The sequence below is a fragment of the Hypanus sabinus genome, chromosome 2 (assembly GCF_030144855.1).
Source record: "Hypanus sabinus isolate sHypSab1 chromosome 2, sHypSab1.hap1, whole genome shotgun sequence".
In the NCBI taxonomy this organism is placed as follows: domain Eukaryota; kingdom Metazoa; phylum Chordata; class Chondrichthyes; order Myliobatiformes; family Dasyatidae; genus Hypanus; species Hypanus sabinus.
The window spans coordinates 36,495,595-36,567,683 of NC_082707.1; the positions used below are offsets into that span (position 1 = coordinate 36,495,595).

Below are 72,089 nucleotides of genomic sequence, written 5' to 3' on the forward strand. Positions count from 1 at the left end.
GAAGGAACTCACAGGATTGAGTAGCATCTACTGGGGGAAAGGAATCATTGACAATTTTGGGTCAAAACCCTGCTCTGGAATCCTGACTCTACAGTCTCTTGCGTATCTATTTTATGAGTCCACTACAAAGACTCTTCAAATTGTTACGTCTGTAGCCCCCCTCCTTTGTGAGAATCGCAAGATCACTGTTGGGTTGGGTCAAGGGGCCCAGGAAATGAGAGAGAGACACGCAGAATGCCTCGTTTCCCCGGCGAGTTAAAGCTACGGGACATGGCCATTATCTCCGGAAGACAAAGTTGTGGATTCAAGACTCTACTACGTGAACGCCCTCAGGTAAAGTGGGCTGGTTGCGGGAGAGATTGCACACCCCCAACCTGATTGACATCTACGACCCTGCGAGTCAGGATAAAAGAGGGTCTATAGGAACAGCCCCTCAGACGCACCTGAAGAAACGCTAAGCGACCACGTAACAGCAGGAAGTCATCTGAAGGAGGCCACGTGCGTTCAGTTCCGCTGCTGGAATTGGTGGCTGGAACCACGGAAAACGCCTTTTAGCTAACAACGGGGAAACCCACTCCCCTGACTCAACTGATTGGCATCATAAAAGACCTGGGCAAGTTTAAACCGCCTCGCTCTTAAACCCAAAAACTCTGCAGCTTGAACGAACTAACAGTGACTGTTAGCTTTCCATCGGAAAATACATTATCTCCTAGATAACGATAGAGCTATTTCTTATTGGTTATTATTATACCCGCGCTTTAGATTTAGTATTGACGATGTATATTATCTGTATGTTTGCATTAATCTTATTTTTGTGCCCTTTATCAATAAATACTTTTAAAAATAGAACCATCAGACTTCAACGAACCTCTCTGTCTTTGCTGGTAAGTGATCCAGTTACGGGATTTCATAACAAAATTGGGTTCTCGTCTCGGGATTGGATACCAAATTGGGAGGCCAGTGAATCGGGCTTGTAAGTCCAAAACTTGGATCTGGTTACGTGGGTAGCCAGACGGGAAACCAGCAAAGATGGACGTGGATGAATTTATAGAAAACCCGACTCTGGAGGCGCTAGAGGCGGCCTCCAAATTGGACTTGATAAATTTGGCGAAGGGGTTAAACCTTGCAGAGGTGAGGTTGTCAATGAAAAAGTCGGAGGTGCAAAGGGCAATAACTCAATATTATATCGGGAAAGATGTGTTTGCGGCTGCAGTATTGGAGAATATCCCTGAAAAGGTACCAGCTAGTGGGACGGCTCAGTTAGAGTTGGAGAAGTTAAAGTTGGAACATGCAATTAAGTTAAAGCAGCTGAAAGAGCCAAGAGAGAGAGGGAAAGGGCCGAGAGTGAGGGAGCATGTGCTCCAGCTGAAGGAGTTAGAGGTGAAACGAGAGCATGAAATGAGGTTAAAACAGCTGGAAGCAGCTGAGAAAGAGAAACAGAGGAAACATGACTTGGAGATGGAGAAGTTACGGCAGGAGCCACGAGTTCTGGGGTCAGACCGAGAGGAGCGGTTCAATATTAGTCGAGAGTTGAGGTTAGTACCTCCGTTCGAGGAGACGGATGTTGATAGTTATTTCTTGCTTTTTGAAAAGGTGGCCGTGAATCAGAAGTGGCCCAGAGGTCAGTGGGTGGCGTTGTTACAAAGTGTGTTAAAAGGGAAGGCACTGCGGGCAAATACGGCATTGGCCATGGAGGAGGGAGAGGAGGAGAGTTATGTCAAAGTAAAGGCGGCCACTCTCCAGAGTTATGAGCTAGTAACTGAGGCGTATAGACAAAAGTTTAGAAATTTAAGGAAAGGGTGGAATCAGACTTATACCGAGTTTGCCTAAGAGAAGGGTGTGCTCTTGGACCGGTGGTGCACCGCAGAGAGAGTGGAAGAGGATTATGGGTGTCTCAGGGAGTTAATTCTGATTGAGGAATTTAAAGGTTGTGTTTCGGAGGATATCCGGATGTATTTGAATGAGAAGCCGCATAAGTCCATCTCAGAATTTGCTAGGTTCGCAGATGAATATGCCCTAACCCACAAGACAAAGTTTTCCTCAAATAAAAGTTCCCAGAGAGACCGTGGGAACCATCGAGAAAGTCCACCGGCTGAGGCAGCCGTCCTGCCGGAAGCTAGTGGTAAGGTTGAGGGGGAAAAGGCCAGCCGGCCAGAGATTCCCGGGCTTGACCTGTTTTAATTGTGGAAGGGGGGGGGCATATTGCATCTCGGTGCTTTGCTCTGAGGAAAGAGACAGGAAAAGGGAAAGCAGCAGTCCCTATCGGATGTGCCATGGTAATCAGTAAATTGACAAGAGAGCCCCGGGTAGACAGAGTACGAGAAGGGTCTGAGACTTGTCTGTCACACGGAACTGTGTCTGTGAGGGAGGGCGACACACTACTTCCCATACGGATCTGGAAAGACACGGGGGCTGAGCTGTCATTGATCAGCAGTAAGGTACTAGAGTTTGGTCGCAAGACGAGAATGGTAGCTGTGAAGGGAATAATTAAAGGGACAGAAATAGTGCCCTTACATAAGGTCATTATGGATTGTGAGCTGGTATCTGGACCAGTTGAAATAGGGGTGCGGTCAGAATTCCCAAGAACTGACACGGACGTCCTTCTCGGTAACGATTTGGCAGGTGGTAAGGTTTGGGGAGCCATGATGCCGACCCGCCGGCCAGTGAGTGCGGTGGCCCTGCCCCTAGATTCCCAGACCTATCCCGCATGCACGGTCACTCGCAGCCTGCCGAGAGAGGCAGCTAAGAACGAGAGCAGTTTAAATCGGGCCAGTTTTGATTTGGCCGAGATGTTTCTACCGACCCTGTACCACGAGGGTTTAGAGGGCGGTAAAACGAAGAGTAGTAAAGTGAAAGAGGGTAAAGGAGCGGAGGTAGATCTGCCCTTAGCGAGGAGAAAGGTCCTAGAGGCAGAAAATAAAGATGTGGAACCGATAGAGTGGTTAGGAGGTCCAGAGTTGGACAGGGATGATCTGTCTGGTTTGGCAGAACTGTTCAAAGAAGTTGAAAATTCTAAAGGTGTTCCCGATAATGAAATGAGGGCAGTCCTAGATGAAAAGGGTGCCCTTGCCTTGAAAAAGTCTGCTGGGTTGGCAGATGAGGTTGTTTCAGCCCGCGGGGTTGAGTTTACTCCGGAAGGGAGTTGCCCAGAGAGTACCTGGGAGGATCGGGGGAACTTAGAATTTGAAAAGGGTATGGGTATTGAAAGCCTGGAAGAGGCCAATGTCCCATTTGAGTGTGTCCAAGACGGGGATGCACGTGGTACTGAACCTAGTAATGGAGCTCAGAAAAAGTCTGAGGTATTTGATTCAGTGGAACGAGACGGCTGTCCTTGTGACGGATAGACTTGGTTCAGTGAAGAAAGGGTTAACCTTGGTAATAGTGGAAAGTGAGAGTTCCCAGGTGTTTGTGCTCGATGATGTGTTAAAAGTTAATGCGGAGTTCAAAAATAGGGAGATAAATATTATCATTGAAGGAAACAGGAAATCTGTAGTTCCCAAATCGAATGAAGAAATTTTAAACCCTGCTGATCGCTTACCGATTAAGCCGGGAGATGACGGGGCCCCCCACGCTATTGTTATTCCAGAGTGTGGTGTGAAAAGGCAGAATTTGAAATGCTGCTTGAGCAAAGAGTTCGAATTGAAAACACATAGCCTGAAGGGTCCTGACGAGAGGGCTAGCCACCTGTGTAAAATTAAAGAATTGGGTGGAAATTCAGAAAATGGTCTAAGTTTGGGACACAGTGTTGATAAAATAATTCCTATGGAAAAGGCGGGCGAGGGTTTATCTCGCTACATTACCCAAGCTCCCCACATGGGAACTCACTGGAAAAGAGGCAACGGTTAATGGGGACGCCATTTTTAAATAGCAAAGCTGGTTGTACGGGATTTAGACAAAGCCTGTGAATAATAAAGACGGCCCCCTTGGAAGCCTGCCTGTTCAGTTTGAAAACGACCGAACGATTAGTATTTACATAAACTTGTGTAGATGCACGTAAGGTAAGATCACACCTCCTTAGTTTTGTTGCTGAAGGAAAGAAATAAAAATAGGTGGTTATTAAAATTGAAATCTGATGCTACAAGACTTTAGTACGGTACAAGATGTTAAGATATTAAAGAAAGTGACACTGTAATCATTAACTGTTTAGATACTGAATTGAAAGTATAACTGTATTACTCTGTAGAAAAAAAACTTTGGTGTTGCGTTAGATTCTAACACCCTGTAAGACTCTGTACTACTTCGGTTTTTTTCCCCGATGGTAAAAAACGCGTTGAAGAAAGGGGGTGTTACGTCCATAGCCCCCCTCCTTTGTGAGAATCGCAAGATCACTGTTGGGTTGGGTCAAGGGGCCCAGGGAATGAGAGAGAGACGTGCAGAATGCCTTGTTTCCTTGGCGATGTAAAGCTACGGGACATGGCCATTGTCTCTGGAAGACAAAGTTGTGGATTCAAGACTCTACTATGTGAACGCCCTCAGGCAAAGTGGGCTGGTTGCGGGAGAGATTGCACACCCCCAACCTGATTGACATCTACGACCCTGCGAGTCAGGATAAAAGAGGGTCTGTAGGAACAGCCCCTCAGACGCACCAGAAGAAACGCTAAGCGACCACGTAACAGCAGGAAGTCATCTGAAGGAGGCCACGTGCGTTCAGTTCCGTTGCTGGAATTGGTGGCTGGAACCACGGAAAACGCCTTTTAGCTAACAACGGGGAAACCCACTCCCCTGACTCAATGGATTGGCATCATAAAAGACCTGGGCAAGTTTAAACCGCCTCGCTCTTAAACCCAAAACGCTGCAGCCTGAACGAACTAACAGTGACTGTTAGCTTTCCATCGGACAATACATTATCCCCTAGATAACGATAGAGCTATTTCTTATTGGTTATTATTATACCCGCGCTTTAGATTTAGTATTGATGATGTATATTATCTGTATGTTTGCATTAATCTTATTTTTGTGCCCTTTATCAATAAATACTTTTAAAAATAGTACCATCAGACTTCAACGGACCTCTCTGTCTTTGCTGATAAGTGACCCAGTTACGGGATTTTGTAACAAAATGATGCTGACTCTGATGAAGATTTCCTCCTCTTGGTCAGGCAGACTGTTTGTGGTTTCAGATAAAGACCTGCATGGATGAGTGTGTCCTCAAAGATCATTCAGTGTTCCTCAACCATGATAAACCAAGTGATTTGCAATTGAGAGCTAGATTGGCGGTTCCCAGGGATGGTGATCTGGGAGACTAAAACAGGTATGACCTCCAAAAGGCCATCTTCGATACAAAAGGGCAATACCAGCCTAAACTTGAATTACAGCGGAATGCTCAACAACTGTGGCCGGACTTGAATACCATCACCTCCTACGGAGCAAAACCAAGTAACATAAATGCCAATGGGTTTTCACTCCCAGATGAGCTCAATGGTTTTTGTGCTTGCTTTGAACAGAAAAATTGAGGCACCTTCACGAACCCCAACTAACAGCTGAAGACCTTGTGATCTCAATCTCCAAGGCCAAAGTGTGAGCATCCTTCAGGAGGGCAAATCCACAGAAAACATCTGGCCACGTACTGAAGACCTGTGCTACTCAACTGGCTGGCGCATTCACAAACACCTTCAAACTCTTGCTTCGGCAATCTGCCCACCTGCTTCATGCAGGTATCATTCATACCACAAGAACATAGTACCCTGCATCAGTGATTGAGAAACAGCACTTACATCCTTTAAGTGCTTCAAAAGATTGGTCATGAAGTATATCAACACCTGCCCGAGGGGTGACCTGGATTCATTCCAATTTACCTAGTTTCACAGCAGGGGCCTTCATTCAGCTCTGGTACACCAGGACAACAAAGATTCATGTCTCACATCGATCTTCAGTTCAGCGTTCAACACTATCATCCCCTCAAAACTCACCACTAAATTCCAAGACCTGGGTCAACTGGATTCCTGATTTCCTCACTGGTGGACACCAGCCAGTTTGGAATGGCAACAACATCTCCTCCACTCTCACCATCAGCACAGGTGCACCACAGGGCTGTGTGCTTACACCTCTGCTGTACTCACTTTATAGCTGTGTGGCTAAGTACAACTCCATATTAAACTTTGCTGACAAAATGACTCATTGCCTAAATTTAAAGTAGTGATGAATTGACATATAGGAAGAACAAAAATATGGTTGAATGGTGCCACAACAACAACCACTAACTCAACATTGGTGGACCCAAAGAGCTGACTATTGACAACAGGAAAAAGAAGCTGGAGATCCATGAAGTGGAGAGGTTCAGTAGCTTTAAATTCCTCAGTGTCAGCACATCAGAAGATCTGTCCTGGGACTAGCACCCAAATGCTATCACAAAGGAGGCACAACAGCACCTCTTACTTCCTCAGAAGTTTGCAAAGATTTGGCATGCCACCAAAAACTTTTGAGAAACTCCTACAGATCCATATTGGAGGGTATCCTAACTGACTGAACCCCAGCTTGTTATGCAAACACCAATGCTCAAGAATGGAAAAGGCCATAGAAAGTAGTGGACATGGCCAAGTCCATCACAGGCAAAGCCCTTCCCACCAATAAGCACATTTACATGAAACACTGCCACAAGAAAGCAGCATCCATCATCAAGGACCCCCACCATCCAGGCCTCTTCGCTCTTCTTGCTGCTGCAACAGAAAAGAGGTACAGAAGCTTTAGGTCCCACACCATTAGATTCAATTATCCTACAACCATCAACACAGAACTGGAGATAAAAAGCCGAGGAGTAGGACAGTAAATTGGTAAAAGAGATAGAAGGCCATGGCAGAAAGAAAAGGGAGCATCAGAGGGAAGCAATGGGCGGACAAGGAGATAAGGTGAGAAAGGGAATGGGAAACGAGCAATAAGTAAATGTTGTTACTGTACCACCCAGCCAAATTTTCAATCTCCCTCCTATATGCTGATTCACCACCACCTTTGATTCGGCCAACGATAGCAGGAACGTCACAAACTTAAATAAGGCATCGGAGTTGTACTAAGCCACACAGTCATAAGTATAACCGAGTACTACAAAACTTCAAAGCCGCATGCGCAAGGAGGAGTATGGCAGAGGGATAGGGCCACAGTTTCACTTCGGACTCCAAATCCCAGAATGCCACATGCGTTGTAACGCGAGGCAACGTGGGTTGATAGAGAACTACAAGTCCCAGAATTCCGCAGCATCGTCGCTGTCTTAGCGGCGGATTGCTGCAATTGTGATGGATAAACTTTGTGCGTACAAACTGATTATATGTCCTGGTGCTGGGGTTCGCTGTTCGCTCATCAGAGAGAAGAAAGAGCTGGAGGAGAAAGAATGATCAAAGAATTGAATTGAGGTTTGCGGCGTTACCTGGGCAACCTGACCTTTGGGTACAGGAAGAGCTTGAGGTCAGGAAGGGATGTTTGCGTGAAGGGCCTCGGGGTTTTGTCCTTGTTCAAGGGCCGAGGTTCGTGGTACAAGGCATTATAGAGGCTGCAAAGGGTAAACTGTGATATTCCTGCTTGGAACTCGCGGAGTGGACGGTTGCGTAGTGGTTGCAGGAGGAAAAAGGGCTGACTGCGAATAGCTAAGTTCTACAGAGGGATGGTTTGCAGTATGAGAGGGCATACTGATAGAAAGCTGATATACTTTTTGATGCTCCATTCCATAATTTACTAAGGAGAATGTTGTTTCAATTATCTACATCACTAACGGTGTCGTAGAAGTGTTTCATTTTTATTTTACTATCGTCCTCTTTTTTTTTAGCTTGGCGTGAACTGTACACCCACTACATTTTTGGCGGTCATAATAATCCCGTGTAAGCAGAAATGTTTCCTTTGCTTTTGTTGCTCATTTCAGATTTGATCAAACCATATGAAATAGGAGCAGAATTAGGCCATTCGGCCCATCGATTCTGCTCCTGTCATTTCGTCATGGATGAGCCATTTTCTTCTCAGCCTCAATCACCTGCCTTCTCCCCGTATCCCTTCATGCCCTGATTAATCGATAATCTATTAGCCTCTGCCTTAAATGTATCACATGACTTGGCCTCCACAGTCGCCTGTGGCAAAGAATTCCACAGATTCACCATTCTTTGGCTATACAGATTCCTCCTCATCTTGGTTCTAAACGGAGTTCTCTCCATTCTTGGACTGTGTCCACTGGTCCTACACTTCCCCATCATCGAAAAGGTACTTTCCAAATCTGTTTTCTCAAGGCCTTTCAATATTTGATAGGTCTCAATGAAATTTTCCCCCTCATTCTTACAAATTACAGTGAGTAGAGACCCAGAGGCATCCAAAGCTCCCCATATGATAAGCCTTTCAATCCCGGAATCATTTTCCTGATCCCTCTTCAATGTCAGCACATCCGTTCTTAGATAAGGGGCCCTAATCTGCTCACAATACTCTAGGTGAAGACTTATAAAGCCTCACCATTCCATCCTTGCTTTTATATTCTAGTCTTTGCAAAACAAGTGCAGTCATTGCATTTGTCTTCCTCACCACTGTCTCATCCTGCAAATTAACTTTTGGGGAATCCTGCATGAGGATTCCGAAATCCCTTTGCACCTCAGATTTTTGAATCGTCTCTCAATTTAGGAAATATACTGTGCTTCTATTTCTCCTACCAAAGTGCATGAACATAAACTAACCAGCACAATATTCCATCTGCCAGTTCTTTGCCAATTCTCCATTTCTGTGTAAGTCCTTCTGTAGTCTCTCTTCCTTAACACTACTTGCCCCTCCACCTATCTTTGAATCAGCCACAAAGCCATCAATTCTGTCATCCAGATCTTAGACATATACTGTAAAAAGTAGTCTCTACACAGACCCCTGTTTGTACACCACTAGTCACTGGTAGCCAAACAGAAAAGGCTCCCTTTATTCTCACTCTTTGCCTCCCGCCAATTAGCCAATACTTTGTCCTTGTTATTATCTTTCCTGTAACACCATGGACTCTTAACTTGCTAAGCAGCTTTGCATAGTACCTTGTCAAAGGCCTTCTGAAAACATCCACCAATTTTCCTTTGTCCTGCTTGTTATTTCTTCAAAGAATTCCAACAGATTTGTTGGGTATTTTAAGATGACGCTGGTAACTGGTGACTCTGCACGTGCTCTCCCGAGCAAGTATTTTCCTGAAGTAAACAATGCTGACTTTGGCCTATTTTATTATATGCCTCCATGTACCCCAAAACCATATTCTTAACAATCAACTCCCAACATCTTTCCAACCATTGAGGTCAGAATAACTGGCCTATAGTTTCCTTTCTTCTGCCTGTCTCCCTTCTTGAAGAGTGGAGTGACATGTGCAATTTTCCAGTCCTCCAGAACCATTCCAGAATGTATTGATTCTTGAAAGATCATAACTAATACCTCCAACTCTTTCAGAGCCCTGGAATATAGACCACCTGGTCTAGATGATGTATCTAATTTCAGGCCTTCAGGTTACCCAAGCATTTTCTCCCTAGAAATGGCAACTTCACTCACTTCTGCCCCCAGGCACATCCAAACTTTTGGTGTACTGCCATTGTCTTCAACAGTGAAGACTGATGCAAAATACTTATTCATTTCATCCACCATTTCCTGCCTTTCCAGCTTCATTTCCCAGTGGTCCAATATCTGCTCTCACCTCTTTTACACTTTATATATCTAAAGAAACTTTTGTTATCCTCTTTAATGTTATTGGCTAGCTTACCTTCATATTCCATCTTTTCCTTCTTTGGGACTTTTTTAGTTGCCTTCCGTTTTTAAAAGCTTCCCAATGCTCCAGCTCCCCACTAACGTTTGCTCCATTATGTCCCCTCTCTGGCTTTTATGTTGGCTTTGACTTGTCAGCCACAGTTGTGTCATCCTGCCTTTAGAATACTACTTCTTTGGCCTTTTGATACAATGTGATAAGCTTTAATCTTTTTTCAGCCATGATTCAGTGATGCCCACGACATCATACGTGCCAGTCTGTAACCATACTACAAGTTCATCTACCTTATTCCTTATACTGCATGCATTCAAATCTAGCACCGTAAGTCCTGTGTTTATTACCCTTTTGGATTTTGTCCCCCCTTTACATTGCAACTCATCCCATTGTTTGCAATTCTGGACTTCCATCAGCTTTTCTTTGCTATCAGTTTCACTGCACACTGCCTCCGTTTGTATACCAACTGCCCCATCGTCAGCCTCCTCAAGTTGGTTCCCATGCCCCTGCCAAATTAGTTTAAAACCTTCCAAACAACGCTGCATGCAAGGATATTGGCCCCCCCCCCCCCCTTGGGTTCAAGCATAGCCCATGCCTTTTGTACAGGTCATACCTTCCTCAAGAGAGATCCCAATGGTTTGTAACTATTTCAGCCTCTGTCAAGTCTTCACTTTACTGTCTCTGCTCCCAGGAGTACAGCCCCAATTTCTCCACAAATAATTGAAAAAATACCTCTTTCTTAATTAAGGTATATTTTATTATTTTTTGATTTTGAAAGGGTGAGCTATGTGATAAAGGAATTGTTACAGGTTCATCATCAACCTGGCTCTGTAGTACAGGCTGCAAGCCTCTGGTGAGACTTGTGATGCAGCATGAATTTTACTACCTATTGTGTTCACAGCCCACAGTACTTGGTGGAAATTTATTTTCAAAGTCATAGGGAAGTGACTCTTGCTGTTATGGGTAGTTGATGCAGTAATTTCAGATGAGCAATAGATGCTTTATGAAAAAGCTAAAAATCTGTTGAGCTAAAAAGACATTATTGTGGCCTTTACATTGGTGTAAGTTACTTGCAGACTTTTCCAATTGTTTATTAAACTTGCCACAGAATTCTGAGTATAATTGGAAAGCACAAGGACTATTAAGAAACCGAGGCTACATCTGTAGGAAAGGAGTTACCGTTTCAGGTCAATAACCGTTCTTCAGAACAGGGAAAAGTTAGATGTTACTGATCTGGTGGGCATTGTATTTCTATGCTTCTATTCTTTCCAAACTTTAGCTAGAGAATTGATATCAGTAGCTTCTGTCCATTCCTGCATCATTATCATAGAATTCCAAGCATTTGTTATTGATGTTCTCATCCATTGCCAGCCACCTCTTCCTTTATTTTAGCTTTTGTTTAAGATAAAGCAATATAATTTGCATCCAGCTCATCTATAAGACCCTGTGGAAAATTTTCCAAACCATATAACTTTTGTAATTTGCATTCTTCCAACTTGTATTCCACTTCCATTTCATATCCTTTTGATAGTTTGCATCTTTCCATGTTCACAGTGTCATATTTGATACCTTTGTATCATCTTATTTCCCACTCCTGCTCTTCTGATGAAACTGTGATCAAAGTCTTTACCATCTCTAGATTTAACTATGCAAGTGTCCTCACTGTAAATTTGAGTTCTTTCCAAAGCTCAGTCTGTGGACTAATTTCCACCATCCTTTCATTACTCAAAGTAAGGTTTTGAAATTTTGAAATAAAACTAAATGTTGGAAGTACTTAAAGGTAAAGATTAGTTTTATTTGTCACATGCACATCAAAACATATAGTGAAGTATATAGTTTTGTGTCAACTCAGCGAGGATTGTGCTGGGCAGTCCGCAAGAGTCGTCGTGCTGACATAGTATGCCCACAATCTACTAACCCTAACCATATAACAATTACAGCATGGAAACAGGCCATGTCGGCCCTTCTAGTCCATGCCGAACGCTTACTCTCACCTAGTCCCACTGACCTGCACTCTGCCCGTAACCCTCCATTCCTTTCCTGTCCATATACCTATCCAATTTTACTTTAAATGACAATACTGTACCTGCCTCTACCACTTCTACTGGAAGCTCGTTCCACACAGCTACCACTCTCTGAGTAAAGAAATTCCCCCTCGTGTTACCCCTAAACTTTTTCCCCCAGCTCTCAACTCATGTCATCTTGTTTGAATCTCCCCTACTCAATGGAAAAAGCCTATCCACGTCAACTCTATCTATCCCCTTCATAATTTTAAATACCTCTATCAGGCCCCCCCCCCCCCCCCAAGCCGTACGTCTTTGAGAGGAAGCCAGAGCACCTTGTGGAAATCCGCACAGTGTCAGGGAGAACGTACAAACTGCTTACAGATAGTGGTGAAAATTGAATCTTGATTGGTGACCACTAGTCTGGAAAGCAACTAAGCTAACTGCTACACTGCTTTAGCAAAGTTAGAGGTGATGCAAGGAAGGAAAACTAGAGCAAAAGAGAGGAAATAGAACAGGAGTGTTGAAACTGAACATGTGACCAGCCCTGTTTCCACTAATCTAAATTATCTCCCAATTCTGCTACTGGCATATCTTTAAAATTGTTTTCAAATTCCATCATGGTCCTTCATCCCTCTTGGTAACATCTGATATATCTTAGTAACCTGTCCAATTTTGGTTTGTAGATCTGATTTTTGAATACTTTCACCTAAACCCTAAGCAAGTTGCTTATATAAATCCTCTCTTCATTTAGTACAATCTTTAACCTTTGCTTCAGTGTTTAAAATGTCTTTGAAATTTAATCCTGTTAATATTTTAGAATTAGTTGCTATATTAAACGGTGCCCTTCAGGGATCACCACTGAATATAGTATATGTGCAAGCTATGGGGCATATTACAGCTCCTCTTGCTACATCTCCTGACCCCCAGGATGCTGTGAGCGCATCCAGATTAGGACATAGTCGCTTTTTAATTATTATTTTTGTTTAATTAATGTAGGATTTGTTCCCCCTGACCATTATGGCAACAGCAGCTCAATGATAACAGCGAGTGTCATATATCCTGGGTAACCAGAGCTGATCAACACGTGCAGCCCTCCCATCAGAAGAACAAAACAAAAACTGCTTTTCAGCTTGTTTAAGCCTTCTCTTTTCTGTGTTTTTGAAGTTGAACATTGCCTCACCATAGCTGCAAGCTACAACATGGACAGGATTCCAGTGTCCTCCATTGAGCTAATCTGCTTGGGGTCAAGCTTTGCATTTTCTGGGTTGTTTTACTACTTGTACAGAAGGAAAAGAACAACAGTGAAAGTGCTGAAGGTAAGATGCATTTTATTCCCATTATTTCCTCAGCATCTCCATTCTCATTACAACAAACTCTTAAGTGATTTGCTTTCAAGAAGTCAGAACTCATTGTAATACAAATGTGACTAAAAACATTTTCCTGAATAACTCTTAAGCATACCACTTGAGCAGCAGTCCCTTTTTGCACTGAGCACATCAGCATGAAGTGCTGTCGCAGGAAAGCAGGATCCATCATCAAGGACCCCGCCATCCAGGTCATGCCCTCTTCTTGCTGCTGCCATCAGGAAGGAGGAACAGGAACCTCAAGGTCGACGCAACCAGGTTCAGGAGCACTTATTACCCTTCCACCATGAGGCTTTTCAACAAGAGTGTGTAACTTCACTCACCCCACACTGAAATGTTCCCACAACCTATGGGCTTTCAACTTTCAAGGACTCTTCATCTCATGATTTTGATACTTATTACTTATTTATTGTTATTATTACTTTTTTATATTTGCACAGTTTGCTGTCTTATTGCTCGTTGGTTGTTTGTCCATCTCGTGTGTAGTGTTAATTAATTTTATTGTGTTTCTTTGTAATTACTGTTAATATTCAGAAGGAAATGAATCTCAGGACTGTATATGGTGACATATATGTACTTTGATAATAAATTTACTTGGAACCTTGCGTGACCTGTTAAGTGCTGAAAATAATTGAGTCTTAGAAACTGAGGTGGTGACCAATGAGCTGTCATGGGTACGTTGTTCTTGTGGAAAGGCAGTGCTTATGAAAGTGATACCTAATTTTGAACCTTAATTTCTTGGGGGTTCCTTTGCAAGGTATTTTTATTTACTCTAAGTAACTGAATATTGCATCTTAAATACTAACAAAGATTGATACAATTTTTAAATTATATTAAGCTTTGGTATATTGGGTAAATGGAGAAGACAACATGCTATGGTTTACTTATTTTTATTTAGAGATACAACACAGAATAGGCCTTCCTGGCCTTTAGTGCTGCGCCGCCAGCAATTCCCAATGTAACCCTAACCTAATCACTGGACAATTTACAATAACCAACTAACCTACTAATCAGTGTGCCTTTGGACTGTGGGAGGAAACCGGAGCACCCAGAGGAAGCCCGTGTATTTCATGGGGAGGACTTTGGAATTCCTGACAGGATGACAGGATTGTACTGCGAACTCCAATGGTTAGCACAACACTATTACAGCTCGGCTATGGGTTAGAAGTGTAGTGTTCTTCCTATGTCACTCAGTTAGCCACTCCCACATGGGAGGAGCTCACAAGCTGGATTATCAATAAAGTTTAGTTGAATATTTTGCAAGGCTGGCGTATTCATGTGCTCTGCACTCTCCTTCAATATCAAACACAACGTGGTTTCAGAAGTGGATGACTTGGTGCTATAGACCAAGTGAGATCCCCAACAAGACAAAATTACAGTGAGATGGTTCTTGTTCACGTAAATCTGTGAAGAATATCCGGAGACTTATCAATTATGCTGCTTATGCTAGTTGCTAAATGTATGCACCATGAGCATGAGCCGAGAGCTGGCCGTCGTTGCTAGGCAACACCTTTGACCTACACCCAAGTGGATACGTTGTCATAATCTGTGGGCATCTAGCCTCGGGAAGTCCACAGAGACACAGACACAGCAGGGAAGTCAGTCAAACTCTCGGCAAGAGAAGAGAAGACTTTTGTAGTTCAAAGAAATAAAATAATCAATAAACAAACCAACAGGAAAATGGAGCAAATACCTGCTGTACCTGCATCTATGTACCTAATAAAGACCTCAGACACACTCGATTTCTCTAAATCAGGGGTGTTTAAGAGATGACTCAGACACTTTTGAGAGATTTAAGGTTGCAAGCAATCTTACTTAGGCTTCAGAAGGACGTCAAATAAGTACACTGATATACTACATGGAGGACAAAGCAGATGAAATAATGGATTAGGATTGACAAATGTACTTAAAAGACACTTATATAAGTACATGCATGTAAGAAAAATGGAGGATTATGGGCTGTGTAGGAGGAAAATGTTAGATTGATCATGAAATAGGTTTATATTTATCAGCATAACATTGAGGGCTGAAGGACCAGTACTGTGTTCTATGTCCTGCGTTGTCTGTGTGAAGTATTGATTTGGTTTAATGTTAATTTAAATATTGCCACTAGGAGTGCAGAACAGTGCAGGCCAAACTCAAAGACCAATTCACAGGAAAGCAAACTGAGATATGTGGAAGGAAACAAGATGCAGTCAGAAAGACTACAGAAAGAAGGGACAGTAGGGCTCAGCTCAAACAAAACAGACGAGTTAAACAAAGAGCAGGTAAAAAGTTTACACTGGCAGGAGTTCAGAACGTGGCACAACCTATGAATGTGTCAGAGATTTGCAGTTTCCTTGGCATGGTAAACCAGCTGGGAAAGTTAATTTCAGATTAGGCAGAGAAGGCAAAGCCACTCCTCTCTCAGAGAAATATTTGACCTGGGACACACCACAGGAGAAGTCATTCTTATCATTTAAAGCAGAGCTTATCTCTCGGCCATCACTGGCATTCTTTGATACAAACAAAGCAACCAAGGTCTCAGCAGATGTGTCTTCCTTTGGCCTCGCTGGGAGTACTCATGAAAGACACAGTGGTGTATGGAAACCGGTGGCATATGCACCAAGAGCACTGACCCCTGCTAAACAATATTATGCCCACATTGAAAAGGAGATGCTGGCTCTCATGTGGGCTTGTGAAGGCCTCCACTGCTACTTGATATGCACTAAATTCTGATTTGAAACAGACCACAAGCCCCTTGTCAGCCTCCTCAGTTCAAAACATTGGATGAATTACCTCCACGTCTGCAGAGATTCAGAATGAGGCTAATGCGATACTGTTGTGACACTAAACATGTCCCAGGCAAATCGTTCACAACCCCGGACACTGTCAAGGATGCCATGCAAAAGTGAGTGGATGGAAGTTGACTCTGCCCTCATGGAAGATACTAACATCTACTTAACCCAGATACATGAAAGCTTTCCTGCATCACAGAGTAAACTGGACAAAATTTGTGCTGAGTTGAAAACCAACCAAATCTACAGCAAGGTTATGCAGTACTGTGTGCATGGATGGCCAGCTGTTCCAAAAGGAGCTCAGGAACTCAGAACTTACAGACTTAAAGAGCCACATTCACCATTCTTGGTAGTTTGGGCTCCAGACTCATTGTTACTGCTTCTATGCATGTCAAAATCACCAGCCAAGTCCACCAAGGACATCCAGTCATCAGAAACTGTTACCTAAAAGCAAGGCAGTCCATGTGATAGCCTGGTCTGAGCACACGGCTGGGAGATTATATAAAGCAATGTGAAGGAAGCAGAAAACTACACAAAAATCATGCTGAACCCGTCTGTTCCACAAAATTCCCAGACCTTCCGTGGCAAATTGCAAGCACAGACATTTTCCAGCTGGAAAGAGACAAATATCTCCTCACTGTAGACTACTACTCATGGAATGTTGAGGTGTCCAAGCTGTCCCCTACATCCTCAGCAGCAGTTGCACAGCACTTATTCACTCACCATGGAACACCAGAGACGCTTGTGTCAGACAATGGCCCACAATTCAGCTGCTCAGAATACAAAGCCTTTGCTCAGGACTGTGAGTTGAAACACCAGACAAGCGCTCCACAGTCCCCACAGGAAATGGAGAAGCTGAAAGAGCATTGCAAACTGTTCAGTTTGCCCTACTGAAGGCAAAAGACCACTACAAAACACTGTTAGCTTATCGCTCCGCTCCTCTTGTGAATGGTTACAGTCCAGAGCGGTCAATGGGTAGAGACTGAGAACAAACCTGCCCGTTCTTCTTTCCCTTCTCCAACCTCACTTAGCGGACTTAGACAAAGTGAGAAATTTTGAGACAACACAGTGTGATCTCAGACGCAGAACAAATGCTTTGTCACTGCTCAGGAGTGGTGAAGCTGTTTGGATTTAAGATCATTTGACCAAAGGAACAATAGTCCCAACAGCATACACCACAATCCTTTGTGACCAGAACATCCATCAGGTGGACCAGGTATGTGCTTGTGTGCCTTCAAAGTCTAGGAAAGGTAATGATAGAAGTAGAGTGGCCTGATCCTTATGATGAGGACCACTTATCTGAGGTGGATGCACCTGTTTAAGAATCTCCATCCCCTCCAACATTTCCAGGAACCTACACCAGATCAGGTTGTTTACCTGTCCCAGCACGGAGATAAACTCCATAGCCTAATAGCTTAGGTTAAGTGATTAAAGAGGCAGAATAATCCACTCACTTTGCTGGAGTGTTTAGGTAATCTACCCCAACCTCCATTAGATTTAGTGTTTTTCTAAAAAGGAGTTTTAATGTTGTAAACATTTTACAAAATAAGACTGTTCTTTAAAAAAAAAGAATTGGTGAAACAAAGGAAAACAAAGAGGGACTTCTAAAGGCAGAGAGAAAAGCATTTACAATGTTAGCAATTTTTTTTATACAAAGAGAGTGAGAGACCAGTAAAAAAAGAGAAAGCAGCACACATAAAATGCTGGAGGAACTCAGCAGACCAGGCAGCATCTATGGAAAAGAGTAAACAGTCTGCTTTTCAGGCTGAGACCCTTCATCAGAACTGGAAAAAAAGATGAGAAGTTAGAACAAGAAGTTGGGAGGGGAGGAATAAGTACAAGGTGGTAGGTGATTGGTGAAACTGGGAGAGAAGGAGGGGTGAACTAAAGAGCTGGGAAGCTGATAGCTGGAAGAGAAAGTGCTGCAGAAGGTGGAATCTGATAGAGGGTAGAATGCCATGAAGGACAGGGAAGGGGGAGGAGCACCAGAAGGAGGTAATAGGGAGGGAATGAGATGAGGAGAGAGAGGAAAACGTGAATGGGAATGCTGAAGGGGGGTGGGGCAATTACTGGAAGTTTGAGAAACCGATGTGCATGCCATCAGGTCAGAATATAACGTGTTGTTACTCCAATCTGAGTGTGGCCTCATCATGGCAGTAGAGGAGGTCGTGGTCTGACTTAGCGGAATGGGAAGTAGAATTGAAGTGGGTGGTCACAGGGAGATGCTGCTTTTTCTGGATAGATTGGTCTCCCAATCTATGTCAAGTCTCTGATATACAGGAGGCCTCACCGAGAGCATCGGATGCAGTAGATGACCCCAACTGTCGCACAGGTGAAGTGTCACCTCACCTGGTAGGATTGTCTGGGGTCCTGAATGATAGTGAGGGAAGAGGAGTAGGGGCAACTAGAGCACTTGTTCCACTTGCAAGGATAAGTGCCAGGAGAGAGATGAGTGTGGAGGAATGAATGGACAAGGGAGTCGCGTAGGGAGCGATCCCTGGGGAAACTGGAAAGAGAGGGGAAGGGAAAGATGTGCTTGGTGGCGAGATCCCATTGGAGATGGCAGAAATTGTGGAGAATTTATGTGCTGGACACAGAGGCTGCTGGGGTGGTAGGGTGGCGGGAGGATGTGAAGGCAGACGTGCGCAAAATGGAAGAGAAGCGAGTGAGGGCAGTGTTGATAGTGGAGGAAGGAAACCCCTTTCCTTAAAGAAGGAGGTTCTGGAGTGAAAAGTCTCATCCTGAGAACAGATGTGGCGAAGAAGGGGTTGTCATTTTTACAAATGACAGTGGGAAGAAGTCTCGTCCACGTAGTTGTGAGAAGCAGTGGATCTGCAAAAGGTGTCAGTAGATAAATTGCCTTCAGAGATAGGGACAGAGAGATTGAGAAATGTGGGGAGGTGTTGGAAATGGACCAGCTAAATTTGAGGGCAGGGTGGAAGTTGGAGGTAAAGGTGATGAAGTCAACAAGATCAGTGTGGATGCAGGAAGCAGCACCAATTCAGTCGTTGATGTAGTTTAGGAAAAGTTAGGGAGTGATACCAGTGTAGGCTTGGAAGATGTACTATTCTATATAGCCAACAAAAATGCAGTCATATCTGGGAACTATGCGAGTGCCCATGGCTGCAGCTTAGGTTTGGAGGTTTGGAGGAAGGAGAAATTATTGAGAGTGAAGACCAGTTACACCAGATGGAGAAGAATGGTTGTGGAGGAGAACAGGTTGGGTTTCTTATCTAGAAAGAAGCGTAGAGCTTTATAGCCCAACTGATGGAGGGATAGAAGTGTATAGCGACTGGGTGGCCATAGTGAAAAGGAGACAATCGGGAGCAAGGAACTGAAATCATTGAAAGGATCCAGAGCATGTGAAGTGTCACAGATGTAGGTAGGAAGGGACGAAACCAGGGAGAATAAAACAGAGTCCAGGTATGCAGATACAAGTCATTGGGGTAGGAACAAGCAGAAACTATGGGTCAACTTGAACAGGCAGATTTGTTGATGCTGGGTAGGAGGTAGAAACGGGAAGTGCAGTGTAAGGGAACTATGAGGTTGCTGGCAGTGGATGGGAGATCCCCGGAGTTAATAAGGACATGATGGTAAAACAAAGAGAAAAACAGTTATAATGATTGCAATTCATTTTGATGTTTATGTAAGGAGTATGTTATGTGCTATGCGTAAAGTGAACTGAATCACTCAATTTCAATGCAGTTCTACAGACGAGAAGTAACATAGAAAACTGACAGCACGATACAGGCCCTTTGGCCCACAAAGCTGAGCCGAAAATGTCCTTACCTTAGAAATTACCTAGGGTTACCCATAGCTTTCTATTTTTCTAAGCTCCATGTACCTATCCAGGAGTCTCTTAAAAGACCCTATCGCATCCGCCTCCACCACCGTCACCAGCAGCCCATTCCACGCACTCACCACTCTCTGCATAAAAAAACTTACCCCTGACATCTCTGTACCTACTTTCAAACACCTTAAAACTGTGCCGTTTCGTGCTAGCCATTTCAGCAATGGGAAAAAGCCTCTGACAATCCACACGATCAATGCCTCTCATCATCTTATACACCTCTGTCAGGTCAGTTCTCATCCTCCGTCACTCCAAGGAGAAAAGACCATGTTCACTCAACATATTTTCATAAGGCATGCCCCCAATCCAGGTGACATCCTTGTAATCTTGTCCACACTCTTTCTATGGTTTCCACATCTGTACTGTAGTGAGGTGCCCAGAAGTGGGGTCTGAACAGGGTCCTATATAGCTGCAACATTAGCTCTCGGCTTCTAAACTCAATCCCACGATTGATGAAGGCCAATGCACCGTTTGCCTTCTTAATCACAGAGTCAACCTGCGCAGCAGCTTTGAGTGTCCTATGGACTTGGGCCCCAAGATCCCTCTGATCCTCCACATTGCCGAGAGTCTTACCATTACTACTATATTCTGCCATCATATTTGACCTACCAGAATGAATCACCTCACACTTATCTGGGTTGAACTGCATCTGCCACTTCTCAGCCCAGTTTTGCATCTTATTAGTGTCCCGCTGTGACCTCTGACAGCCCACACTATCCATAACACCCCCAACTTTTGTGTCATCAGCAAATTTATTAACCCATCCCTCCACGTTCTCATCCGAGTCATTTATAAAAATCACAAAGAGTAGGGGTCCCAGAACAGATCCCTGAGGCACACTACTGGTCACCGACCAGTATGCAGAATATGACCCGTCTACAACCACTCTTTGCCTTCTGTAGGCAAGCCAATTCTGGATCCACAAAGCAATATCCCCTTGAATCCCATGCCTCCTTGCTTTTCAATAAGCCTTGCATGGGGTACCTTATCAAATGCCTTGCTGAAATCCATATACACTACACCTACGGCTCTACCTTCATCAATATGTTTAGTCATATCCTCAAAAAATTCAATCAGGCTCGTTAGGCACAACCTGCCTTTTAAAAAGCTATGCTGACTTTTTCTAATCATATTATGCCTCTCCAAATGTTCATAAATCCTGCCTCTCAGGATCTTCTCCACCAACTTACCAACCACTGAAGTAAGACTAACTGGTCTATAATTTCCTGGGCTATCTCTACTCCCTTTCTTGAATAAAGGAACAACATCCGCATCCCTCCAATCCTCCAGAACCTCTCCCATTCCCCATTGATGAGAATCATTGTAATCATTGCCAGAGGCTTAGCTATTTCCTCCTTTGTCTCCCATAGTAGCCAGGGGTACATCTCGTCTGGTCCCAGTGACTTGTCCAACTTGATGCTTTCCAAAAGCTCCAGCACATCCTCTTTCTTAATGTATATATGCTCAAGCTTTTCAGTCTGCTGTACGTCATCCCTACAATTGCTAAGATCCTTTTCCATAGTAAATACTGAGGCAAGGGACTCATTAAGTACCTCTGCTATCTCCTCTGATTCCATACACACTTTTCCACTGTCACACTTGATTTGTCCTATTCTCTCACATTTTATCCTCTTGCTAGTCAGATACTTGTAGAATGCCTTGGGGTTTTCCTTAATCCTATCCGCCAAGGCCTTCTCATGGCCCCTTCAGGCTCTCCTAATTTTATTCTTAGGCTTCCTCCTGCTCGCTTTATAATCTTCTAAATTGCTATCATTACCTTGTTTTTTGAACTTTTCTTAAGCTTTTCTTCTTGACTAGATTTACAACAGCCTTTGTACACCATGGTTCCTTTACCCTATCATCCTTTCCCTGTCTCATTGAAACATACATATGCAGAACTCCATGCAAATATCCCCTGAACATCTGCCACATTTCTTCTGTACATTTCCCTGAGGACACCTGTTCCCAATTTATGCTTCCAAGTTCCTGCCTGATAGCCTTAAATTTCCCCTTACTCCATTTAAACACTTTCCTAACTTGACTGTTCCTATCCCTGTCCATTGCAATGGTATAGAAGATAGAATTGTGATCACTATCTCCAAAATGCACTGAGAGATCTGACACCTGACCAGGTTCACTTCCCAATACCAGATCAAGTACAGCCTCTCCTCTTGTAGGCTTATCTACATATTGTGTCAAGAAACCTTCCTGAACACAACTAGCAAACTCCACCCTATCTAAACCCCTTGCTCTAGGGAGGAGCCAATCAATATTTGGGAAGTCAAAATCTCCCGCTATTACAACCCTGTTATTATTACACCTTTCCAGAATCTGTCTCCCTATCTGCTCCTTGAAGTCCCTGTTCCTATTAGGAGGTCTATAAAAAACACCCAGTACATTTATTGATCCCTTCCTGTTTCTAACTTCCACCCATAGAGAATCCATAGACAATCCCTCCATGACTTCCTCCTTTTCTGCAGCCTTGATGCCATCTGTGATCAACAGTGCCATGCCCCCACCTCTTTTGCCTTCCTTACTGTCCTTTCTGAAACATCTGAAACCTGGTCTCAAAGTAACCAATCCTGTCCCTAACCCATTTAAGTCTCTGTGATGGCCACAACATCATTGCTCCAGGTGCTGATCCACGATTTAAGCTCATCCGTTTTGTTCAAAATACTCCTTGCATTAAAATAGATACATCTCAAACCATTGGTCTGAGCAGGTTCTCTATCACCTGCCTATCCTCCCTCTCACACTCTCTCCAAGCTTTCTCTATTTGTGAGCCAACCGCCTTTTCCTCCATCTCTTCAGTTCATTTCCTACCCTCCAGCAATTCTAGTTTAAACTCAATAGTCTTAGCAAACCTCCCTGCCAGGATATTGGTCTCCCTGGGTTTCAAGTGCAACCCGTCCTTTTTGTACAGGTCACACTTGCCCCAGAAGAGGTCCCAATGATCCAGGAATCTGAATCCCTGCCCTCTGCTCTAATCCCTCGGCCATACATTAATCCTCCACTTCACTCTATTCCTATACTCACTGTCGCATGGCAGAGCAAGTAATCCCAAGATTACTACCTTTGAGGTTCTGCTTCTTAGCTTCTTTCCTAACTCCTGTTTCATTAATTGCGTTTCATTAATAACACACTTAATAACCATTGGCCCAAAGCAGTGATACGCAACGGGGACAGTTACATGTCTGAAGGGCGCATTGGGGAAATGGAAGTCATCGGGGGGGCATTCAAGATTCTTCAGGGGGTAAGTGCCATCCTAACTTGATGTGTGAGACCTGACCGACCTTGTCAACTGGCTGCTGTTGTTAACATCTGATATTGTATTCCCAGTCTGTGTTAATTTATCTCCATTAATGAAGGATAAATATGTAGGCATATATAAATATGTACAACTCATAAATATGAGTCTGAAGGACTTGAATTCTAATCCTGCTAAGAAACAGAAACTACAGAAAGTGTGTCAATACGATGTTACATACCTGGAGTATGGGTTTATTCCATTCCATTAGATCAGCAATGCCCCATGCATCTTATTTGTAATACTGTACTGTCTAATGAAGCCATGAAACCATTAAGATTATAAGAACACTTCTGTAAAAGACACCCTGAAAAGACTAGTTATGGTATTGCTCAGTTCTGGAAGATGAAAGGAGCATTTGTAAAATGTTGTATACTTGAGTTATTGGCCATGAAAGCTAAAAATGACTATAATATTGGCCTTATTGCTTCTTATAACATTTCAAAAATGATAGCAAAATGTGGAAAATCTCGTACAATTGGTGGAAGATTAATAATGCCTACTGTTTCAGAAGTGCTCAGAAGAGTTCTCAAAATGGATACTGGTATTTTAAAATCATTTCCTGTGAGTAATAACCTGTAGCTTGTATTGATGAAATGAGTGAAAACATTGACTATCAACTACGCACAGAGCTACAAAAAACAGAATTTGAGATACAACTGTGTCTCAAATGTGTGAGACAACGAGGCATTGCTAATGACACAAAAATACAATTTATCAAAAATGGATAAGTTTATAAAGAAATTCTCTTGATAAAAAGTCAACTGGGAATCAATCTATGATGAGCTCAAATGTATTGAGAACAAAAGTATTCCGATTAGGAACATGATTTCTTGTGCAACAGATGGAGCACCATATATGACAGGTCACCATGCTGGTTTCGTGGCATTTATGAAAAAAGAAATTCCAAGTCTGTTTGCAATCCATCATCGACATCTCACAGACAAAAACCTCAGCCGGTGACTTTTATCCAGCATGACTCTTGTAATATCTGTTAGCAACAAAATTAAAGCTCATCCATTAAATAGCAGAATATTTTGCCAGTTATGCCAACATAATGATGAATGCTTGAAATGCATTGGCTGTCTAAAGACTGCTGCTTAAAATGTTTCTTTACTCTTTTTGACCCTGTGGTTGAAATTTTGCTCAAAGTCGACAAAAGCTTGAACTTCTACGTGAAGACATGGCAAAATGATCGTTCTAAATATGAAACTGCAGGGTGAGAATTTCAATTTAATCCAAGCAAAAAGTGCAGTGGCCACTTTTATCAGAAAATTGGAAATAGATAAGCAAAACATTGGGTGAAAATGTTCATACACTTTCCCTGCATGAGAAGTATGGCACCCTCTTTCACCGACAGTGATTTGCAAGAGTACTTCTTACACCTGCAGTCACTGAAGAAGGATTTTCAGAATCTATTCAAGGATTTGAACAATCTGGAAAATCAGACTGGGTAATTAACCCATTTCTTTGCAAGGTGGAAGAACAGGAAGAAAGCTTGCAAAAAGAAATTGTCAAAATTCAGAATGGAACATTCAGAATTCAGAAGGAAAAATGCTTTTCAGAAATGTTGACTTTTGTGATATGTGGCTACACTGTGATACAAAGTTTCTTGATCTTTGGAGAAGAGCCAATCTCCTCTTCATTGCATTTCCATCCTCTTACCTTGTTGAAAGAGAACCACATACTCACATACAAAAAAAAACAACTGCTTGAACATTGTTATGAGTGGGGACTTAAGGCTTTTGCTGTCACAACTTGAACTAGATATTTCAACTCTTGCTAAAAACCATCAACCTCAAGGACCACAATGATATTGAAGCTGCTGTACAGCACACGGGTACTGAGTAAGCTAGGTTTAAAGACAAGTACAAATTTAAAGCAGGGTCATTTTTCTCATGTTGGCATACGGTAGGCATGTTTTTATGGGGGTGCCAGAAAGGTATATTGTGCCTAAGAGGGTCGTTGGCAAGTATGAAGGTGCTTTGGGGGGCATTAGGCTAAAAATATTGGGAAACACTGACCTCACGTCTCTGAACAATCTCTAGTTCTGCATAATTTTTTTTTCATCTTTCATATCTGTAGCTGTTTCGATTGTAACTCTTACTGAGACTACACGTGTACTATTGTGTACAGATCTGGTATCATTAGACTTAAAGTGAGAGTGCAGCAAAATGTAACTCAATGTGCTGAATAGCACATTCTGGTTCCAGTGGTTTCCCACTACATCATTTATTTCTTTGTTTAATATTAGGAAGCCCCACAATTTCAAATCAACAAGGAGTTAATGGAGTTTCTTAATGCCACTCCAGGAAAATGTGTGCAGTATGCTGTCATAGAAGGTAAGTGGAATTTGATTTTGGTTTGTAATGTTGAGTTTTTATTTATTTGTTTCCTCTTGCTGCTTGATGTGAGACTTAAGGTATTAACCAACTGAATGGCAAGCTGTTTCTTTAATGTTACTTCTACACCCTGGTGGCAACAAGATGAAAATCCATCCGGGTGTCTTTTTACTTACTGTGACCTGTTTAAAAACCAAAGCCTCCACTTCTTTAACATAAAGGAGAAATAGGCCATGAATCATTGTGGCAAAGTCAGGCTATGATTGATTTTTGTCAAAAAAAAAATCACTAGGACAGTAGAAATTTAGATTTTGAGGTCAACATTAATATTTCTAAGTAGATTTATTTTGGTAAAAATATAGGACATGTTAGAAGATAATAGTTAATATTGGTAACACACACAAAATGCTGGAGGAACTCAGTGGCTCAGGCAGCAGCTATGGAAATGAGTCGATGTTTTGAGTTAAGTCTGCTTCAGAATTGGAAGGGAGAAGACAACAGAATAAAAAGATGGGAGGACTAGCTAGAAGGTGATAGGTGAAGCCAGGTGGGTGGGAATAGAAGAAGAGAGAAGGGGTAGAGAAAAATAATGACTGCAAGAAGAAATTGATGTTCATGCCATCTGGTTGGAGGCTACCTAGATAGAATATGAAGTTTTGCACCTCCACCCTGAGAGTAGCAAAAGAGGAGGCAGTGGACCAATATGTCAGAATGGGAATGGGGATAGGAATTAAAATGGTTGGCCACCGAAAAATTCCACTTTTGGCAAATGCAATGGTGGTGCTCAACAAAGTGGTCCCCCAATTTATATCAGGTCTCTCCAATGTAGAGGAGGCTGCATCGGAAACACTGGATACAATAGATACACCAATGCAATGCCTGCCTTTTCATTGGCTATGCAAAACAGTTCATCGTCTGCACCTTCCCTGGTAAGGGTCCCCAATTTTTCTTGCACTACATTGATGACTGCGTTGGTGTTACTTCATGTATCAATGCTGAGCTCATCAATTTCATCGACTTTGACTATAATTTCCATCCTGCCCTTAATTCACCTGGTCCATTTCTGACACTCCTATCAGCTTCAACTCTTTACTTTCCTCACCCACCTGGCTTCACATTTCACCTTCTAGCTAGTACTCCTTTTTCTTCCCTCACTTTTTCATTCTTGCATCTTCCCTATTCTAGTCCCAAAACATCAACTGTTCAATCATTTTCATAGATACTGCCTGACCTGTTGAGTTCCTCCAGCATTCTGTGTGTGTTGCTCTGGATTTCCAGCATCTGCAGAATGTGTTAATATTAGCATCCTTAGTTGGCTTCACAATACTTCTGTTCTTGGGTATTTGGGATAAAAGAACTGTATGTGTCTCTAAAAATCCTTATTTTATTGTTTAGTTTTGTTTCTCATGATGACTTGGAAATGAGTTTGTTCTAATTTGGTCAGAGTTAGCTTCAAGAATTCCCAGGGAAGTTAGGGAATGTCTTGATGGTAGTTAGAATTCACTCTGTTTTCTCTCAGCGTTACTTTAAAATCAGACAAAAAAAAATGCACCATAGTATATTTTACATTGACAATATGGAAGTGTTTACGACTGATAAAACATATGTAACCCTCAGGTTCGGCCAGCAGCCTTAGTCTAGGGGAAGACAGCCTCCAGCCTGGCCAAACTTAAAAAATTTTGTTTGTGTGGATGCTGCGTCATGTGTTGCCTGGTTACAAATCCGTACCATAAAATATCAGACAGTACACCATATGCAATTAAATGATTGAGCTTTATAATTCTTAATTTGACTATAGGGTTAGTAAAGAAAAGGAAAAAGGCTCATTTTAATGAAACAGTCTAATGTGCACATTGGAGCTCATGGATTTTTGCTCATTCGTTCCCCATCGATCTCCTCCGAACGTTGTCGACTCCCGGACCCTCACTCCAAGTCCATTCCATCCTGCGGTCTACCAACTCTCTCCACTTACATGTTCTCTCTTCACCTCTCCCCGACAAAGGACTGCGAATCCCTTCTCTCGGGCACACAAGAAAGAAAAACACCTCCCCTCAGTGGCCAGTGCATATTCCAAGCCCACATTATCTCTCATCATAACCCAAACATTGCACCTACAGAGAAACCATTACATTAGAGTGAACCCTTTTCTAGGGCGTTACACTCTCCCTCCACCAAATTTACTCATGCGCTCATGACTTTGAGATCAGTTGCCAACCCTTCCTACAAAGCAAAAGTCCAATCAAAGTGTAACAGGCAGTGACGTAGCTCCCCAAAACAGTAGGGGCCACACTCTATTCCCCCGGTGCTACATAGGCCAGCCTATCCAGTGGTCTCCTAATTCCCTGAGCCCTGTGTTCCCATTCATCTATTTCTTTAGGTTCCGACACTACTGGTCTACCTAGCGAGGCCTCCCCCAGCCTATCACTCATGCCCACCTGCAGCTCGGACCCCTCTGTCCCTTGGCTAAGCCCTGCTACATCCCTTGCAGGGTCCCGCTGCACCCCAGGCTGTCCACAGATAGCCCTCCCGATTTCACTTGACACAGCGGGAGAAAGGTTGGGAGTCTCTTCCTCGATCAGTGGGAAGTTAACAAAAGGAAGCATATACGACACCCCCAGTTCTTCATCCTCTGAATTATTATCCCTCTCGGGCGGGGGCCGGCCTGACCTCTCCTGCTGCTGGTCCTGCAGTCGCTCCGCATCACCGCAGAGTCCTCTTACTAGGTGTAGGCTCCAGGTCGGACTCTGGGTCAGCCAGCACCTCTTGTCCCAGAGGCAGAAGGTGGTTGCAATGGAGAATCTTGACAGGCCCATTCCCATCCACTGGTTTCACCCGGAAAACTGGTAGATTCGGCATCTGACTCTCCACCACATAGGCCATAGCCACCCACGATCAGCCAACTTATGCTTCCCAGGGAGCCCCAAATTCCTTATGAGTACTCAGTCCCCCGGCAGGAGTTGGGAGAACTTCACCTTTTGATCATACCTCCTATTATTTCCTTGATTCTGACTGCAGTCACGACCCCAGCTATCCTTTTCAGCTCCCTTCTCGAATCAGACATATACTTCAGATGTCTTCAGTGGTATGTTGCCCTTGTCAGTACCAAAACAAAGGTCAGTGGGCAACCTCGCTTCACGCCGAAACATTAGATAGTATGGCAAGTACCTTGTACCTTCATTTCGGGTACAGTTGTAACTGTGGGCCTGATGTCCAATATTTTGACTTCACCTGCTCTTTTTGCTGATCTCCAAGGTCCCGAGCATGTCTAGCAGGGTCTGATTAAATCTCTTGAGCTGAGGATCACCCTGTGGATGATGGGGAGTAGTCCTCAGCTTCTCGACTCTGAGCATGCCCAGTAACTCATGAATAAGCCTACTCTCAAAATCCTGTCCTTGGATCACTATGTATCCACCTGGGGAGGTCATAACAAACAAAATGCTTCTCCCATAACACTTTGGCCACCGTGGATGTTCTCTGGTCCTTGGTAGGGAAAGCCTGTGCATATCTGGTGTAGTGATCCATGATGACTAAGACATTTGCTGCCATCTGGTTCTATTGACAGAAAATCCACGCACACCAGGTCCAGGGGCTCCGCACTTGCAAGTGGGACAAGGGATCTGCCCACATAGGCAGTGTCTTCCGTCTTATGCATCGAGTGCACAACTTGCAGTATTCTTTGAACTCCGGCTTCATTTGGGGCCACTAGAACCGGTCTCTGAGCAATCCATAGGTCTTTTCAACCTCCAAATGTCCAGAATCATCATGAAGTGACTTCAACACAATCTTCCGTTACTTCTCTGGCACAACTAGCTGGGAACGCCAAGGTTGGTCTGGAGGCAACATGATCTGGTATAGGATCTGGTTCCGCAACTCCAACCGAGGCCACTCTCTCAGTAATGGAGGTACTGCCACGTGTTTCGTCTTCTCTGCCTGAGCCATGTCTCCCTTTCCGAATGCAGACCAAATGGTACCGACGCCCGGGTCATCTCGCTGAGCAGCTGCCACTTCCCCAGAACTCAATTCCAGCAACTGATTTGTCTTCGGAGCTGTCAGGTTACAGCGAACTTGTGGAATGGTGTCATCAGAAGCCCCCAGTTGATTCACCACTCAATCCTGTCCCTCCTTTCCATCTGCCTTCACGGTGATGGCAAACTGACACATGTCCTTCACCCCTGGGGCAGGAATGCTCTCCCATTCTTGGTCCCTGTCCAGCCCCTATGCACCCGTCGGAACAAAGCATCAGCATCAATGTTCCTGCTTCCCAGCCGGCACTTCAGGCTGAAGTCATAGGCAGAGAACGCCACCAACCACCAAAGGACTGTGGCATCGAATTTCGCTGAGAGCAGGATATTAGTTAGGGGATTGTTATTTGTTCTCACCTCTAACTTGGCACCATAGATGTAGTCACTCAGTTTATCCACCACAGCCCATTTCAATCCCAGAAACTATAACTTGTGCATGGGATAATTTCTCTCGGAGGACAACAGACTCCGGCTGACAAATGCAACGGGCCTCAACCCAGTGCCCTGATCCTGATACAGGATACCCCCTGAGCCCTCTTGGCTGGCATACATATGCATTACATTCGACAATCGGGTCCATAAAAGACAGTTCAGGCACCTGGGTCAGCGACTGAAAGGCCTCTTCACATTTCGCATCCCACCTTGGTCCATAGGGCTCCAAAGGACTAAGATACTCTCTACCCTCCTCTCCTATTTTCCCCTTCCCTTTCTTCCCCAAGGCAGGGTAACCACACAGAAGCTGATTCAACGGGTGATTCACTTTCAGGTGGCCCTTCACGAACCTCTGGTAATAACCACAGAACCTAAGGAACGAGCGCCGAGCACTCACAATCTGGGGTTTCAGCAGGTGGTCACTGCCTCTATCTTAGCAGGATTTGTAGCTACTCCATATTATGAGACTATGTGCCCAACATAGCTACAGACATCTTGTAGAACTGGCACTTGTCCAGAGAAAGCTTTAACCCTTCAGCTTTCAGGTGGCCCAGCACCTTCAGCAGTCTCGCTTCAAGTTCTTCCAAGGTGGACCCAAACACTGTGAAGTCATCCAGATACACCAATACCTCAAACCAGTTCATAGCCCCCACTGTCTTCTCCATGACCCCGCTGGAAGGTTGCAGGGGCTCCCAATATGCCCTGGGGTATTCTTTGGACTATTGGAGATGCATAGGGGCTTCAGGACTTGGTGATGATCCCAGCTTTTTTCAACTTACACAAATGCTGCTGAATGTCTTCCACCTCTGCAGGGGCCAGTTGCCATGATCTTTCTCTGAATGGGGTGTCCCTCAGTCACCCGCATAGTGTGACGAGTGCTCTTGGAACAACCCACATCAAACTCGTCAGTGGAAAAGACACCTTCCAGTTTCAACATCTTCTCTACCAGCCTCCTCTTCCAACCCGCAGGAACCGGGGAGTCCCCAAAGTTGATTGACTCAGTGGTCAACTTTCCCCCTTTTTCCAATAGCTTCTCCCCGGCTTGTCTCACAGGGACACTAGACATTACTGTCTCCGGGAACAGATATGCCAGAGGCATCCCCTGCTTGAAGGTGACCTCCCTCTTCATAGTGTTCCTGACAATCACTGCCATCCTGCTTGCCTCTACAACTGAGGGCTTCTGCAATTTGGCCCTCACCAGTACCCCAGCAGGAAATCCTGACTCCCCCTCGTGGTCTTCTGGAGCATCCACTAAGACGGCCTTGCCCTCAGGCACTCCGGGAAATTTGGCGGTCCCCATCACTCTTGCTACTTCCCCGGGCCGTAACACAATTGGCTTCGACTGGGTGAACCACACAGTCCCTCGTCAAAACTCAGTATCCGGCCCAATGCAGCCACGCACTTCCTTAAAAGCAGCTCGAAATGCCCGAGTGTACAGACAATGTCCCCAGAAAGCTCTCCCCAGCCTTCTCCTTGCAGCCTCCGTGAGCCTCTCACCAGAGGGGTGTTGGTCTCCACCAGGATTGAAACACCGCCCTTCTCGATGGGGTCCGGACAAACCAGCAGCAACGTATCAAGGACCTCAGCCACTCTCACTTCAGCTTCAGAAAGCTCCAGTTTCACTGACAAATAACCGTTGTATGGATAATCACTTGCACTAAGACCCCAGATCTCCAGTGCACTGAATGGCGTAAATAGTAAATGCATCAGATACCGGTTATAAAACAAGCGGTACAGCAACATGACCTGCGACCCGGTGTCACATATGGCTCCAGCATAAATACCCTCTATCAGTAGTGATGAAGGTTCCTTGATATATTGCTGGGAGTGTATTCACCCAAAGATACCAGGCCGTTCCCTCACTGGGTCTCCTCAAAGGTTCCTGACATCTTTCTCTGCTTAGATATCCGGGGGCTCACTGTCCGAGGGGTTTCCATCGCTCACACTCCTGCCTGAAGTGCTCCTCTTCGCCACAGTTATAACAGACAATACTGCCTGCACCCTTCTTGCAGATTCCTGGCAATCAACAGCCCTCTGCGTGGTCTGTCCCCTTATGGGGTCCACCTCTCTATCCGTCCCACCTTATGGCTGGGAGGGGGCCACACCTGCTGATAACAACCAGGACATCTCAATTCTCAACTCTGCCACAATCTCCTTTACTACTCCCCGAGTTGGGCTAGCCATGGTCACTTCACTACAAGGGGCTACTGCCGAGGGACTGTACCCTGCTGACGGAGCCCTCCTGCGCCTCCGACGCATTCTCCTCCTCCCATACTTCTCTGATCAGCTCAACAAATGAGGGAAGGGGGTGCGTCTTATGGGACAGTCGGAGACCCCAAGCGATCAGGTCTGGGACTGGGCACCCTTTGCTATTTGGTCCATTCTTAACTGATCTTCCTCAGCCACCTGAATGAGTCCTCGGTGGCACATGCAATTTAACTCCCTCTCTAGCTGAAAGATGTAGGCAGAAAACTTCTCCCTCTTCTAACACATGTTCTGAAACCCCGTCATGAGCTGCATTGGGTTTCCTGTCGTGTCATATGCATTTTCCAGTGCTCCTGTGTAATCGGCCGTATTTGCTAGGGGGTACTGGGCTTCATAGCTCTCACGACGTCAGCAGCCCGCCCCCTCAAATTCTCAACAATCTTTGTTGCTTTACTTCCTCATCTAACAACCACTGCCACTCATCTAACAGCTGAGAGATCTGCTCTGCCCAACTCCTCTTCCCTGTCAGGGGTGGGCTTTACTCCAGAGAATATTCTTAGTTTCTGGTTAGGACCCTTTTTTCACTAGAGGGCACATGCCAACTCAGAACTCTCACTCTTCCCTGTGGGACAGAGACTAATTAGACATTCCAAATCTGACCACTCCTTCCCCTCATTCCTCAGAAACAATAGAACCCTATCTTTGAAATCTCTGATCCCAGCTACGGGAAACTCAGCTTGTGATTTGGCCCGCTCCGCTACAATCTCCTCCTCCCTGAAAGTATGGACGGCCCACAGCTCCCCATTACCTGGGCCCCTGATAGTACCAGGCAGTTCCACTGCCTTTACGTCAGCGCTAGTCTGCAGTAAAACGAGGTCTCTGCCCGCCGTTTTATCAGACCTCCCCGCAACTGTAACTTAGCCAACAACTTTAACGGTACTTAACAGGCAAATTAACAATTCATCTGGAGTATGAATATCTACCCCACTCAACACACATGCATGAGTTACTGGTAATCCCGTGGATGCACTCCACTGCTCCACCCTGGCAGCATCCGTACCAGCACAGACTTAAACACACAACTCACTGGTTCAATGCTCAGAACTATCACAGAGCATCCAATGAAATCAACCCTGGAACGATACCCCCACAGTTATAACCCTCAGGTTGGGCCCGCGGGCTTAGTCTAGGGGAAAACAGCCTTCGACCCAGCCAAACTTGAGATATCTTGTTTGTGTGGATGCTGTGTGATGTGTTGCTCGGTTGCAAATCCGTACCACAAAATATCAGACAGTACACCATATGCAATTAAATGATTGAGCTTTATAATTCTTAATTTTACTATAGGATTAGTAAAGAAAAGAAAAAGGGCCCATTTTAATGAAACAGTCTAATGTGCACGTTGGAGCTCATGGTTTTCCATCCATTCGTTCCCCATTGATCTCTGAACGGCGTCGACTCCCGGACCCTCACTCCAAGTCCATTCCGTCCTGCGCTCTATCAACTGCCTCCATTCATGTCTTCTCTCTTCATCTCTCCCCGATAAAAGACTGTGAATCCCTTCTCTCGGGCACACAAGAAAGAAAAGCACCTCCCCTCACTGGCCAGCACACGTTCCATTAAGCCCTCATTATCTCTAGTCATTACCCAAACACTGCACCTACAGAGAAACCGTTACAGTAGCAATGAACCCTTTCCCAGGGCATTACACATAGGACAGTATAGGCCCTTCAGCCCCTGATGTGCCATCATTTTAACTTGCTCAAAAACCAATCTAATGTTTCCCTCTTAATTTGTCCTTCATTTTTCTATCATCCATGTGGCTATCTAAGAATCTCTTAACTGTTCTTAATGTATCTGCCTCTACCACCACCACTGACAGTGCATTCCATGCACCAACACTCTATGTTTAATAAAGAAGGACTATGACTGACAATCTCCCCATAAACTTTCCTCCCATCACCTTAAAGCTATGTTCCTTTTTATTAGCTATTTCCGCACTGTGGAAAAGACTCTAGCTGTCCACCTTATGCCTCTTATCATCTTCTATACCTCTGTCAAGTCACTTCTCATTCTCCTTCTCTCCAAAGAGGAAAAATCCTGGCTCACTCAACTTTTCCTCATTAGAAATGCTCTCTAATCCAGCCAGCATCCTGGTAAACCTTCTTTGCCCCCTCTCTGAAGGTTCTACTTTCATCGTATGATGAAGTGACCAGAACTGAACACAGTACTCCAAGTGTTCAAGTTGAAGTTTATTATTATTCAAACGTACACATGTATACAGATAAATGAAGCAATAGAGACCAAGGTACAAAACAATAATATTAACAGAAACAAAAGTATTCTGTATACAAGTTGTATGTACGACTTACAGTTAAATATACAACAGTATACTACTGGTGCAGTCATAAATAAGTGGTTGCAGGGTGTTCAGAAGCCTCTCAGCCAGCAGAAAGAAGCTGTTACCCAGCCTAATAGTCCTTGTTCTTGTACTGCGGTACCTTCTACCTGAAGGTAGGAGGTCCAAGAGATTGTGCAGCGAGCAGATGAGAGGGGTGCTTGACAATGCTGAGGGCCCTGCAGATGCAGCACTTCTTGCATATGTCCTACATGGGAGGGAGAGAGACCCCGATGATTTTCTCAGCAGTCCTCACAATCCATTGCAGGGTCTTGTTGTCAGATGCTTTGCAATTCCTATACCAGACGGTGAACCAGCTGGTCTGGAGACTCGTTAGTGCTCTTGTAAATGTTCTTAGAGTGAGAATGAGGGAGCCTCACTCGCTCAGTCTCGTTAGAAAGTAGAGTGCACTGCTGAACTTTCTTGACTAAGGAGCTGGTGTTGAAGGATACGCACACCAGGAAGCTTGGTGCTCCTGACTTTCTCCACGGAGTAGAGTTGATGCACAGTAGGGAGTGGTCAGCTGCAACTTCCAGAAATCTACGATCATTTCTTTAGTTTTGCCTACATTGACATTCAAGCTGTGTCTTTGCACCAGTTCAGAAACCACACTACGTCCTCTCTTAATGCCAATTCATCATTGTTGCTAATAAGGCCAACCAATGTTGTGTCATCAGCGAACTGAATGATGTGGTTAGAGCTGGATCTCGCAATGCAGCCATGTGTCAGCAGTGTGAACAGCAGCGGGCCGAGCGTGCGACTGTGGGCAGTGCTCAGCGTGATGCGGCTAGAGATGTTGCTGCTAACACGTGCTGTCTGAGGTTTCTCTGTCAAAAAGTCCAAGATCCAGTTACAGAGGGAGGTGATGAGAGGACAGAGGAGAGTTTACCCACCAGCCTCTGAGAAATGATTGTATTGAATGCCAAACTGCAGCTGATAAACAGCATTCTGACATCGGAGACACCGTTCTCCAGGTGGGACAGGAATGAGTGGAGGGCAGAGGCTGCTGTATCACCAGTGTACTGATTCAGGTGATAAGCAAACTGGTAGGGGTCCAATGTAGTGGGAAGGCAGAATTTAAAGCAGTTCATGACCAGCTTGCTCAAATCACTTCATTATTATTGAGATCAGTGTCACAGGACGGTAGTCGTTAAGACAATTTCTCGTTGGCCTCTTGAACACTGGAGTGATGGTGGCAACCTGAAGCCTACAGGGGCAGTGGGCACAGTGGTGTTAAAGATATCCGTGAGAATATCTACTAGTTGGGCCACACTGTCTTTCAGCATATGACCAGGTATGTTGTCAGGCCCCGCAACTTCACGTGGATTGACCGTGCCTGGGGTCTTCTTTACATCTGCTGTGGCCAAAATGCCCACTCCTTGATGGGAGGGAGGCCTTCCTCACCAGCATGTCAACCATTACATCAACCCATGTACAGAGACATAAAACCCATCCAGAAGGGAGGTGTCACTGGCATGAGTGTGCAGTGTGTTCTTATGGTCTGCAGTGGTCATGAATGCCCTGCCACATTCATTGTGTGTCCTTGGTATCACAGAAATGCCTGTAGATTTTTTGTGTGCGGTCTTGTTTCATCTTCCTCATGGCATAGAAATGTGCTGTCTTGCTGACTTATCCCTGAGCTGAAGGCAACATCACATTCTTTCAGCAATGTCCGAAACTCTGCTGTCAGCCGTGGCTTCTGATTGGCCTGAATGGTGATGGATTTAATGACAGTGCTGTCGTCGATGGTGTGTGTGATCTATCCAGTGTTTTATAGATCTGCATCATTACCTCACAGCTCTTGAACAGAATCTCCTGACTAATAAAGGCTAACACACCACATGTCTTCTTAACCATCTTCACAACACTTGCATTGTTTATTGTCAACCAGCTCAAAGTTGGCAACTTCTGTGCTATGGGATTGCAAAAACCTTGTGATGCATAGGTGAATAGAGATCGACAGTTTTAAAGTCCTAAGTCTTGGCCTGATTCAAAGATTTTGCCTGAAATAAAGTAACTGCTTGATTTGTCACTTGACAAGTTCTTATGAAACAATGAGATGTAATCTATTTGAGGTGTATAATATTATGGGAAGCAGAGATACAGTTTTCAGCTAGCACCTTTTTCACCCTGGAACATGCTGTTGGGGTGGTGGAAAAGTCTGATAGGATAGGGACATTAATAAGAAAAATGGAGGGTCCTGGGCTGTGTAGGAGGGAAGAGTTAGGTTGATAGTGATGTAGGATTACACATATTGGCGGAACATGATGGTCCAAAGAGCCTGTTCTGTGTTTTAAAACAAGGTTTCTTGTGGATTTTTTTCTCTGCTGAAAGTGTAGAAAAATTGTGAATATTACATAGCACCTCATAGGCCTGATTTTATCCTCACAACTCAATGAATATGTTGTAAAACAAGATCACTCCCTACTTGTACACAGTTTTCTCCTTTCACTTGTTCTTTCCTCTCTTTTCTATAAGTGTCTCTGTTGTCTTTATTGTACTGCCTGCACTGTTTTGTGCATTTTGTGCAGTCCTGTGTAGGTCTGTAGTCTAGTGTAGTTTTTGTGTTATTTTACGTAGTTTCAGTGTAGTTTTTGTATTGTTTCATGTAGCACCATGGTCCTGAAAAACTTCCTCATTTTTACTGTGTACTGTACCAGCAGTTACGTTTGAAATGACAATAAAAAGTGACTTGACTTGTATACCTCAGATAAATATTATGTGGAGATTTCTGGCATATATGACTATATGGAGTCTCTCTCTCTCTCTCTCTCTCTCTCTCTCTCTCTCTCTCTCTATATATATATATATAGACACACACACACACACACACACACACACACACACACACATGCACATTATCTGAAATACTTCTTATGGAAATGTTTGTTTGATGATGAACAATAAAAAATTACAAAAAGAAGAAAATTTCTGAATTGGTTAATTTTATTAGAATTAACAGTTGCAGCATTTATTAGATTTTTGGCCAGTTGTAATTCTAGTTCTGAACCACTAGAAAGCATATGTCTACTGCTTAACATAGCTGAGAAATAGAATCCTATGCGAAGTGTATTTTGTGTTTTACTGTACACTTTTTCTGCAGTTAAAATCAGTTAGGCTACCATGGATGTAGTAATGCCTGAGAAAACGTGTACAGTGAATTTTACAAGTTCCTATCACCTCTATTTAGAAATGTCCTACGGTGCTGAAAGATAGGATTTTTCTAAAAAATGATTTTTTTTTGCCTTATTTGACTCCCTTTCCTCATATCAATGCAAAAAGCTTTTCCTTCAACTGATAAACTGATTTTCTATTAATATGCAATTGAATCTTTGAATGGCATCCTTTTAGCGTAATCCATCTGCTTGTTTTAACATGACTTTCCATTTTCCAACTAGGTTTTATTTTGCCAATTACTAGTAAATTGAACCTCTTAATCTTGATCCTGCTACCAAAGAAATCATTTCTCCTTATTTCAGTGTAATTTTAACACCTCTCCTGAAATTTCCTGCTCCATGAACTATTCGGCCTCTCCAGTCTATTGTCACGTGAGCAAAGTCACTGGAGTGACGCAGAGGGTAGATATGAAAAGTAGTCTTTATTTGAGGCAAGTACTTACAAATAAGCTGACAGCCTTTTGGAGTCACCAATGAGAGAGGAAGTGAGTGAGGGAACAGAAAGAGAGGCAAGAGGTCTGCCTGACCAAACACTACACGGCATTCTATATGCTAAAAATCAGGAGGGACAAGCCATTGTTGGGGCGGCCACTTTTGGCAGTAGGCCAGAGGCGAGAGTAGAAGTGTCAGGCTTTGGCTCGGAGGAGGCTTTGGCTGTGGGTAAGCTTCAGTTACGGTTTTTGTTTTGTTTCTCTCTTACTGTACCTGGTGTAGTAAATGGTGGTCGTGTGTTCTACATGCCAGATGTTGGAGTCCCGGAAGACCCAGTGTCTCCCACGGACCTACATCTGTGTGAAGCGCATCTGGCTGTACCTCTTTGATGACCGTGTTAAGGATCTGCAACAGCAGCTGAATGACCTTTGACTTGTACAGGAGAGTAAAGAGATAATTGATCAAGGTTCCATGGAAGTAGTCACCCATAAGTTGCAGGAGGCGAGTAGCTGGGTGACTGTCAGGAGGAATGAAAATGTAAGTAGGCAGTTAGAGCAGAGCACCCCTGCGGCCATTCCCCTCAAAAATCAGTATGCTGCTTTGGATTCTTTAGTGAAGGATGACCTCCCAGGGAAACGCCACAGCGACTGGGCTTCAGGCACTGAGCATGGGTCCGTGGTGTAGAAGGGAAAGAGAGAGAAGGGAGTGGTAGTGATAGGAGACTCAATAGTGAGGGGAACAGACAGGAGATTCTGTGGACATGAACGGGACTTCCAGGTGGTATTTTGCCTCCCAGGTGCCAGGGTCAGGAGCGTCTCAGATCGCGGCCACAACATTTTGGAGAAGAAGCAGGAGGAGCCAGATGTCTTGGTATGTATTGGTACTAATGACATAGGAAGGAAAAGCAAAGAGGTCCTGAAAAGGGATTTTTAAAGAGCTAGGTAGAAAACTGAGAAGCAGGACCTCCAGGGTAGTAATTTCTGGATTGCCTCCTGTGCCATGCACCAGTGAGGGTAGAAACAGAATGATTTGGCAGATAAATACCTGGCTGAGCAGCTAGTGCAGGGGGCAGGGCTTCAGGTTCTTGGATCATTGGGATCTCTTCTGAGGGAGGTATGACCCGTACAAAAGTAAAGGGTAACACCTAAACCCAATATTCTAGTGGGCAGGTTTGTTAGAGCTGTTGGGGAGGGTTTAAACAAATTTGGCAGGGGAATGGGAACAGGAGTAATGGGACTCAGGGTAGGACAGATGTTAAAAATGTAAAGATAGCGTGTAGTCAGACTAACAGGAAGAACAGGCAGGTGATGGGACATAGTTGCAGCCAACAGGATGAGTACCTAGGGATGCAGAAACAAAAAGGTTATCAAATATGGTACTCAAGGTATTGCATCTTAATGTGCGTCGTATCAGAAATGAGGTGGATGATCCTGTTGCACTATTACAGATTGCCAGGTATGATGTTGTGGCCATCACTGAATGGTGGCTAAAGGACAGTTGTATTTGGGAGCTGGATGTCCAAGGTTACACGTTACATTGGAGGGATAGGAAGGTAGGCAGAGCAGGTGGCGTGGCTCTACTGGTAAAGAATGGCATCATTTCAGTAGAAAGATGTGACATAGGACTGGAAGATATTGAATCCTTGTGGGTTGAGTTAAGAAACTGCAAGGGTAAAACGACCTTGATGACAGTTATATACAGGACTCCCAACAGTGGCTGGGAGGTGGACCACAGATTACAACAGGGAATAGAAAAGGCAAATCAAAAGGGCAATGTTATGGTAGTCATCAGAGATTTTAGCATGCAGGTCGATTGGGAAAATCAGGTTGGTAATGGATCTCAAGAGATTGAGTTTGTTAATTGTCTAAGATATGGCCTAAGAGAGCAATTTGTTGTTGAGACTACTAGGGGATCAGCTATTCTGGATTGGGTGTTATATAATGAACTGGAGGCGATTCGGGACCTTAAGGTAAAAGAACCGTTAGGAACCAGTGATCACAATATGATTGTGTTCAACTTGAAATTTGACAGGGAGAAAGTAAAGTCTGACGTAGCAGTATTTCAGTGGAGTAGAGGAAATTACAGTGGTATGAGAGAGGAGTTGGCCAAAGTAAATTGGAAGAAGCTGCTGGCAGGGATGTCAGTAGAGCAGCAAGGGTGTGGGTTTCTGGGGGAAAATGAGGAAGGTGCAGGACATGTGTATTCCAAAAGTGAAGAAATACTCAAGTGGCTAAATAGTACAACTGTGGCTGACAAGGGAAGTCAAAGTTAATGTAAAAGCAAAACAAAAGGGCATACAACAAAGCAAAAATTAGTGGGAAGGTAGAGGATTGAGAAGTTTTTAAAAACCTACAGAGAGCAACTAAATCGGGGGTCGGCAACCTGCGGCTCCCGAGCCATTTGTGGCTCTTTCACCTCTGTGCTGCGGCTCCCTGTGGCTTTGGGAAATAATTGGTCAGTATTTAATTAAAATGTATTTTATGTTAGTTTGTTAGCTTTTGAAATGTAATTCTAAATTTGAAGATTATGGTGATCTTGTACAATCTAAGTGTGGCGACATCCGAAACGGCTCACAATTAGCCAGCATTCCGGCTAAGGGAGATAGCCTACGGGGGTTTGTGAGTACGCGTCTTTTGCAGCATCTGCGTCCATGGGGGCTGGGTTGAGAGAGGCTTAAAAGCAAGGCTGTTTAGTTCGAATAAAGCTATCTTTGACTGCAGTTTACTGACACCGCTACAACGTGTTTTTATCGCTGGCTGTCCAGACGGAAGGTGCTGAAACGCTTTGTCGCGTGTCTGGAAGAAGTGAAAACTTTCCTGGGCAGCAAAGGGCTCACCTTTCCTGAGCTGGAACAGCCAGAGTGGCTGGAAAAGCTACACTTCATGGTAGACATGACAGCGCACCTGAACACGCTGAACACAGCTCTTCAGGGGTAAGGACGTACAGCCCTGCACATGTTGGAGGATGTTTTGGCATTCGAGCGTAAGTTGACAGTGCTTGCCAGAGATTTACAGAAAGGCACTTTGTCTCACTTCCCCAATTTGAGAGAGTTCAAACAAGGTCACGACATGATAATTTCGGAGTATTTACATTCTGCAATCATCGCAATGCAAACATCGTTTGGGAAACGCTTCTGTGAGTTCAGAGAGGAAAAAAACACATTATCCTTCCCGGTCACTCCCTTAAGCATCGATCCTTCCCTACTGAATACGACTGCATTGGCAGGTGTGAGTCAACCTGATCTTGAGATGGAACTGGCCGACATAGCCGACAAAGACATATGGGTGTCCAAGTTTAGACGCTTGACAGCAGACCTTGAAGATGTTGCCCGTTCTTGCTCAGAAACACAAATGGAGTGATATTGAAAACCTCCCTAAACCGGGCAAATGTGTTCGAAACATGGAATGCTATCCCCGACATTTATGTAAACATTAAAGAGTATGCGCTTTGAGTCCTGTCGATCTTTGGATCCACATATGTAAGTGAGCAGGTGTTCTCCAACATGAACTTTATTAAAAACAAACATCGCGCATGCCTCACAGATGACAGCTTGCGATCCTGTGTAAAGATGAAGGTGACGTCATACAGCCCTGATGTGCAGACGCTGTGCGCTGAGGTCCAGGAGCAGAAATCCCATTAACCAAGTATGATAAATATTTTAATTGCCTATTATTTTATGTGTATTCATATTTTTTCATTGTTCAGTGAAATAGTCCTTTTATTTTTCAGGCTGACAGCTGGCTGATGTTATTTTTGGTTTGCTGCTGGCGGAAAATTTAAGTTCGGCGTTTTTCATAAATACAAGAAGGACTCAAATAGACATTGAGTATTTTACTTTAAAGTAACTTTCAACCCAACGTCTTTTTTTCGGAGTTCAAAATGTTTTTGTTGCATGCAGAAATGTAATTTCGTTTTCTCTGCAGGAGTTCATCAATTTCATAAATGCAACACATTATAGTTTGTTTATACATAGCATAAAGGCAAAAAAAACGTTGTATGCAGTGTTATTTCATTTTAAATGTCAAACGGGTTTTGCGGCTCCCAGTGTTTTCTTTTCTGTGGGAAACGGGTCCAAGTGGCTCTTTCAGTGGTAAAGGTTGCTGACCCCTGAACTAAATGAATCATTAGAAGGGAAAAGATGAAATATAAAAGCAAGCTAGCAAATAATAAAGTAGATAGTAAAAGTTTTTTTTCCAAGTTAAAAATAAAAGAGAGATTAGAGTGGATATAACACCACTAGAAAATGAGGCAGGAAAAATAATGACAGGAAAAGGAAATGGCAGATGAACCAAATGAGTATTTTGCATCAGTCATCACTGTGGAAATCATGAGCAGAGTGCCAGATGTTGAAGAGTGTGAAGAAAGAGAAGTGGGTGCAGTTACTATTATAAGGGAGGAGGTGCTAAAAGACCTAAAGTCACCCGGACCAGATGAACTGCACCTGAGGGTTCTGAAAGAGGTAACGTTAGAGATTGTGACGGCATTAGCAATGATCTTTCAAAAATCATTGGACACTGGCATGGTGCAGAGAACTGGAAAATTGCAAATGTCACTCCACTCTATAAGAAAGGAGGAAGATAGCAGAAAGGAAATTATAGACCAGTTAGCTTGACCTCAGTGGTTGGGAAGATGTTATAGTCAACTGTTAAGGACAAGATGATGGAGTACTTGGTGACACAGGACAAAACAGGACAAAGTCAGCATGGTTTCCTTCAGAGAAAATCCTGCCTGACGAACCTGTTGGAATTCTTTGACGAGATTACAAGTGCGATAGATAAAAGTGATGCAGTGGATCTTATATATTTGGACTATCAGAAGGCATTTGACAAGGTGTCACACATGAGGCTGTTTACCAAGTTAAGAGCCAGTGGTATTACAGGAAAGATACTAACATGGTTAGAACATTGGCTGATTGGAAGTAGGCAGCGAGTGGGAATAAAAAGATCCTTTTCTGGTTGGCTGCAAGTGACTAGTGGTGTTCCGCAGCGGTCGCTGTTGGGATTGTTTCTTTTTATGCTATATATAAATTATTTAGATGATGAAATAAATGTCTTTGTTGCCTAGTTTGCAGGTGATACAAAGATTAGTGGAGGAGTAGGTAGCATTGAGGAAACAGAAGGACTTAGCCAAATTAGGAGAATGGGCAAGAAAGTTGGAAATGAAATATAATATTGGAAAATGCATGGTTGTGCACTTTGATAGTAGAAATAAATGTCCAGATAATTTTCTAAATGGGAGAAAATCCAAAAATCTGAGATACAAAGAGACTTGAGTGTCCTTGTGCAGAACACTGTAAAGGTTAACTTGCAGGTTGAGTCAGTGGTGAGGAAGGCAAATGCAATATTAACATTCTGGAATATAAGAGCAGGGATGTGATGCTGAGGCTTTATAAGGCACTGGTGAGGCCTCACCTTGAGTATTGTGAACTGTTTTGGGCCCCTCATCTTAGAAAAGATGTGCTGGCATTGATGAGGGTCCAGAGGAGATTCACAAAGATAATTCCAGGAATGAAAAGGTTATCATGTGAGAAACATTTGATGGCTCTGGGTCAGTACTCGCTGGAATTTAGAAGGATGGGAGGAGGGGGCCATTATGTTTCAAACGTTGAAAGGCCTAGACCAGGGGTCGGCAACCTTTACCACTGAAAGAGCCATATGGACCCGTTTCCCACAGAAAAGAAAACACTGGGAGCCACAAAACCTGTTTGACATTTAAAATGAAATAACACTGCATACAATGTTTTTTTTTTGCCTTTATGCTATGTATAAACAAACTATAATGTGTTGCATTTATGAGATCGACGAACTCCTGCAGAGAAAACGAAATTACATTTCTGCATGCAACAAAAACATTTTGAACTCCGAAAAAAAGACGTTGGGTTGAAGGTTACTTTTAAGTAAAATACTCAATGTCTATTTGAGTCCTTCTTGTATTTATGAAAAATGCCGAACTTAAATTGTCAGCCAGCAGCAAACCAAAAATAACGTCTGCCAGCTGTCAACCTGAAAAATAAAAGGACTATTTCACTGAACCATGAAAAAATATGAATATACGTAAAATAATAGGCAATTAAAATATTTATCATACTTGGTTAATGGGATTTCTGCTCCTGGACCTCAGCTCACAGCGTCTGCACATCAGGGCTGTATGCCGTCACCTTCATCTTTACACAGGATCGCAAGCTGTCATCTGTGAGGCGTCCACGATGTTTGTTTTTAATAAAGTTCATGTTGGAGAACACCTGCTCACATACATATGTGGATCCAAAGATCGACAGGACTCAAAGCGCATACTCTTTAATGTTTACATAAATGTCGGGGATAGCATTCCATGTTTCGAACACATTTGCCCGGTTTAGGGAGGTTTTCAATATCACTCCATTTGTGATTCTGAGCAAGAACGGCCTTCTGACGAGCAACCTCTTCAAGGCCTGCTGTCAAGCGTCTAAACTTGGACACCCATATGTCTTTGTCGGCTGTGTCGGCCAGTTCCATCTCAAGATCAGGTTGACTCACACCTGCCAATGCAGTCGTATTCAGTAGGGATGGATCGATGCTTAGGGGAGTGGCGGGTGTCAGGCATTGGCAGTGGTGACGTATATTAATAGCGATAAAAACACGTTGTAGCGGTGTGCTACACGCAGCGCTAAAATAACGACACGGAGTTGGTAAACTGCAGTCAAAGATAACTTTATTCAAATTAAACAGCCTTGCTTTTAAGCCTCCCTCAACCCTCCCCCCTGTGGGCGCGGATGCTCCAAAAGACACGTACTCATAAACCCCCGTAGGCTATCTCCCTTAGCCGGAATGCTGGCTAATTGTGAGCCGGTTTGGATGTGCCAGGAAATGGGTCGCCACAACGTTTTATTTAGATTGTACAAGATCACCATAATCTTCAAATTTAGTATTACATTTCAAAAACTAACAAACTAACATAAAATACATTTTAATTAAATACTCATCATTTATTTTCCAAAGCCACAGGGAGCCGCAGCACAGAGATGAAAGAGCCGCGGGTTGCCGACCCCTGGCCTAGACAGAGTATATGTGGAAAGGCTGCTTCCCATTGTGGGAGAGTCTTGGACAAGAGGGCACAGTCTAAGTATAGAAGGGCGTCCATTCAAAACAGATGTGGAGACATTTCTTTAGCCAGAGGGTGGTGAAATTGTGGAATTTGTTGCCACATGCAGCTGTGGAAGCCAGGTTGTTGGGTTTATTTAAGGCAGAGATTGATAGGTTCTTGATTGGATATGGCATCAAAGGTTACAGGAAGAAGGCCGGGAGATGGAGTTGAGGAGGAGAAAAAATGGATCAGCCATGATCAAATGGCAAAGCAGACTCAATGTTTCCTCTGAAACACCCACCACCTTCACACCCTTACTACAGACATCCAAATACACACAGATAACAAATTTAAATAAGTACTGTCTGGTCATCCATTTAACTGTGATATCTTGCAATTAATTCAGTTCATGGTTCTTAGGACCCCATTGTTTAGAGCTGCATTTTAGATTTAATCCACAGTTCAAGTTTGCATCCAAAGATTTGTTTTATGTGCTAACCACAAAAAAAACACTCTAGCACAGTCTATACATATAATTAAGACCTTGAAGTCATTTAAATCTGGGGACATATTTTAACACATAGTTTCTGAAAGTGTGATGCTCAGAAATGTGTTTGGTGCTCAAGTTTAGGCCTAATAATTAGATTTTAGTTTGTATTCTACATCTTTACTAATAATCCCAAGAAACTTGCTCCTTCAAGTTTTTTCAGCCTACCTTGCCGCCTTCAATAAATTATGTCCCGGTGCATTGAATACTGATTTTTATCATTGTGCTACCATAATACAAGGATTCATAGCCCCTGGTAAATTGCATCTGCTGCATGTGTACCCATTTTGCCAGTTTACCTATTCCTGAACTATAACTTAATGCTGTTTAAAAGCTGAGCATTGTGCCCTTCTTATCAGTGTCATGTTTCCCTCTCCCCTCCCCCTCCCCCATAAAAATGCAAAGCATCCGCTTAGCACTTTGTAGTATCAGTAAAACCAACTTGAAATTTGAAGATCATATCCTTTTTTTTGGTGGAAGAAGCTGGTCTCTTTGCACCATCCAACAAATTACACTTTCCTTATCTAACAGTGCTGAGTTCCTTTTCTCAGTAGTTTGGATAATAATGAATGTGTACTGTTTCTTTTAACCCATTTGCTGAAAGGATAAATACTGAAAAAATATGCCCAGATTAAGCAGATTTCAGTCTATTACTTCTGCTAAAAACTGTATGGAATTAAGACCATGTAGAAAGAATGAAGCTGTTATCATTTAATTTGATGTTGGAACCACTCCAGTACATGTTTTTTATGTGGAAATGTGAATCACTTAATCTGTTCTCTTAAGTGTCGTGATGATCCTGGAATTAACTTGAATTTTATGTCAGCTATCATTCTAAACCATAATATACTTGCTTTTTCATTTTGTGTTTAAATCTTCTATTTTAAAACCCACTCCCAAACAGGAATTACTCAACCAGTTGGAGAGAGATTGCGTAGCCATTATCAAGATGACTGCACTGGCGTAATGCAACGGCTTATTTTGAAAGAGCACAAACTGATCTGGAATAGCTTGGCCAGAAGTTGGTATGTGTCTACAATAACCTTATGTTCATTAAATTTTCCTTGATTAAATTTCATTGCTAATATTTGAATATTTTTAGACCATAAGACATAGAATCAGAATTTGGCCTATTAAGCATGCTCCATCATTTCATCATGCTGATGTATTATCCCTCTCAAATCTATTCCCCTGCCTTTTCCCTATAATCTTCAAATCCCTTACTAATGAACCTATCAAATTCTGCTTTAAATATACCCAATGACTTGCCCTCCACAGCTGTCTGTGGCAATGAATCTCACAGATTCACCACCCTCTGGCTAAAGAAATGTTTTCTCACCTTTGTTTTAAAGGACATCCTTCTCTTCTGAGGTTGTGTCCTCTGGTCCAAGATCCCCCCCCCCCCCCCAACTATAGGAAACATCCACTCTATCTAAGCCATTCGATAGGTTTCAATGAGATCACCCCTCATTCTTTTAAACTCCAATGAGTACAGGCCCAAAGCTATTAAACATTTCTCAGACATTAACCCTTCATTCCTGGGATCATTCTCATGAACCTCCTCTGAACTGTCCAGTGCCAGCACTTCCTTTCTTAGATAAGGGGCCCAAAACTACTCTCAATACTCTACATTTCTGGTCTGACCAATGCCTTATAAAGCCTCGCATTACATTTTACATTCTGGTCCCCTTGAAATTTTATTTCATTTGTAGGTTATTTCTAGTACCAGTTTAAATGGAATTGCTTTCTGAAGAAGGTGAAAATTCTCCCCCTGTGATAGCTGTGAAGTAAGCTGAGAATGCAGTCTTTTTACATTCTATATTCAGCTGTAGTAGTAGTATTGTGGTACTGCTATCCATCAATCACCTGTACCTGATTTGAAAATTCAGAATGCAGCTGCTTATTACAATGTAGTCATATACTGAACTCATACTAGTTGTGTGAGAGTTCAAACAAACAGTACCATCAGTTTTAGGAGACCTGTTGTCTAAGGTGCTTAAGTTTCTAAACTTCTGAAGTAATAGTTACCTGCTGCAATAAGACATAGTGATCACTGTCAGTTATAATCTTGAGACTGATTTTCATAACATTCTGTACTTGAATATTATGTGGACATCTGATTTTATATAAAGTATGTGTAGCCCCCTGGCACGCCTCAGCTCGCTTCTGCCTAGGGGGAACAGCCTTCAGCCCCGCCAAACTGGGTAACCAGCTTGTGTGGATGCTGTGTGATGTCCCCAACCCCGCCAATTAACAGACAGTACACCATGTGCGATTAAATGATTACACTTTATAGATATTACAAGAACTAAGTGATTAATAATGATACAGTATATATGAAGGAAAAGAAAATAAAGAAAAGGCACCAAAACTTATCGAAGTCCAAACCACTTTGTGCGCAACCGTTGGAGCTCAATTAATGAAGTCTTCTGGCCACCATTCGATCCCCTCAGACCTCCTCGACTCACAGCTCAGGACCATCCGAAGTGATCAACCAAGCACTCCCGGCACGTCTGTCGTCATCTCTTCTCCTCATGGTAAATCCTGGCCTCGGACCCCCACTCGGGGTCCGTTCCGTCTCCCAGCTTACAGCATCGCATCCTCTCTCTCTCACCCCCTCGTGCCGACTCCCCAAATGCCCGCCAACACTAGCTTACAGACCCAGAAGAGAGAATAACATCCATTCGAATTGGTTAATAAATGAATACATTTCTCGTTATCAGTAATTCTAAACCCAAACAAACTTCGAGAGAAAGCACTTATCATAACAAAGAAGCATTCCTACTCTTAACAAAACAAAGAAGCCGTTTTGATTAACATACGCAGTAACAAAGAAAAAGAAGAAATTCCAATACAAAGAAGAAGCCCCCTTACATATGAAAATTATTGGAGAATGGAATAGCTTGCAAGAAAATGTAACCATGTTTGTTGCTTCAAGGAGAAGTATTTGAACAATTAAGCCAATAGTTATGGTGCTAATTAGATGGATGCTCTTCTTTACCTTGGCAGTGTCTGGCAAGACATAGAATGAATTTCAAGGCACCCTTGTACAGAGATACAGATTTGGCAGAATGCATTATATATTTATTCTATGAATCATATGTACACAAAGTATTTTGACATCTATTTAATGAAAACTTTTATTTTTAACAGGAGTGATAGTGAACGAGTTGTACATGAAAGAGTGAATATCGTACCCTTTGACCTGATTTCTCCCGAAGGAGGAAAATATGCAGTTCGTGTAATCAACCCACTGGAGGCATCAGGGCAGCAGTTTGAAACAGTATATGAACGATTTCACCAGGCTACGCAAGGCTTCACGGATATCATTGGGCACTACCTGAGTGGAGAGAAGCCCAAAGGCTTCCTGGAAACTGAAGAGATAGTCCGTGTTGGGGCCACTTTGACAGGGATTGGAGAGCTTGTTTTGGACTCTGATAAGGTCATCAAACTGCAACCCCCTAAAGATGGTCTAGAATATTTCCTAAGTACCATGGATTTCTCAAGTATACTAAAACAACAGGAATCAACTATCAAACTTTGGAAGGTGCTTACAGCCATCTGCACTCTGACTGGCATTGCTTTAATTATGGTTGTCCTGCGTAGGATGTACCGGGAGTTTATTGAAAAGCAGGAGCAGGAGAAATTAAGGAGGAGTTATGAACTGTTCAAAGAAAGGAGAGAAACTGCTGAGGCAAGAGCAGTTGGTGATGAAGATGAAATTCCAGCAAATGCTTGTGTGATTTGTCTATCTAAACCACGGGAATGTGTCTTCCTAACTTGTGGGCATGTTTGCTGCTGTTATGATTGTCATCGGGCACTCCCCACACCAATTTGCCCAATTTGTCGAGGTACCATAGTCAGAATAGTTCCCCTTTACCAAGCGTGAGAATATTTTGCCCAATCCAACCAACATGATCAGGTGCCTTTTAATTGCAATTCTGCAATCAGGGTATCAGGCTGCTTTATTTATACAGTGGTTAAAATAGTGTATTAATGTCTGAAATTCCTCCACATTAGTCACTGTGACCACCCTGACACATGGGTTTCTGAATATACCATCTTACCTGTTTGTTATTCTCTATTTTCAGGCTATAGATCTTTGCTGATTATTCTTGATTTAGGTACACTTCACAAAACATCACAGGATGTTATTTGATAGGAAATGGTAATGATGCCAGTTGGAATTTTTGACAAGGCAACCTTTCGTATTTGTCATAAAGCCATTGTGGAATAAATTGGAAGCAATGAACATAACCAACTGGAATTTAATCATATTTAATGGTGCTGCCGTACTTAATGCTTATTTTTAAAAGCAAATTCCAGAACTCTGGAATGACTTTTACTCAGGGTGTAGAATGGCTGTATTTCCCTACAAGCTAAATTATAGTTAATGTTCTGAATTGAAATCTTTAAATATACAAGTTCTTTCATAAAAATACTTTCATTAATAATAGGCACTGAACAGAACTAGGCAAGTGAGGCTAGAAACATGTGAATGAATAAACTTAGTTTTTAATTTCCTTCGCTCATCTCAATCTTTCACTTATCCTTAAGATAGGAATTGTAATGTTTGGATAGGCGGAAAACCCAGTGACGTGATAATCCATACCATCAGAGCAGGACACCAGCACCTTTATGATCTGTGGTAAGTGAAATAAAAACTAACATTTGTTTTTCTTTGCAATGAATTTGACAATCTGTTTCTGTGATTGCTCTCTACCACTACACGAGCTTAAAACATTCGTGAAGAGTAGTAGTAGGACTGCTGACTGTGACAAAGCAATCTCCGATGCTAAGGGAGAAAAGTGGAGTTGAAGAGCATAATATGGAAAGGACTAAAAAAAAGTGGTGAAGATTATTCAGAAAGGTGCTTACTTTTTAAAATAAAGCTCTTTAAGTAATCTTATCTTCACACTTTTAAATATATTTTATACAGCTTGGTCGCTCAAGCATCTTGTACATGCAGTTTAGTATTCACACCAAAAAAAATGTTCCTGCAATTACATTGGCTTGTTTGCATTAGTTTATTTCACCTCTGTAGTTTGTTTATAAATGAAAATTAACAGGAGCCAATCAGTGCTTCTAAATGAAATCTGATGATTGAACCTGATTCTAAAAGGTTTGTGGTTGACTCTTATTTGTTACAGGCAGCAAGCATTTTGTTATGTAAATTTGTCAAGATTATATAGATTGATATATAAAACTTAAAAGCTTCCACATTGATTTATTACTAGAGTCTCAGCATCTTATGATGGTCCACTTTTTCAAAAATACTGTGTTGTTTGTGGAGAACATGATGAAAAATTGACATTTCTGTGCCTACATTTACAGTGCCTTGATAAAGTATTCAGCCCTCAAAACTATTTTCACTTTTTAAGGTTTCATTTTCTAAACCTATATTAAAAGTAATCCACAAAACCTTGGGCATCATGTCAAAACAAAAAAAAAATCCTAAAACCTGTCAACAGTTTCTAAAACTTTAAAAACCAAATCTGTGAGGCTGAAAACTTATTCATCTCCTTTGTAATTACTATGCTAACTTTCCTCAGGTGCAATACTGCATATTCCCTTACCAACTCACCCAATCTGTTGATATAGAAAGGTGGAGGATCACCTGTTTTCAATGAATTTATAAGAATAAATAACTCCTTTCTCTGTAAGGCCCAAGAGTATGGTAGATATTCAGCAGATCAAACCAAAATGAAGACAAAAGTGTATTCAAGGCAAGAAATGATAATAGAGAATCTGAGAAGGGGTACAAGACCATCTTATCATTTCTGAAAGTACCTCGGAGCTCAGTGCAGTCCATTGTGAAAATGTGGAAAATATATGAAACCACTGCCATACTGCCCAGGTGAAGCTGTCCCTCTAAGCTTAGTCACAGAGAAGAATGGCTCTTGTAAAAGGGACTGTGACACCAACAGTCGTTCTGAAGGAGCTGCAGATGTCAGTGGTTGTACATGGAGATGATGTTCATGGTTCCACAATCTCTAAGGCCTTGCACAAAAAAGGGTATTTATGGAAGTAGCAAGGAAGAAGCCCTGGCTGAAAAAAAACATATTCTTGCCCGTAAAGATTTTGCAAAGAGTCACTTAGAAGATACTGTAAGGATGTGGTAGAAAGTCTTATAGTCAGATGAAACTAAAGTGGAACTTTTTGGCATCAGTGCTAAGTGGTATGCATGGCATAAATCTAACTCTGCACATCAGCCAGATAACACCATCCCTACTGTAAGGTATGATGGAGGTAGCATCGTGCTATGGGAAATGAGAGAAAATCTGAAGATGCTGGAAATCCAAGCAACACAAAATGCTGGAGGAACTCAGCAGGGTCTCAGCCCAAAACATTGACTACTTTTTCCATAGATGCAGTCTACAGCATTCTGTGTTGATAGTGCTATGGGAATGCTTTTCAGTTGCAGGGACTGGAAATCTGGTCAGGATTGATGGGAAAATGAATGCTGCAAAATACAGAGATCCTGCATAAAAACCTGCTAGACTCTGCCAGATAGCTTAAATGGGGGAGTAAGTTCATCTTTCAGCAGGACAATGGCCCAAAGCACACTGCCAGAGCAACCATGGAGTGGCTTCAAATGAACAAAATTGATGTCCTTGAGTCTCCCAGTCAGAGCCCTGATTTTAAGATGATCGAACATCTCTAGCAAGACCTCAAGATTGCTGTCCACTGTCACTCCCCAGCTAACCTGATACAGCTTGAGAAATTTAGCAAGGAAGAATGGGCAAACTTGCTCCATCACACTGTGCAAAGTTATTAGAGACTTATCCAAAAAGACTACTGGCTGTAATAGCTGTGAGAACTGGTTCATCTAAATAATGAGCAAAGGGGTTTGAATACTTTTGAACTGTTGACATTTCAGTTTTTGAATTTTTAGTTTTTCATGCTTTATAATTTTCCCCATTTTTGGGGGTGGTGGTTTGGTTCTACTGTGCAAAAAGGAGATTGTGATTCACGAATAAAAATTGACAGTTAAATTGATCAACTCTGATTGTAATACTTTTTTATGTAAACAAAGGGTTGGGGCTGAATACTTGTGCAAGGCACTACATCATCCCAATGAACTTTACAGTTAATGAATTTTAGGATGTTTTCCAGATACTGATTACATTTATACATGATAGCATGACCAGCCATAACTTCCGTGTGTGACAGATTTAACCATATAACAATTACAGCACGGAAACAGGCCATCTCGGCCCTTCGAGTCCATGCTGAACGCTTACTCTCACCTAATCCCACTGACCCACACTCAACCCATAACCTTCCATTCCTTTCCTGTCCATATATCTACTTTAATATAACCATATAAAACCTAGTTATTTCTAAATTTAAAAAAACAGGATGGGGGATCTAGATTAGTTAAGATTTAATTTAAAGTAATAGCTAAAACTGGAAATAATTAGATTTTAATTTTAATCTATCATACTTGTATGTGCATTACTTTGACAACTTTTACAAATGGTAATAGCAGGCACAACTGTAGCGTAGCAGTGTGACACTATTATATCTCAGTGCATCGGAGTTAGTAGTTCAATTTCTGTGCCACCTGAATGAAGCTTGTGTGTCTTTCCCAAGAATGCGTGGGTCTTCTCCGGACATTCTGGTTTTCTTCACATTCCAAAGATTAAAAGGTCATTGTGAAATAAAAACACAAAATGCTGGCAGAACTCAGCAGGCCAGACAGCATCTATGGGAGGAGGTAGTGACGACTTTTCGGGCCGAAACCCTTCATCAGGAGTGAAGTAATATGGGATGGTCGAGAGGGGATAAGAAGTGGGGGGAGGGATGAAGTAGGGAGCTGGGAAGTGATAGGCTGGGGGGAAGGTGGAGAATTATGGGAAATAAAAGAGAAAGAAAGGTACGGTTGGGGGGGAGATTATAGTGAGGTGGGGAAAAAGAGAGAGAAAGAGAACCAGACTAAAATTATAGATAGGGATGGGGTAAAGGCGGGGGCAGGGGTATCAACGGAAGTCTGTGAGTGGAATGTTCATACCGGCAGGTAGGAGGCTACCTAGGTGGGAGATAAGGTATTGCTCCATCTACCTGCGTGTGGCCTCATCTTGACGGTAGAGGAGGCCATGGACAGACATGTTGGAGTGGGAGTGGTCTGTGGAATTGAAGTGTGTGGCCACAGGGAGATCCCGCCAATGCTGGAGGACTGAGCGCCGGTGTTCGGCGAAACGGTCTCCCAGTCTGCGGCGGGTCTCCCCAATGTATAAATGGCCACATCAGGAGCATCGGATACAGTATATCACCCCAGTTGACTCGCAGGTGAAGTGGTGCCTCACCTGAAAAGACTGTCTGGGGCCTGGGATGGTGGTGAGGGAAAAAGTGTGGGGGCAGGTGTATTCTGTGATTATGCTTGTGTTAAATATGGGCTTTGCAACTCATTGAACCAGAAGTGTCTGTTCCGCATTGTATCTCTTAAAAAAAAATGAACACGGATTTTTTCTATATCTACTACATAACTGATTCCAGCTTTGCAACAGTAACTCCTGCAAACCATGATCTCAAAGCCCGGTACTTCCTTCTTCACTTCAAACAATGTAAGAAAATTATGAACTACTTCCAAATTTCAAAGTAAATTTATTATCGAAGTACATATGTCACCATACAGTAGTGAGATTCATCAGGACTAACTGAAAGGAAAGATAGTAAGGGATTAGAATCTCTTACTGTCTTTCCTTTCAGTTAGTCCTGACGAAGGGTCTCGGCCCGAAACGTCGACAGTGCTTCTCCATATAGATGGTCCCTGGACTGCTGTGTTCCACCAGCATTTTGTGTGTGTTGGTTGAAGGGTAATAACTGTTTTCGAACCTGGTGGTGTGGGAGTCCTTAATGATGGATGCTGCTTTCTTGTGGCAGTACTCCTTGCAGACTTGCTTAATGGTGGCGAGGGCTTTACCTGGGCTAGGCTATATCCACTATTTGTAGAAGTTTGTGTTCAAGGGCATCAGTGTTTCCATACCAGGCTATAATGCAGCCAGTCAATAAACTCTACATAATTTTGTCAAAATTTTAGATGTCATGCCAAGTCTTTGCAAACTCCTAAGGAAGTTAAAATGCTACCATGCTTTCTTCATAATTGCACTTATGTGCTGAGCCAAGCACAGGTCCTACAAAATAATAACACGGAGAAATTTCAAATTACTGACCATCTCCACCTCTGATCCTTTGTTGAAGACTGTTGGACCTCTGGTTTCTTTCTCCTGAAGCCAATAATCAGGTCCTTGGTCTTGCTGACATTGACATTTTTATGGCTCCACTTAGCCAGATTTTCAATCTCCCTCCTATATGCTGATTTGTCACCACCTTTGACTTAACCTATGACAGTGGTGTCATCAGCAATCTTCAATAAGGCATTGGCATGTGCTTAGCCACACAGCCTTGTGGTGCACCTGTGCTTATAGACATCATGGTGATGTTGTTGCCAATCTGAACTGACTGGGGTGTGAACATGAGGAAATTGAGGATTCCAATTGCACACGGAGGTATTGAGGCTGAGGTCTTGAAACTTATTGATTAGTCTTGAGTGGATGATGGTATCGAATGCTGATTTGTAGTCAATAAAAAACATCCTAATGTATGCATCTTTGCTATCCAGATATTCCAGGGTTGAGGGAAGAGCCAGTGAGATGGCATCTGCTGTAGACTTTTTGGCCCAGTAAACAAATTAGAGCAGATCCAAGTCACTTCTCAGGCAGGAGTTGATATATTTCATCACCAACCTTTCAGAACACTTTATCATTGTGGATGTAAGTGCTTCTGGACGATAGTCATTAAGGCAGATTACCATGTTCTTCTTAGGCGCTGATGTAATTGAAGTCTGCTTAAAATAGGTGGGTACCTCAAACTGCCAAAGTGAGGGTTATCTATCTCAGTGAGCACTCCAATCAGTTGATCAGCACAATTTTTTAGTACTTGGCCATGTACTCTGGGCTGTATGCTTTTTGTGGGTTCGCCCTCCTGAATGCTACTTGCACATCGGCCTTAGAGGTTGAAACCACACAAGGGAGTTCACAATGATTCCTCCATGTTTTGATGGTCAAAGTGAGCGTAGAAGTCATTATGCTTCTCTGGAAGTGAAGCTCTGATGTCACCCTTGACTCTTGATATAACTTTATAAGAAATGATAGTATCCAAGCCCTGCTACAACTGTCAAACATCCTTAATTGATTCAGTTTTAATCCTGATTTGCCACTTCGCTTGTGGATGTCTTTCCAGAGATTGTACCTGGACCTCTTCTAACATCCTTGGTCACCTGACTTGAATGCCTCTGATCTGGCCCTCAGCAGATTGTGGATCTCGTGGTTCATTCAGGACTTCTGGTTTGGAAAGCCATTCAATCAGATTTTCAATTTCCCTCCTACATGTTGATTTGGCACTATGTTTGTGTCAGCCAACAACTGAATTCTTTCAAGCAGGTTTTCAACCTGTTCCACCAATTACTTCCTGTTGTTTGTGATTAAACGTGCGTACTCCCTCACCACTATTTGATTAAATGTTTTAAAAAGGAATGTATGACTCTTGACACATCATCCCATTCCGATCTCACTGTTTCTTTCCATAGAAGCTCAGAGAAATAAATAAGAGTGGGTTAAAAGTGGACAGAGGGACTTGCCAAAATGGTTTGAGCATGCAAATAGCAAGCATGATGACTAATTCTCTAGATGTAATTAAATAGATAAAGTTGGAACCACATATGTTTGCCTTGAGCTAGATTGAGAGTTTGAAGAATATGTGTTATTAATGTCAAAACTGCCCTAGAACTAACACAACAACCAAATTTGAACTAAAGTTATTTGCCTATCTCATGGCTAAATCCAGCTGTTTCTATCTCTTGCACATTATATATTTTCATGTGTATATATGAATTTAAGTTTCAACATCTCCTGGCACTATTTGCTACTAATTTTTCACATTGAAACCACCCATTTTTTTTATATATGTTGCACCGTTCTCTTTAAACTCAAGAGACTGTGAAGTGTGAAAATCCAAGATGATCAGCAGTTTCTGAGATACTCAAACTACCCTGTCTGGCACAAAAAGTCATTCCAAAGTCACTTAGATCACATTTCTTCCCCCTTCTGATGATTGGTTTGAACAACTGAATGTTTTGACCATATCTGCATGCATTGAGTTTCTGCAATGATTAGGTAATTGCATTAACGAGCAGGTGTACCTAATAAAGTGGCCACTGAGTGTAAATGTTCGACACATTTCCAATTACTGCATTGCAATGCAACACATTTGTTATCAATTCCAGTAATCCAAAGTCTCCCCCATCCCATGATAAATTTATTTTGTTGGTGAAAAACTGCATATTCTTTCTTGAAACTCTATATATATTTTGCTCTGCAAATTATTCCATATTCATGTCATCCTCTTAGATTATGCTATTTTGTTACCTTAAATTTGTAAATATGGTCTCTTTTGTCTCATTAATAGACAGATGGAGGTAACTGTTGTAAACATTAGTGCACTATTTCCGGTAGCCAGAAGCAGAAGAATGTTATTAGATAGATAGTGTGGAAGCAGATGGAGATAGGTGGGAAGCAGAAAGTACATACAGGGAAAGAAATTAAGAAGCCGGGAGCAGAGACAGAGATAATCAAACAGAAGTGATTTCCACCTTGTTCCAAGAGTAAAAAGAATGTCAAAATACCCCGAGGCATTGAGACTTTATTTCAAGTTTTCTTTTACAAAGTAATTTGAAATAGAGTGGCACTTAGTCAGGTTGTGAAAGGTATGGGGAACTGGCAGGAGTATGGGGTTGAGAGGGAAATGGATCAGCCATGATGAAATGGTGGAGCAGACTCAACAGGCTGAATAGCCTGATTCTGCTCCTGTGTCTTATGCTCTTAACTCTAAAGGTGCATTAAATGTTTTCCCTCTTACTAGAACCTTAGTCAACATTTTGGATATTTTATGGAGCATGTAGAAGGGACAAAGAATGGACCTGTATGCTGGGAATTTGCAATCAAAAGCACCGTAGAGCCATTGAAGAAAGTGGATCCAAAACAAAAAGTCAAAGAATCAAAGGATATATGTTCAACCTGTTCAGTTCCAGTTTATTCCAGTTTATCACCAGATTTTAGTTCTCTGTCACAGACTGTCAAACTAAAAAACTATATATAAATGTTCCTATTCTAGCTGGCTCCCGGTTACCAGTGGAGTTCCACAGGGGTTGGTGCTGGGACTGCTGCTTTTTACGATGTATGTCAATAATTTGGACTATGGAATTAATGGATTTGTGGCTAAATTTGCCGATGATACAAAGGTAAGTGGAGGAGTGGGTAGTGTTGAGGAAACAGAGACTTAGATAGTTTTAGGGGAATGGGCAAAGAAGTGACAAATGAAATACAATATCGGAAAGTGTATGGTCATGCACCTTGGTGAAAAGTAAATTTACATTGGTGGAAGAAGTATTTAGATGGAGAGAGAATTCAAAACGCAGAGATGCTAAGGGACTTGGGAGTCCTTGAGCAGGATACCCTAAAGGTTGACTTCCAGGTTGAGTTGGTGGTGAAGAAGGCGAATGCAATGTTGGCATTCCTTTCTAGAGGTATAGAATATAAGAGCAGCAATGTGATTTTGAGGCTCTATAAGGTACTCATGAGACCACACGGAGTATTGTATGCAGTTTTGGGCTCCTTATTTTAGAAAGGATAAACTGACATTGTTGAGGATTAAGAGAAGATTCACGAGAATAATTCCAGGAATGAAAGGGTTCATTCCTGAGGAATGTCTGACAGCTCTTGGGCTGTATTCCCTGGAGTTCAGGAGATTGAGGAAGGAATCTCATAGAAGCATTCTGAATGTTAAAAGTCCTGAATAGATTGGATATGGCAAAGTGATTTCCCATGGTAGAGGAGTCTAGGACAATTCAGCATGACTTCAGGATTGAAGGACGTCCATTTTGAACAGAGATGTGGGGAAATCGCTTTTTAGTCAGAGGGTGGCAAATCTGTGGAATTTGTTGCCACAAGTGCCTGTGGAGGCCAAGTCATTGGGTGCATTTAAGGCAGAGATAGATAGGCTCTAGATTAGCCAGGGCATCAAAGGGTATGGGGAGAAAGCAGGGAAATGGCGATGACTGGATGAGTTGGATGAGCCATGATTGAATGGTGGAGAAGACTCAATGGGCTGAATGGCCTACTTCTGTTCCTATATCTTATGGTCTTATGTTAAATTGGAATTCAAAGCAGGCTGAATATACCCAAATAACATCCAAAATTTAATTTCATTAAAATTCTGTGTATATAGTTCTTTCCATGTCTACACATTAAGAACACTTAAGGGAAAACGAATTTCCATTCATTGTGATAATTTGACACTGATTGTTTGGCAAAATCTTCCTATAATTGTTAAAGTGATCAATGAATATGAACAATAACCTTTCAATAATTGATGAACTGGCAAAGTTAAAATAGATAGATATAAGAATGATTCTTTACAATTTAAATACAAGAATTTGCTTCTGAATTAAATTGCTTCCCTGTTTTAAAAAAAAGTCCCTGCAATTTTGTAATGTGTTCTTAAAATATGCATAACAATTCAGTTTTTCCTATTTATTTGTGATTGAATGATTGGCAGGAAGAGACATCCACATAAAAATGACTGGATTTTTTTTTTTGTTTACTGGCTGTAAATTAGACCATGAGACCTAGGAGCAGAATTAGGCCAGTTGGCCCATCATGTCTGCTCCTCCATTCCATTAGGTCTCATTCATTATCCTCTCACCTCCATTCTCCTGCCTTCTCCCCATAACCTTTGATGCCCTGATTAATCAAGAGCCTATCAAGCACTGTATTAAATATAATCAATGAATTGGCCTGCACAGCCATCTGTGGCAAAGGATTCTATAGATTCACCTACCTCTGTCTAAGGAAAATTTTCCTCATCGCAGTTCTAAATGGATATCCCTCAATTCTGAGGCCTCAGATGCAAATTTGAACTGTAGATTAAATCTAAAATGCAGCTCTAAACAATGGGGTCCTACGAACTATGAACTAAATTAATTGCAAGACATCACAGTTAAATGGAAGACCAGACGGTACTTATTTAAATTTGTTATCTGTGTGTATTTGGATGTCTGTAGTAAAGGTGTGAAGGTGGTGGGTGTTTCAGAGGAAACATTGTAAATATAAGACCATAAAACATAGGAGCAGAATTAGGCCATTTGACCAGTTGAGCCATTCAATCATGGCTGATCCTTTTTTTCTCCTCCTCAACCCCAATTCTCGGCCTTCTTCCCATAACCTTTGACACCATGTCCAATCAAGAACCTATCAATCTCTGCTTTCACAGCTGCACGTGGCAACAAATTCCACAAATTCATCATCTGGCTAAAGAAATGTCTGCATATCTCAGTTTTGAATGGATGGCCCTCTTTCCTGAGGCTGTGCCCTCTTGTTCTGGACTCTCCCACCAGGGGAAAGATCCTTTCTGCATCTACTCTGTCTAGGCCAGGGGTCAGCAACCTTTACCACTGAAAGAGCCACTTGGACCCGTTTCCCACAGAAAAGAAAACACTGGGAGCCGCAAAACCCGCTTGACATTTAAAATGAAATAACACTGCATACAACGTTTTGTTTTGCCTTTATGCTATGTATAAACAAACTATAATGTGTTGCATTTATGAAATTGATGAACTCCTGCAGAGAAAATGAAATTACATTTCTGCATGCAACAAAAACATTTTGAACTCCGAAAAAAAGACGTTGGGTTGAAGGTTACTTTTAAGTAAAATACTCAACGTCTATTTGAGTCCTTGTATTTATGAAAAACACCAAACTTAAATTTGCCGCCAGCAGCAAACCAAAAATAACGTCAGCCAGCTGTCAACCTGAAAAATAAAAGGACTATTTCACTGAACAATGAAAACATATGAATATACGTAAAATAATAGGCAATTAAAATATTTATCATACTTGTTCAGGTTGACTCACACCTGACAATGCAGTCGTATTTAGTAGGGATGGATCGATGCTTAGGGGAGTGACCGGGAAGGATAATGTGTTTTTTTCCTCTCTGAACTCACAGAAGCGTTTCCCAAACGATGTTTGCATTGCGATGATTGCAGAATGTAAATACTCCGAATTTATCATGTCGTGACCTTGTTTGAACTCTCTCAAATTGGGGAAGTGAGACAATGTGCCTTTCTGTAAATCTCTGGCAAGCAACGTCAACTTGCGCTCGAATGCCAAAACATCCTCCAACATGTGCAGGGCTGTACGTCCTTACCCCGTTGAAGAGCTGTGTTCAGCGTGTTCAGGTGCGCTGTCATGTCTACCATGAAGTGTAGCTTTTCCAGCCACTCTGGCTGTTCCAGCTCAGGAAAGTTGAGCCCTTTGCTGCCCAGGAAAGTTTTCACTTCTTCCAGACACGCGACAAAGCGTTTCAGCACCTCCCCTTTGGACAGCCACCGGACTTTGTTGTGCAGCAGGAGATCAGAATATGCGCTTTCCAGCTCGTCCAGTAACAAACGGAATTGACGGTGATTTAAACTTTTTGCCATTATTTTATTGACAATCTGAATGACAACATCCATTACTTCTGTGAATTCCGGAGGAAATGTTTGAGCGCACAGTGCCTCTTGGTGCAAGATGCAGTGAAAAGTCAGCAGCTTTCTGTCCAGCGACTTCTGCAGTAAAGCCACAAATCCCTTGTGCGTTCCCGTCATATTCGGCGCCCCATCAGTAGCTACTGACACCAGATGGGTGGTCTTTATTCCTTTGGCTCTTAAACAATTCAAGACAGCCTCACAGATGTCCTCCCCCCGTGTTTGGTCTTTTAGAGGTATCAACTCAATCAGTTCTTCCTGTGGCCCGGCAGAGTTTACATACCGGCAGAACAACGCTATTTGTTCAATATCACCTTTGTCTTTAGACTCGTCACAGGCAATCGAGTAGGCCACAGCTGAACTGATGTCTTTAATTTGCTGTCTTGTGATGTCTTCTGCCATTTTTATGGTTCTGTCTTTGACAGTCTTTGCAGAGAGGGGCATATCCCTGATTTTCTGCACAATTTCACTCTTGTTTTTAAAGTCCGTGAATAGATGTTCTGAAATCTTAATGAAAGTTTCTTTTATATATTCACCATCTGTAAACTGCTTCCCGTGCCTGACTATTTCCTGAGCGGCAATATAACTGGCGTATGTCGTTGATTTTCCAGACTTCATCCATTTCTGGAAATGATTTTTGCTCAGATCAACCTTCCGCATCAGTTCCGAAACGGCTTTTTTTCTCTCATCTCCATCCGGATATTTTTGAGCAAAGGCTGCGTGTTTATTCTGGAAATGCCTTGCGACATTTGACTTTTTGTTGTTTGCTAGTTTCTCATTGCATATTAAGCATACCGGTAAACCAGTCTCGTCAACAGTGAAAGCAAATGAATCTGTCCACGTATCATTAAACGTTCTGTTTTCTTCAGTCACTTTTCTTTTTTTAGAATCCTCCATAGTTGGCTTACCTTGGATCGAAAAATTAAAGAAATCGCGCACTGGCGGGTGTCAGGTATTGGCAGTGGTGACGTATATTAATAGCGATAAAAACACGTTGTAGCGGTGTGCTCACGCAGTCAGTAAACTGCAGTCGAATAACTTTATTCGAACTAAACAGCCTTGCTTTTAAGCCTCCCTCAACCCAGCCCCCATGGACGCAGATGCTGCAAAAGACGCGTACTCACAAACCCCCGTAGGCTATCTCCCTTAGCCTGAATGCTGGCTAATTGTGAGCCGTTTCGGATGTGCCAGGAAATGTGTCGCCACACTTAGATTGTACAAGATCACCATAATCTTCAAATTTAGAATTACATTTCAAAAGCTAACAAACTAACATAAAATACATTTTAATTAAATACTGACCAATTATTTCCCAAAGCCACAGGGAGCCGCAGCACAGAGGTGAAAGAGCCACAAATGGCTCGGGAGCTGCAGGTTGCCGACCCCCGGTCTAGGCCTTTCAACATTTGAAAGGTTTCAATGAGATCCCTCTCATCCTTCTAAATATCAGTGAGTACAGACCCAGAGCCATCAAACGTTCCTCATATGATAACCTTTCATTCTTGCAATCATCCTTGTGAATGTCACCTGGACCCTCTCCAATGCCAGCATATCTCTTCCAAAATGAGAAGCCCAAAACTCTACACAATACTCAAGGTGAGGCCTCACCAGTGCCTTATAAAGCCTCAGCATCACGTTCTTGTTTTTGTATTCTCGACCTCTCAAAATGAATGCTAACTTTGCATATGCCTACCTTTCCACATTACGGAGTCCTGTGAAAGGACTCCTAAGTCCCTCTGCACCTCCGATGTTTGAATTTTCTCCCCATTTATTAAATAATTTAAATCTGTCTAAATCCTTCTGCAGTCTCCCTGCTTCCTCAATAGTACCTGCCCTTTCACCTATCTTTGTACCGTCTGCAAACTTGGCCACAAAGCCATCAGTTCTTGCATCCAAATTATGGACATACAACATGAAAAGGAGTGGCCCCAACACCAACCCCTGCAGCACACAACTAATCACTGGCAGCCAACCACAAAAAGTCTCCTTTATTCCCACCCTTTGCCTCCTGCCAGTCATCCAATCCATTCTAGTAACTTATCCATAGTACCATGTGCTCTTATTTTTTAACCAGCCTCATGTGTGACAGCTTGTCATAGGCCTTCTGAAAATCCAAATAATCAGCATCCACTGACTCTTTTTTGTCTTTCCCGCCTGTTATTTCCTGACAACAGATTTGTCTGGCTATATTTCCCCTTGAGAAAACCATGCTAACTTTGGCCTAATTTATCATGTGCCTCCAAATACCCCAAAACCTCACCCATAATATTAGACTCCAACAATTTTCCAACCACTGGAGTCAGGCTAACCAGCCAATAATTTCCTTTCTTCATAATGAGTACTGTGACATTTGCAATTTTCTAATCCTTAGGAACCATTCCAGAATTTAGTGATAATTGAAAGGTCATTATTATTGTCTCCACGATCTCTTCAGCTATGTCTTTCAGAACCATGAGGTGTAGTCCATCTGGTCCAGGTGACATACCTACCTTCAGATTTTTCAGCTTCCCGAGCACTTTCTCCTTAGTAATAGTGACGACACTCACTTCTACCCCCTGACACTCGTGTATTTCTGATTTTAAATCACAAATTCTAGTAATATGCTCTTATTAACCTATCTTAACTTCCGTAAAGAAGGAAGATGTACTACTTCCTGCAACAGTTTTGCATACAACAACAAAGTAATATTATTAGGGAATGGAACTGTTTCCATTTTCCTTCCAGTTTTGATGTCTTCAGTTGATTCCATTCCACAGGCCAATGTTTGGTCTAGTTCTTCCTGCACCAGGTAGTGTGACTCAGCCCCACAGGAGCATACATTACCACCCTCAAATGAGGCAGCCCTTTTCTTCCTCATGTAAACATTTTCAATTTGTGCTGGCTGTGTATTCAAACTGCTTGTCCATTGGCAGGTTGGATCGCATTATCTCAATTCCATTCATGTAGGATTCTGAATAACAAGCAAAAAGGTCATCTTTATTCCTAAACTGGTCCAATCAAGTTTCGGAAATGTTTGTATGAAAATTTGTTGAGATCACAGAGATCACAGACAGTTGCAAATAATATAAGGTTGTTATGGTAGGTGATTTTAACATTCCACATATTGACAAGGATTCCCATACAGTAAAAGGACTAGATGGAAAAGAGTTAGTCAAGTGTGTTCAGGAAAGTTTCCTTAATCAGTATGTTGAAGTCCCAATGAGAGAGTGTGCGATACTTGATCTGCTTTTAGGGAGTGAGACAGGGCAAGTGAAAGAAGTTTGTGTAGGGGAGCACTTTGCATCTAGTGATTGTAACGCCATTAGTTTCAAAGTAAACACAGAAGAAGATGGGACTGGTCCATAGGTTGAGATTCTAAATTTGAGGAAGGCCATTTTGATAGTATCAAAAATGATCTGGCAAGTGTGGATGGGGACAGGCTCTTTTCTAACAAAGGTGTGCTTGGTAAATGGGAGGCCTTCAAAAGGTGAAATTTTGAGAGTACAAAGCCAGTATGTGCCTGTAAGAATAAAAGGTAAAGATAACTCGGTTAGGGAACATTGGTTTTCATGAGATATTGAAGACCTGGTTAAGAAACAAAAAGGTGTATAGCAGGTATAGGCAGGTAGGACCAATTGAGGTACTTATGGAATATGAGAAATGAAAAAGAACACTTAAGAAAGAAATTAGGATGGCTAAAAGAAGACATGATGTTGGACTAGCAGTCAGGGTGAAGTATTCAAAGAACGTTTATTATCAAAGAATGTATAAATTATACAACCTTGAGATTTGTTTTCTTACTGGCAGTGGCAAAGCAAGGAATCTAAAAGAACCTAATTTTTCAAAAAAGACCAACTCCCATGCACACAGAGAAAGAGAAACAGAACAAATCATGCAAACAATAGAACGGAGACAACAGCTGCATTTCAAGCCAAATTGAGTCCTTAGATCCAAATCCCCAGAGCAGCCCAAAGCCTCGGTTTTCAGTTGATCATATTAGTGAAGCAAGTCGCTGCAAAGTTTGCAGACACAAAATACAACAGCTGGGGGCAGTCTTACAGTCTTAACAAGGCAGAGAGAAGAGCCCCCAGTCTATCGAAGGGCTAGTTTCTGTGCTCACTCTCCTTAATGAAGACTATATGCCTTATAAGACGAATATATACACTGAAAGTGTATATTTAATTGTAACTTCTCTGTTCATGCAATAAGAGGTATTTATTATTGTAATTTGCCAGTGACATAACTTTCTGAATCTTACATAACTTTTTATGGAATTCATTGCTACAGATGGCTGTTGTGGCCAAGTCAATAGGTATATTTAAGGCAGAGTTTGATAGGTTCTTGACAGGTAAGAACATCAAAGAGGAAAGGTGGGAGAATAGGGTTGAGAGTGGTAATAAATCAAACATGATGGGCTGGCGGAGCAGACTCAATGGGTCAAATGGTCCAATTCTACTCCTAAATCTTAAGGTCTTATAAAGCAATACATTTTTTTTCTGTCTCCTTTCCTCAGAATTCTGTAACCTTCAGGAATTATTCATCTTAACAGGCTGTTCAGAAAACAACTCTAACTCCATGTCAAACTCAAATCTTCGAAGGTTGATCATCAAGATTGTATATTTTCTCAAAGAAGAGATAACAAATGTTATTTATATGAGACTTCAAAGTAATTCATGTATAATAAATTACTTTGAAGATTAGTCACTTCTATGTATTAGAATGCAGCAGGCACTTTGTACACAACAAGGCCAAATAAACAGCATCTGGCATGAATAATTAAAGAATCTGTTTTAGTCCAAGGGAAAACGCTAACCAGGACAACAGGGATAACTCTATACTCTTCTTTAAATGGTGTAATTTAATATTTAAAATTCATGCAGATATAATAGATTGTCTGCTTGCCCTCCAGGGCATCAAAATAATTTATGCATGAAGAAAATTGCTTCATTTTCAGGAATGAGTACTTCTGCACATAAAACTTTAGCTTCTTAAAGGAAATTGAGTACAAGCACTTATATGAGCATTGAAATGCAGTCATTACTCCATGTAAGTGCTGCCAAGCTTTGAATGTTTGCACATATATGGAATTGCTGAACCCAATGGTTTCTTTGTGCTCTGACACGGTATACTTTGTAGAGAAGATCACAATCTTGTGACAATTCCACAGCCCTTACACTGGGGAAATAAACAAACTGCTTCTCAACCCACTGAATTCTTCCAGCAGATTGTTGCTCCAGATTTCAACATCTACAGTATTTTGTATCTCCATTTATTGTGGACCCACACTGAACCCACACCAAGATAATAAGATCACAAATGCTTTAGTCTTGGCAGAGAACTGAATCCAAAGATTGGTGTGAGAACAGGCAATAGTTACCTCCAGCAAAAGGATGTTCATTCACTTTCACTTGGCATCCATGATCTTCCTGAATTCCTTTACTCCTAATATCATGGTCAGTGGCATGAGGTCATCATTGACTGTGAATTTAAACAGAGCTAGCAAAGTCAATATTATGACTTCATGAAAGACTACTGACTCATAGTGGGCATAACAGAACAGAAAGAGGTCATTCATTACATCAAGTCTATACTAGATCACTGTAGAACGATCCAGTCACCACTATTTCTTCCCTCTAAAACCATAGCTCTCCCATCAAATTCCTTCCTTTTAAAATCATAGATTTTCTCCCGCAACATAGGCAGCAAGTTGCAATTCATTCCCACATTGCTGCATTAAAATGGTCTGCATTTTCCCCAAAGTCTTGCTCAAAATCATAAAACTGTACCCACAGACCATGTACCATTAGCTAACAGAAATAACTACTTTTTTTTCCTAAAGCTGTAGAGGAAATGCCTCTGAAAGCACAAGACCAAATGAATTAGACAGGATGCCTGTATTACAATTGCTCAACACAGAGCCCCATCTAGAAACACAGAATCACAATTTCAGGAATTCAATATATATTTAATGTTCAATAACTGGCATTCAGAGCTGAAATGGAATGTGCACTCTTATTGTTAAAACAATTTTGCATTAGATTGGGGCTTCTTGGACTCCAATATATTTGCCTGCAGCTGTTTACACACAAATTGTTTTTAGCAAATTCAAGGGTAAGAAAATCCTCAAAATATGTATACTGTATATCATTGTTGAGTCAACACAAAAATAACTAGTGATATATGAATATAGTGACTGCTATTCATATTTATATTGCATTTTAAATTGATGTTATATTACAAACACTATTCAAGTATCCCAGGCACTGAAGATAAGCTGCATTTTGATCTGTATTGGTATTGAATTCGTTCAACCAATCAACATGCTGACAGTCATGGTGCCTGGCTTTATGTGCCTCCATCAGCAGCGACTGGTCCCTGACACAGTAATCCAACCAATGTGCTGTTGCAAACCACCTATCTCATTACTGCACACTTCCAACACCAGGAATATTGGTTTGTTTACTTCGCAAATGTGGCAGTGAATCTATTAGTGGCACTGGTGCCAAACAGTAAGGCTGAAAAGCCTTAAGATGCTGTTTGAATTTGCTCTAACAGTTGACTCACATGTGATATCATATATTAGGCACACTGTCTAAAGGAGATAGCTGAACTAAACAGTTTTAGCCTGTAGTGCTTTCTCTGCCCGTTCTTCTTTTCCTTTTATTTAGGTCATATATGGTTACAAAGACTTTAATATAACATAGTCCAACACTGAAACAAACCCTTTGGGCTATGTATGATGTTGGTGCTGACCATGATACCAATTCAAACTTATTCTGTCTGTATTTGCACGGTTTATATCCCACCATTCCTTACCTGTTCATTGCCAGAACCAGAATCAGGTCTACTATCGCCGGCATGTGTCACGAAATTTGCTAACTTAGCAGCAGCAGCAGTTGAATGCAATACATAATATAGAAAAAGGTAAAAATAAATATGTAAATCAATTACAGTATTGAATAGATTAAAAATTATGCAAAAACAGAAATAATATATATTTAAAAAGTGAGCTGGTGGTCATGGGTTCAATGTCCATTTAGGAATCGGATGGCAGAGGGGAAGAACCTGTTCCTGAATCGCTGAGTGTGTGCCTTCAGGCTTCTGTACCTCCTACCTGATGGTAACAGAAAAGGGCATGCCTTGGGTGCTGAGGGTCCTTAGTAATGGATGTTGACTTTCTGAGACACTGCTCCTTGAAGGTGTCATGGGTACTTTGTAGGTACTTACCCAAGTTGGAGCCAACTAAATTCACGACACTCTGCAGCTTCTTTTGGTCCTGTACAGTAGCACCTCCAACCCAGGCAGTGATGCAGCCTGTCAGAATGCTGTCCATGATACAACTATAGAAGTTTCTGAGTGTATTTGTTGACATACCAAATCTCTTCAAACTCCTAATGAAGTATAGTCACTGTCTTGCCTTCTTTGTAGCTGCATCAATATGTTGGGACCAGGTTAGGTCCTCGGAGATCTTGACACCCAGAAAGTTAAAACTGCTCACTCTGTCCACTTATGATCCCTCTATTGGTTGGTATGTGTTCCTTTGTCTTACTCTTGCAGAAGTCCATTACTAGCTCTTTTGTCTTACTGACATTTAGTGCAAAGTTGGTGCTGCGATACCACTCCACTAGTTGGTATATCTCGCTCATCTCCTTCTCATCTCCATCTGAGATTCTACCAACAATGGTTGTATTATCAGCAAAATTATAGATGGTATTTGAGCTATGGCTAGCCACACAGTCATGGTTATAGAGAGAGTAGAGCAGTGGGCTAAGCTCACACCCCTGAGGTGCACCATTGTTGATTATCAGCAAGGAGTAGATGTTATCACCTATCTGTACAGATTGTGGTCTTCTGGATAGGAAGTCAAGGATCCAATTGCAGAGGGAGGTACAGAGGCCCAGGTTCTGTAACTTAGCAATAAGGATTGTGGGAATGATGGTGTTAAATGTTGAGCTCTAGTCAATGAACAGCATCCTGACATAGGCGTTTGTATTGTCCAGGTGGTCTAAAGCCATGTGAAGAGCCATTGAGATTGAATCTACCATTGATCTATTGTGGCGATGGGCAAATTACAGTGGGTTCAGGTCCTTGCTGAGGCAGGAGTTCAGTCTAGTCATGATCAACCTCTCAAAGCATTTCATCACTGTAGATGTGAGTGCTACTGGGCAACAGTCACAAAGGCAGCTTGCATTATTATTCTTAGGCGTTGGTACAAGTATAACTGTTGCCTTTTTGAAGCAAATGGGAACTTCTACCCATAACAGTGGCAGGTTGAAAATGCCCTTGAGTACTCCTGCCAGTTGGTTGGCACAAGCTTTCAGAGCCTTACCAGCCACTGAGTTGGGGCCTTCTGCTTTGCAAGGGTTCACCCTCTTTAAAGACAGCCTAACATCGGCCTCTGCGACAAAGATCACAGGGTCACTAGGTTCAGCAGGGATCTTCACAGCTGCAGTTATATTCTCCCTTTCAAAAAGGGCATAGAAGGCATTGAGTTCATTTGGTACTGACGCACCGCTGCCATTCACGCTATTGGGTTTCGCTTTGTAGGAAGTAATGTCTTGCAAAACCTGCCAGAGTTGTCGTGCATCCGTTGTTCCCTCCAACCTCGTTTGAAATAGTCTAATTGCCTCTGAAATCTAGCTATTATATCTGCTTCCAAAATGATAATTGTGCAGAAAACAATTCTTTCTTTGGTTCACAGAAAGCTGAAGAGTGTGAATCAAATGCTCAGCAAAAATACACGTCATACTTGTGCATGTATCTTCATCAAAAACCTTGATGCTATGTCAGATTGGAAGTATTTTTCCAGTATCATTTATCTGAAAACAATCACAAGAGTTTTCAAGGGAGTGCTCGATCAACTTGTGAATTGGCACTCCTTAATTATATCATTCGGGATTTAGGCAGATACAATTTTAATGGCAAAACTGAGTAAGGTAATGCATTGTCACTTTGCAGCAACAAAATGTTCTAAAAAAGATACCATTTTACTTAAACCAGCAGAGCTGAAATTCCAGCATCGGTAAACATTTCACTCAGCTTTCCTTCGAATACAGGTTTCCCACTCTTTGTCTGATTGTCTGCAGCTAAGACAGCAGGTGAGTTGGAATTGTTTTTTTTTCTCTGCTCTAACCATGATTCTCTGATGAATCAAATAATAAAATCCTTCACTGACGTATCTAGGGAGATCCAGTGGCATAATAGATAGCCTTGTCAAAAGATAATGCTGAAGTACAGTAATAATAGGAGTATGTGTTTGACTTACAGTGGATTTCATTATATCCATTCATTTTTCAGCAAAAAGTGTTTTTATAGTTTGTTTTTTTTCAACAACAGGGGTATCTAATGTAGAGAAATAAAAACATCTCTATGCATTTATATAAGGAATGAGATGAAACTAAAGAATGTTGGCATGGTGAATTGGTTTTAAGGGATGTGTCCTTGGGGAGGAACCGAGGGGCCAATGCAATAGCACAGGATCAGGGCCAGAGACCATAATGTAATGAAGAAATGGAAACAGAAATACTCAGCAGGTCAAGAAACGATCATAGAAGGTATCGACTTGAGTTGTTATTTCTGTTTTCCTCTTCTCAGTAGCTGCCTAACTTGCTGACTGTTTTGGTATTTTCTGTTTTAATTTCTGACTTCCAGCATCTGCAGTTTTTCTGCTTTGCAAATATGATGAAAAATACGAGAATAATGAGGACAAAGAAATGAACAGCTCAGAGGAGACTTTATTCCACTCAATATGTAAGTCATATTTCATTATCCACCCTAATTGCCCCTGAACTGGGTAACTTCCTCAGGCATTTGACACCCAGAAATGTCAACCATCGCTCTGCCTAAGACTGCAAGGAACTGCAAAGAGTTGTGGACGCAGCTCAGCACATCATGGAAACTAGCCTCCCATCCATGGTCTCTGTCTACACATCTCACTGACTTGGTAAAGCAGCCAGCATAATCAAAGAGCCCACCCATGCCAAACATTCTCTCTTCATCTCATTGGGGAGACTGGAAATATCTGATACATGTAAGAATGTAACAGCAGTTGTCATGGGGATCTTTAACTTGCACATAATTTGGGCAAATTAAGTTGGCAAAGCAGTTTTGAGGAGGACTTAATGGAATGCATCTGAGATAGCTTTCTTGAGCAGTGTGTTACTGAACTTAAAAACAAAATGCTATTGTAGATGTGGTCCTGTGCAATGAGTCAAGTAAAATTGATAATTTAGTAGTTAGGAGTCCTCCTGGAAAAAGTGACGGTAGTATGAATGAATTTGTCATACAAATGGTGTGTACAGTGGCTTGACAGCATATTATTCCTAAACAAGGGAGACTAGAATGGGATGAGGGAGGAGTTGGCTAGCTTAGACAGGGAACACCAGCTACATAAGGCAATAGTTGAAGGACAGTGGAAACTTCATTACAAGACTTCTAACAGTGCTCAACAGTAGTATATTCCAATTAAAAGGAAGGATGATAAGGTTGTGGAGAGCCAGTCTTGGATAAAGAAAGGCACCAAACTAAAAGTTCATGCACACAAAGTCACCAAGACTAATGTGAAAAAGAAAGATAGGGAAAACTTAAAGAAACATCAAAGAGGATAAATTAGGAAAATAAATAAGCACAAAATGTGAAAAGTTTTTAAAATTATATTAACTCAAAAAGAGTGGTTAAAATGTAAAACACGAGGAAATCTGCAGATGCTGGAAATTCAAACAACAACACTCACCAAATGCTGGTAGAACACAGCAGGCCAGGCAGCATCAATAGGAGAAGTGCTGTCGACGTTTCGGGCTGAGACCCTTCGTCAGGACTAACTGAAAGGAAAGATAGTAAGAGATTTGAAAGTAGTGGTGGGAGAGGGAAATGCAAAATGATAGGAGAAGACCGGAGAGGGTGGGTGAAGCTGAGAGCTGGAAATG

At 42.3% G+C, this 72,089-nt stretch overlaps 1 protein-coding gene across 8 annotated transcripts; it reads left to right on the forward strand.

Moving 5' to 3' along the window:
- Positions 1-7,193: 7,193 nt before the first annotated feature.
- Positions 7,194-52,598, forward strand: mul1a (mitochondrial E3 ubiquitin protein ligase 1a). Of its 8 annotated transcripts, none has more exons than XM_059944114.1 (5): positions 7,194-7,343; positions 12,850-13,001; positions 25,238-25,325; positions 46,504-46,624; positions 48,753-52,598. In XM_059944114.1, the coding sequence occupies exons 2-5, from the start codon at positions 12,885-12,887 to the stop codon at positions 49,486-49,488; spliced, it is 1,062 nt and encodes a 353-aa protein (XP_059800097.1). In that variant the 5' UTR covers positions 7,194-7,343; positions 12,850-12,884; the 3' UTR covers positions 49,489-52,598. The 8 variants fall into 8 exon arrangements, with proteins under 8 accessions (XP_059800097.1, XP_059800085.1, XP_059800105.1 ...); XM_059944102.1 differs by having other exon boundaries at positions 7,215-7,343; positions 12,682-13,001; XM_059944122.1 differs by lacking the exon at positions 7,194-7,343 and adding an exon at positions 7,357-7,454.
- The last annotated feature ends 19,491 nt before the right edge of the window (positions 52,599-72,089 follow it).

Bases quoted from the DNA above. Each gene is read 5' to 3' on its own strand.
- mul1a (XM_059944114.1), top strand. From the start codon at position 12,885: ATGGACAGGATTCCAGTGTCCTCCATTGAGCTAATCTGCTTGGGGTCA. The intron at 13,002-25,237 runs GTAAGATGCATT...GTTTAATATTAG, and splicing joins CAACAGTGAAAGTGCTGAAG to GAAGCCCCACAATTTCAAAT. The intron at 25,326-46,503 runs GTAAGTGGAATT...ACTCCCAAACAG, and splicing joins GCAGTATGCTGTCATAGAAG to GAATTACTCAACCAGTTGGA.